The following is a 72,089-nucleotide window of genomic DNA, read 5'->3' as shown; positions in this document are numbered from 1 at the left end:
GGAGGCAGCATATTGTTGGGTATTTTTTTTTTAATCCATTCAGCCACTCTGTGTCTTTTGATTGGAGAATTCAATCCATTTACATTTAGAGTGATTATTGATATCTGAGGGCTTCATGCTGCCATTTTATCTCTTGTTTTCTGGTTGTTCTGTATTTCCCTTATTTTTCATCCCATGTATTTCCAACTGCCAGTTCAGTTTGGTGATTTTCTATGATGGTTTTCTCAGTTTTCTCTTTATCATTTGTGTCTCTGCTTGGATTTTTTGTTTAGTGTTTACCATGAGGTTTGTATAGAAGATCTCATAGATGAGTTAGTCCATTTTGGGATAGCCTCTTATTGCCTTAGCCTAAGCAGATTCTATCCCTTTCCTCTTCCCCATCTAAATTATGGTTGTCACAACTTATTCCGTTTTGTGTTGTGAGTTTGTGAGTAAAGTGAAGTGATTATAGTTATTTTTTATGCTGTCCTTCCTTTTATCTTTAATATTATAATTAAGTGTTTGCTAACCTGTTCTGATAGAGAGCTACAATATTCTGATTCTGTCTGTCTATTTATCTTCTTGCTCAAGGCCTTGTAAACCCTTTCTTTTTTTTTTTCAGGTATGAGTGCCTTCTTGATCATTTTTTGTAAGGTGAGTCTTGTGGTGATGAACTCCCTCAGCTTTTGTTTATCTGGGAAATTTTTTATTTCACCATCATATCTGAAGGATAGTTTCACTGGATAGAGTATTTTTGGCTTAAAGTTTTTGTCCTTCAGTATTTTTAGTATATCATTCCACGCTCTACTAGCATGTAAGGTTTCTGCTGCAAAATCCACTGAAAGCCTGATAGAGGTTCCTTTGTAGGTTGTTTTCTTCTGCCTTGCTGCCCTTAATATTTTTTCTTTGTCATTGACTTTTGCCAGTTTTACTAATATATGCCTTGGAGAAGGTCTTTTTACATTGATGTAATTAGGAGTTCTATTGGCTTCATTTACATGTAATTCCAGCTCCTTCCCCAGGTTTGGGAAGTTCTCAGATATTATTTTTTTGAACAAGATTTCTGCTCCTTTCTCCTTCTCTTCTCCCTCTGGAATACCTATAATCCTTATGTTGCATTTCCTAATTGAGTTGGATATTTTTTGGAGTATTTCTTCATTTATTTTCAATCTTAGTTCTTTCTCCTCCTCCACCTGAAGCACTTCTTTATTTCTATCCTCTAAATTACTAATTCTCTCCTCCATAAGGTCAGCTCTGGTTTTTAAGGATTCTAGATTTTTCTTTATCTCATTCATTGTGTTCTTCATTGCCAGAATTTCTGTTTTTCTTCATTCTCTTTTGTGAAGAAATCCCTTTGCTCATTAATTTTATTCCTGAGTTCATTGAATTATCTTAATGAGTTTTCTTCTAACTCATTGAATTTATTTGTGATAACTATTTTGAATTCTTGGTCATTTAGACTGTAAATTTCTGTGACTTCAGGAGTGGTTTCTAGAGATTTGTCATTTTCCTTCTGGTCTGGAGTGTCAATTTATTTCTTCATGCTGTTTGATGGGGTGGAACTTTGCTGGCACATAGTGGTAGTATCTGGTCGCAGATTCCACCTGCCACCACTGTCGAGGGCAGGAGCTGTGTGTTCTGAGCCTGCTGCATCCTCTGGCAGTGGTGAACATCCATTGGAAACTTTGCTGACAGGGCCCATCTGTGTTTGCCCACTGGCCACCACTGCTTCACTGATGCAGGTGCAGGTGCTCTTGCAAGGATCCCCTGCCCTGGGCAATTGGCTGAGCTGGTGTGCCAGCTCAGGGAGGGGTGCTTAGTTTCCCACCCATGCTCCCACTCTGCACTCACTGGCAGCCCACCTGGGCTGCTTGGCTTGGTGGGGGTGCCCCGATGGTGACTGAGCCACCTCAGTTTGGAGCATTCCATAGGCTGGGAAGCAACTGAAAGAGGGAAAGTGTTCCTGTGGAGGGGTGATTTTACCCCCATCTCTTCTCAGAGTCATGCACTGGCTGCTACATGAGGTCCTGCACACCAGATCACTGCCACTGTGGAAGAGATCCACTTAACTCCTCCCGCAGCTTTCTGTGTGATCCAGCACACCCACCTTCAGACATATGGCTGCGCAGATCTCTCACAAGTCTATTGTGTTGTGTAGATGTCCTCTGTTAGTTAATGAATGTCCTTTTCATTGTATCTTAGGGGGGAGAGACTAAGGAAACAGTTTACTCTTCCATGATGTTGTCGTCACTCTCTGAATTAGTAATATTTCTTCCTTAAATATTTGATGGAATTTACCGGGGAAATCATCTGGACCCAATGCTTTCTATTTGGAAGTTTAATTACATTTCTTTAATAAATATAGGCCTATTCAGATGATCTGTTTCCCCTTGTGAGTGAGATTTTCTAGTTTGTGTCCTTCAAGGATTTGGTCCATTTCATTGAAGTTATCAAGTGCCTGGGCATAAATTTGTTATGGTGTTCTCGTATGATCCTTTTAATGTCCATGAGATCAGGACTGATGACCCTTCTTTTACATCTACTATTGGCAATTTTTGTCTTCTCTCTTTTTTATTCATGGTTAGTCTGACTAGACAAAGATCCTTTCAAAGAACTAGCATTTGGTTTTGTTAATTTTCTCCTCTGTTTTCTGTTTTTACTTTCATTGATTTCTGTTGTAATTTTCATTTATTTTTCTTCTGCTTGCTTTAGGATTACATTGCTCTTTTTCATCTTATCTCCTAATGTGGGAAGTTTAGATGATTGATTTTAGATCATTCTTCTTTTCTAATATATGTGTTTAATGCTATAAGTGTCCCTCTAAGCACTGGCTTTGCTGCATTCCACAAATTTTGATAAGTTGTATGTTGATTTTTTAATAATATTTTTAATTTTTATAGAGACTTCTTCATTGACCCATGTGCTATTTAAAAGTATGGTGTTATTTCCTAATTTTGGGGTGGATTTTCCAGCTATCTTTCTGCTACTCATTTACAGTTTAGTTCCATTATGAACTGAGAACATACTTTGTATGATTTCTATTCTTTATATGTGGTAAGGTGTATTTTTGGCCCAGGATGTGGTCTATTTTGGTAAATATTTCATGTGAACTTGAGAAGAAGTGCATTCTGTTCTTTGGGATGGAGCTTTCTAAAAATGTCAAGTAGATCAAGCTGATTGATTCTGCTCTTCAGGTCAACTGTATCCTAACTGATTTTTCTGCCTGCTTGATCTATCTATTACTGACAGAAGGGTATTGAAGTGTCCAATTGCAATAGAACCTTGAAGTTCTATCAGTTTCAGACTCAGGTAATTTGACACTCTATTGTTAGGTGCATACACATTAAAGATTGTTATAGGTTGTTGGAGAGTTGACCCCCTTTATAACATTATATTCTTTATCTATAATTTTCGTTGACTGATATCTGTTTAGTCTGAAATTAATATAGCTATTCCAGCTTTGTTTTGATTAGTGTTAGCACGATACAGCTCTCCATTCTTTACTTTTGAGCTGTCTAAGCCTTTGTAATTAAATTGGATTTCTCATAGACTAGATACGGTTGGGACTTTTTGTCCACAATGACACTCTCTATCTTTTAATTAGTGTATTTAGCCTATTCACATTTAAGTGTTATTGATATAGTTGGATTAATAAATACTATATTCATAACTCTTCTTTGACATTACATTTACTCTTTTTCTGCCTTCTCTAGTTTTAATCAAGTGTTCTATTTGATTCCATATTATCTTCTCTCTTGGCATATCATTAATGCTCTCTTAAAAAAAATTTAGCCCTTGTCCTAGAGTTTATGCTATAAATCTTAAAATAATGTAACATCACCATTAAATAGCAATGTATACTTCATGTGTAATGAAGGAATATGAAAACACAATTTCCCTTTCCAGTTACTTGTAACATTGCTGTCATGCATTTCACTTATCCTTATGTTATAATCACCAAATGTCATTTTTAGATGACATCATTGTATGCATTGAAACTGCTAAGAATTGACACAAACGAGTAGATATAATAAATGGTTGTAGGGGGTCATGGGCTACAAGGTCAGTGATTTAAAATAAAATGTATTTTTATATAATAACAAAAATTATGACATGAAATGAAAATATCTTTTAAAATAGCATCAAAATATTTTAAATAATGGGAATAAATATAACAACAGATATGCTAGATCAGGGATTGGTTGGCAAATCAGGGCAATCAGGGATAGGTGAGCTGGCCAATGCCCTGCTTTTTTTAATAAGCTTTTATTGGAACACAGCCACGTTCATTTGTCTGTGTATTGCCTATGCCTACTTTCCCATACAGTTTTGCCAGGGACTGTATGGCCCGCCAATTCTGGCCCTTTATATAAAAAAAAAAAAAAATTACTGATCCCTATGCTAGGTCACTACTCTGAAAAGTAAAAAAATTATTTCCAAGGTAATGAAAGAAAACTTACAGAAATGGAGAGATACACTATGCTTATGGCTTAAAAGATTCAATATTATTAAGATGTCCATTCTGTCAAATAGGTATGTTGATTCAAGAAAATCAGAGTAAATATCTCAGCAGCCTTTTTAAAGGAATTGACAAGTTGATTATAAAATTTATATAAATGTTATATAAATTTGTAAGGGAGGTAGAATAGCCAGAAATATCTTGAAAAAGGAGAACAAAGTTACAAGACTGACATTACCAGACTTCAGGATTTCCGTGAATCTACACAAATCTAGACAATGTGCTATTGAACTATGCATAGACAACTTTGATCAGAGGTTACCAAACTACAACCCATGGGCAAAATCTGGCCCAACACCTGTTTTTGTACACCAAGGAAGCCAAGATTTACTTTTTCATTTTTAAATGCTTGAAACCAATCAAAAGAATAGTATTCCATGACACGTGGTGGATTTATGAAATTCAAATTTCAGTGTACACAGATAAAGGTTGACTGGGACACAACCAAGCAGAAAACAAGCTCTGGAACTCACCACCCTCTGCTTCAATAATCAAATCTTTTGGCTTTGGAGTGTAAACTAGTCATGTGACAGGCTGGGGAACTGTGCAGGTTTCAAATGGTTTGATGGGATACACAGAAACACAGACAAATGGATTTCAAACACGTCTCTAATTCTACTGCACTAGATTATATATGCTCAAGTTCCATTGCCTGGGTTTCTCTTCGAAGAGGTATGGGCCATGACAGTGGTATATTGGCTCTCTCCTTGCCTCCCTTCTTTCCTAGAGAGTCCAGGTACAGTAATCCAAACAGTGTAATATTGGCATAAGGATAGACCAGTGCTCAATGAGACAGAAAAGAGAGTGCAGAAATAGAACCACACGTTATGGTCAGTTCATTCTAGACCAAGGTGCCAGGGAATTCAATGACGAAAGTTAAGTTTCTTTGTACAAATCGTGTTAGAACAAACTTAAGAAAATAAAAAAAGAAAAAACTAAACCAATGTCACTCCATACACAAAAAATAATTCGAGGTGAATCTAAAACTAAATGTAAAAGCTAGAAACACAATTCTTCTAAAAGAGAACATAGGAGAATATCTCTGTGACCTTTGCCTAGGCCAAGATGTCTTAGACAGGACAACAAATGCTAAGGATTGAAGGAAAACTCAATAAATTGAACTTTTTAAAATGTAAGATATTGTTCCTCCAGCAACGCCATTAACACACCTAATAGATTAAAATTAACAAGAGTTTACCATACCAATTCTTGGCGAGGATATGGAGCCATTAAAATGCTCGTACACTGCTGGTTGTAGTGTAAAACTGTAGAATCGCTTTTGATAGCTGTTTGTAAGGTTTCTAAATAGCGGAGCATACACCTATCACCATATAACCCATCCACTCCACCCCTAGGTATTTACCCAAGAGAAATGAAAACATACATCCATGCAAAGACACATACCCGAGTATTCATAGTGGCTTGATTCATATGACCCCAAAATGGGAAACAGTCCAAAGGGCCATCAATAGATAATGGGCAAAACAAAAAGTGGACATTCGTACAATAGAATAATGCTCAGCAACAAAAACAGAATGAAGTACTGATAGATTCAATAACATAGTTGATATTCAAGATTCTTATACTGACTGAATGAAGCAAGAACACAAGAGTGATACTGTATGCTTCCATTTATATAAAATTCTAGAGATTGCCGGCAAACCTATAGTGACAGAAAGCAAATCAGTGTTTGTCTGGGACTGGGGACATAAGGAGGGACAGACTTGCAAAGGGCACAACAAATCTTTTAGATGAGGTGGAACTTTTCTGTACCTTGATTGTGGCAGTTCTTTCATGTGGTCTACACCAAAGATGCTAGAGCTGGAGATAGAGAAGGAGGGCTCTCAGGGAGCCAGGTCAAATTTTCCAAAGAAACTGTATACCTAGGTGTGTACTTTGGCATGTAGAGGGATTTATTTCTAAAGAGTGGGAAACATCTGTAAATATTCACATGAAGCAAGGGGAGGGGAAGGAAGAGGAGAGGGCCATGGGTGGACTCAAGACTGGCCTGGGTTATAGTCAAATTATCACAATCCAAAGGGCTACAGTCAATGACAGAGTCAGAAGTTGCTCATTGCAGTGAAGCCATGGTGGGGCTGGGTCAATAGGAAGATCCCCCAGTTTCAGACAGAGCCCTGAAAGTGGTGTCCATGGGATTATCAGCCACAGACATTGCAGTGAGCCACCAGGATGCAAGGGAATGGGACCACATTAACCTTAACTGGATAAAGCTGTCCATTCATGATCCAGGGACCAGGAGAAAGTCAGCTTGACCCCCTTCCACCAGGACAATGAAGTCAAAGAAGACTGGTCCCATACCCCTGCTGCCATCTTAGAGGGAGCAAGGGTAAGACAGAATCTGAAAGACCAAGAAATTAACACAGAGAGATAAAATGTTTCCTTATTATGTTCCTTTCAAAATATCATGACCCATACAAACCAAAAGAAAATACTGTGATGGTTTCACATATGTCTACTGACTTTTTGACAATCTCTTCAAAAAGTACAGCCTAATTCCCCATTCTGAGTGTGGGCTAGACTTAGTGACTTGCGTCCAATGAACAGAAAGAAACAGAAGTTCCAGTGTGTCACTTCCAAGAGTAGGTCATAAAAGGCATCAAGGCTTCTGTCTTTGTCAGTCTCTCACTTGGATGACTTGTTTTGGGCAAAATCGTATGCCATATCGAGAGGACACTCAAGTAATCTATGGTGAGGCCACATGGCAAGGAACTGAGACCTCCTGATAATAGCCACATGGGTAAATCATCTTAGAGGTGGATCATCCAGCTCCAGTCAAGCCTTCAGATGACTGCAGCCCTGGCCAATATCCTGAATGCAATCTCATGAAAGACCCTGAGCTAGAACCACCTGGCAACTAAGCTTCTCCTGGATTCCTGGCCCAGAGAAACCGTGAGATAATAAATGTTTATTGCTTTGAGCCATTACACTTTGGGGCACTTTGTTACAAAGCAATAGATAACTAATGCAAATACCAAGCATTTATTTGTAGTATGAACAACATGATTTGGTTAGGAGCTTGTATATCAATGTCAGTATACAAGAACCAACTGGGCTTCCATAATTTAGCAATAATCCAAAATAGGTATGGAGAAATGAATTCCATGAACTTTGAGGTCCTGGAGAAGGAATACAGTATCATCATCATTTCTGTATTTTCCACTGTGCCTAGCAAAAGGCCTTATGCCCCTTAGTTGCTAGTACATGTTCCTCGACTAGAAGAGGATTATGGTAGTCTAGAATTGTAAGGGAGCCTTGAGTTTATGTGCTTCACACTTTTTTTTAAACCTGCAATAAAAATTAGTTCCAGAAATGTGAGGTGACTCTCCCAAGGTCAGGCAACTGGTTAGAAGTATACCAGGAGTAGATTTTGGTCTCCTGACTCCTAGTTCACCAGGCTTAAGCTCTCAATGCATGTTTCCATATTAGAGGATTGTGTGGATGGTTGGAAATGTTTGGGAAGTGTTAGGAGGAAAGAATGAAGAGGATACTTTGAAGGGAGGAGAATGTGGAAATGCCTGTGACCCCTCACTTCTCTTCTAAATTTTTGAATATCTGTGTAAATTTGAGGGCAGGACCAGCTCATACAAAACTATTGAATGTTCTGTGCTGAGGAGGACTCACTCCTCACAGGTCCTTCTTCCTTTGTACTTGGCTGTGTCTTTACTTCATCACAAGAGACTGGAGCAGGGATGGGATAGCGTATCAAAGGCAACCACATATAGGTTGGACATCGGGAAGGGTGGCAGCCTCTGAGGGAGATTTACACATAACTCTGCCACACTGTAATTCCTTTATCTTTGATAATGGCAATTTCACTTAATGAAAATACTCTTCTCCTTGGGGAAATATGAGTGCAGTTTTCACTTAGATGAGCTGGGCTCCTCAGGCTAAGGCTATATCCCAAACGATGGCGACCCCTTTTTCTGGTTCTCTTGGTGCCTGCTGAACAACTGAGACTTGGAGACACCAAAACAGAATGATATCCATATCAAGAGAGTAGTGAAGAAATAGCCACTGGGAATGGAGTTGCAGGGAAGACTGTGGCACTGGGAGAGAGTGGGGGTATGTTAGGGGACAGCAAGGACCTCCTCATTGCCCTCAAAACACTGTTTCTAGTCCATAGTTTGAGCTGTGGCCTCTCATCCCTGGATACCCGGGAGACGTGTGTCCCAAAGGCAGGGATTTGGGGAGAACAGGTTAGTTGTCATTCTCCAACAGTTAGGGAAGCTCATAGTGTGTCTGTGTAGTGAAGGCTGCTACCGCTTGCATCCCTAAGTAGATGTACAGAGTGGAAGAAATGAACCCAGGGGCCAGAAGGCCCATCCATGGGCACCACAGGACATATACAGCCCCATGGGTGTAACAGCACTCTTTGCTTACAGCTGATGCCTTCGGATCCTGGAGCGAGCCTAGGTCCAGAAATGAAGGATGCATCTGTTTGACCATCTGCAGTAGCCTGATCCCCACATTTATTGGTCACCCAGGGATTTAGGTAGAGTTTCTACTCATATTTTAGTTCTTATGCCTTCTGTGGTTGTCTGGCTTCCAGGTCCCCACGCCCACCCCCCCGCCCCCAATTAAATTTCCAGCTGCTCTTCCAGACCTAAACTCTATTCTCTGTCATCTTCAGCTAAGGTGGTAAGGCTGTCTGTCATTTCCCTCCACAGTAGCTGTGGAGGTTGGGGAGCACTCTACAATAAGAAAGCTATAAATTCTCAACTCTTATCCCTTCTCTATTGCTGTTTTTCAAGAGTAAACTCTCCTTTTGCTTCTGCCTGCTTTTGGATGCTTTTCAGTACCTTTAAATATTTGTTTTCTCATATTCTTTCCAGATTTCATAATTGTTATCTGTGGGAGGGTTCACATGACTTTTTCATTCATTTCATTCTACCACCATAACCAGTTCTGGACTATGTTTTAAAACCCAAAAGAGACAGGAAACTTATGAAATTTATGCAAGTGTTTTAAAGGGACAGGAAGGGAGAGATTTGGCATACTATAGGCGAAATTTCTCCCCATTAATACTCCATTCAGTTGAGACTCCTCAATAAAAGTTACACCAACACTCAACACAGCCTCACATAAAGACACATACAAGATACATGTAATATTTACAGTATTGATGTCACATTGTAAATATTGATAATAGCTCATCCCTGGAAACACTTTCTCTTTTCCTCCCTATCCCACTTGAGTTCAATCAAATGAAATGTGTACTGGTGAAGCAGCAGTGCAAATATGGAGTTTGACAGGTACATTCTCCTCTCCATGTCCTCAGTAAGTCCAGAAATGGAGCTGGATCCTCGGAGCTCCAAGGCTTGTAGGTCCCCTAGATACAGAAACAGTGCATGCCTTGGAATGATTTTGAAGGGACAGCGAGACCATCCCTCATAAGGCCTCACTTGAAGACATATTGTCACTGCCCTGTGCTGACCATGTCTATCTCTTCCCCACTGCCAAATTAGAGGAAAAGAGGATCTCCTATCACCATGGTCGTGGCAGCTCTGATATCATGACCTCCCCAAAAGAAGGACCAAACTAGGCGTTTGTTTTGTGGTTGAGAAGAGTGAGGCATTCAGCTGTGCTAAAGAGAAAGAGGAGGAGGCAGCTCTTGTCTATGGTCTAGTGGACCCTCCCTGCCTGCCCCTGTGCCCGCTCCTGGCTGTTCGCTCCTTTCAGATCTGTCTGGTCCCGGTTTGCTTGCCTGGTCATGTGGTGTCCAGAACTGCGTTTCTGATTATGGCTCTGCTCTGTGTTCAAAAGAAGCAAGGCTGCCCACCAGGAAGAGGACAGTCCCGGAACCTGGAGGGATTTCTAGAAAGAGGCTGTAACTGGAGCAGGAGAGGAGTGTTAAGAGAGGGAGGGAAGGGGGCTTTCCTTAAGGAGGGAAGTAACAGCCAGGATGTCAGTCACTTCTCTCTCAGCCCCTATTTTTGGTATCCACTTCAGAGGATAACCTGGACTAAATATGTATGTTTGTGTGTGTATACGCACACATGGATACACAGCTGCAAATCAGCTCTAGCTGTTGTGGGGGTGGGCAGTGGTGTGTGTCTGGTTTTTTCAAGCAAATGTCACAGTAATAGGCAAGTTTCTGTCTACTCTTCTTTTCCTTTTCCACCTCCTCTTCTTCTTCTTTTCTCCTCTTCCTCTTTTTCTGCTTCTACTTCTGCTTCTCTCTCTCTCTCTCTCTCTCTATCCCTCCCTCTCGCTCTCTCCTCTCTCCCTCCCTCCCTCCCTTCCTTCCTCTCTCCTTTGGTCTTTTTCATCCTTTAATAACAGCCCCAGCACTCTTCCAGTTATGCACTTAGGACCTCATTCCACCCTTGCCCTTCCCTCCAATACCTATATTCAGCTAAGCATTGGAGAGCCCCTGGTCAGCCTCCTCTTTCCTGTTGTCACCATTTCCTGGTCGACTTTAAGTGTCCTAACTCTGAACCCAGCTTAAGTAGATTCCCCAATCCCATACTTTCCTGATATAGTTACCAAAGAAATCCTTGTAAAACCTTCTGATCCTTTCCACACATCAGCCAAGCCCATTACAGGCTCTCTCTAATTTGTCATCATCTTTTGGTTTTCACTGTTTCTATGTCAATTCTGACGACAGTCACCATTTTCTCCTGCTGTACTTTAAAATCTTCCTCATTAGAGCCATGTAACCTTTTCCCACAGTCAGAAGGAGGGGCACCAGGACCCTTTGGGAAAATGCATGGGAGATACCTTTCTCTCCTCATGTCCCCTGACACCCAGGTGTGAGCATACTCTCCTCATGCTTTATTTCTAGAGAAGTGCCAGGTGCATAGTTCAGTGCTCTTACTGCTGCCTGGCACTCCTGCTGGACAGAGCCCTGGCATGATTGTCATGAGTCCCGGGATCCACTCTCAGCTTTGGCAGTAACCCAGAGTTTGATTCTGGGGATGTCATTTCTTCACTCTGGGTATCCTAGTTTCTCCATCTGTACACTGATGAGAGCCACTTAGACACCTGCAAATTAGTATCATGCTCCCTAGGTTATCTCTGCATATCATTTCCAGCTACTGCTCAAGGAAGGGACTATTTCCAAAGAAAATCTCAGTAATAGACAGGGAGGTGTTTGTCTCTTTCCTTTCTTCCCTTGTTCCTTTTTTTTCCCTCCATCTGTTAATGGCACCAATCCTCCCGTTACTTAGGTGAAAATCTTTCCCATCCTGGCTCACAAATCCTGTAGAATTCCCTGTAAAGTAAAGTGCTCTCTTCCCTGTTCCCACTGTCCCTGCCCTACTTCTTGAAACACTCACCATTTACCTGGTCTACATTAAAAGCCAGGAGAGCTGCGTTCTCAGCCCAGAAGGCACTGTGTGGCCCTGGGAAGGCAGGTTGCTTCCCTCTCTGGGATTCATCTTTTTGTCTGTAAAATGAGGGGTTTGACCATCTTGGTCTCCAAGTGGAGGCTGATTGGAGTCATAGAGAGAGCTCTGGCATGGTCATCAAGAGCCCTGAACCCCCGTCACAGCTCTGCCACTAACCTCACATGTGATTTAGATCCAGTCCCTTCCCATTTCTGAGCCTCAGTTTCCCATCTGAACAGCCGTGACTGACAATTGAGGGCTCTTAGACTTCTGCAAATAAGGACTTGGGCCCCTACCCTTCCTGTGTCTTTCCAAAACCCATACCCTGAGATCCTGAGCACGTGGAGCCTTTCCTTAACCTCTGAATTACTTCTTAGAAATGTCTCTAGTAAAGAGCCTTTTGCCTTCTGTTTGATGCTTTATTTTCCCTGATAGGCCTTCAGCTCCCTCTGCCTTGGGCCCTGGGGGCCTGTATTTATGGGATTTTAATGACAAAAGGCTATCAATTAGTGTAATTAGAGTATTCTCATCTTCAGTCTTGTTCCCCCCATGCTGTCCACCTCCCACATCAGGCTCCTCTTATTTTAACTTAGTGAGCAGAGCTCCTGGCTCTATCACCATAGCAACCAGAAGCTAGGGCCAATTAAGCCATGACTGAGTCATTAGACACCTAAGCTGATTATAGAGTGCAGAATACTGGATGGAGGAGAGAGGTTGACAAGAAGGAAAACAAGGCCGGTCTTAGCTGGAGAGAAGTGGGCAGCTGAGTAGCTGAGGGCTGAAAACCATCCCCCACCTCAAGTCCGTGGGAGCCATGGGCCTGGGTGTGGGCAACATGGCATGTGCCCCCAACCACCAGGCCAGAGGGAGGGGCAACCAGGCCCCTTTCCCCCTCAGGAAAGTAATTCTTGATACCTTCCTGCCCACATGCCCCAAACACAGCGGTCTGGCTCTGGATTTTTAAATAAAATTCAGAGTAACAGGCAGAGTCAATCACTGAGTTCACCTTGAGTCATCTTGTGGTGCTTTCCTTATCCCCCAAATACTCTGTGGTAGTTTCTCTAATGAAAAAAAGCCTCTTCCTTCCTGTTTGAGGCTCCTTTTCCCAATCAAGGCCCCTGCTTCCCTGGCCTCCTTTTATAAGCTTTTAATCACAAAAGGCTATTAATTAGTGTAATTAGGATATTCAAATTACGATTATTCTTCCCTCCTCCATGAGGCTGGCCACCACCCTCTCCAGCTTCCTTTTTATTTTATTTAGTGAGGAAAGCTCTTGGCAGGATTGCCATAGCAACCAAGCCACCAGGCGGACTAGGCCATTGAGGATCTGGACACTGACACTCAAAGCTGATTATGGGTCTTGAAACTTGAAGGCAGATCAAAACTGCTGGAATGAAAACAAAGAGGCTCTTAGCTGGAGAGAAGGGGCAGCTGAGCTCCTCAGGGCTTCAAGCAACCCTCCCCGCCTCACTTCATCTTTACCCCCTGTATTCATTAGGGAAGGAGAAGGAGAGAGGTAGGAGTAAGAGGGGACTGACCCTATTAAGGATGAAAGTCTAGGTTTGCACATAAGAGCTTATGCCCTTAGGCTAACCCCTGCCATATCCCCAAACCCACACCTGTAGCATGCCCTCCCCGTTGGGTATCCTCACTTCCTAATAAGTTACCCGGCACATAGTAGGTACTCACGGTACTTGCTGCCCCACAGTCCCACTAGACAGAGCACTACAAGATAGAGCCCCATGAGAACACCTTGGAACGTGTGCAAGTGAAGACTTCCTAATCCAGTGGATTTTTCTGGGAAATGACACTAATGAAAAGCCTATGTCGTCTGGTTTAAGGCTTCCTGTTCACAGTCTGGCTCCTCTGCCTTCTGGTGATGGTGGTGGTACTGCTTGGTGGGGGGTGGTAGGGGGACAGTGAATGTGGCATTAGGCTGTTAATCACCAAAGGCCTTAAGAGTATTACATTATTCTCACCTGAAAGAAATCCCTCCTCCCTCTCAGTATCCCCCTCTACATTCACAGGCTCCCTCTCATTTTCACTGAGAGAGCAGAGCTCCTGTCCGCATCACCACAGCAACCAGAAGCCAGACAGAGTAGGAGGGTGAGGCAGTCATTTGACACCAAAGCTTAGTGTAGTGTCTCTTGGAGAGAGGTTGACTTTTGGGAGGAAACTACATTAACCGTTAGCTGGACAGAAGTAGGCCACTAGACTCCTCAGTGGCCCAGCACACTCCCACCTTATCCTTCATCCCTATGCTTCCAGGTGAGGAGGGGTAGTCAGAGCCGGCTTTGTTCCCTGTGGGGGCCAGGGCCTGTGTTTGGACCAGAATATGTGTCCTCTGCCCTGGCCCTTGGCAAAGGTACCAGGCAGCAGATACCCCCCTACCCCACCTTGTTACCAAACACACGTGAGTGAACATGTGTTCCACATGTGCATTCCCATGACTGCACCTCCTGTGCCTAGAACGGCATCAGAAATATGGTAGGGGTCCTTGATGCAAACTCATACACATCCCCAGTCCACTCACTCCATCTTAGACATTGCAGTTCACATCTTATCTTCTCTCCTCAAACCTCCATCTCTATTCAAACAGCCACAGTCTGTTTGAATGGGTTGGTGACACTGAGAACGTGGAAGGAAAGACCTTATAAAACTTCCCACCTACCCAAGTGCCTGAGACTAGATCCTTTGCTTTCCCTCTTGTCACTATGGATGAACTGTCCACACTCCTATCAAAACCCAGCCCTTCAGTGGGGCACTAGTTTCCACTCCTTCTTGATGAGTAAATGCATGGCCCCAGCGATGCTCCCAGTGCTCTCCCCCACATCACCAATTTACCCTTCTTTACTGGATGATTCCCATCAGTACACAAATGTTCTGCAAAGTCCCTCATCTAAAAAGAAACAAACCAACAGAAACAAGAAATAGAGAAACAAACAAAACCCCTACCATAACTGGACAATCCCCTCCATCTACTGCATCATCGTCTCGTCATTTGCCCTTTACAGCGAAGCTCCTCAACAATTACTGTCTATTTTTGAAATCTCTACTTCCTCTATTCTCGTTTTCTCTTAAACCCACCCTAATCACAAGCTTTTGTTTCCGCCACTTCAGTGAAATAGCTCTTCTCAAGGTCCCCAAAGACCTGCACATTGCTAAACCCAGTGGTCATTTCTCAGTACTGGAATTACTTGACTGACCAGTGGCATTTGGCATGTTGATCACTTTCTCCTCCCTGTAATACCTTCCTCAGTTGGTTCACGGGGCATTTCTGTCTCTTGGTTCTCGTTCTGCCCCACGGTCTGCTACTTTCAGTGTCCTGGCTAGTTACTCCGTATATCCTTGACCTTTCTGCATTGGAGGGCTCTAGGTTTTGACTCTCAGATTTCTTCTCTTCCCTACCTATGCTCAATTCCTACAGAATCACACACAGTTCCATCACTTTGATCCCACCCACACATAGAAGAATCACACGTTAATATTTCAAGACCAGTCTTGTCCCTGAACTCCAGGCTCATGTATTCAACTGCCTACTCAACATCGCCTCTTGGATGGCTAATATCCATCTCAAATTCAACTTCATCATACACTGAACTGAGCCCCTGATTCTCCTTCCCACAAACCTACTCCTCCTATCATTTTCCCCATTTCAAGAAATAGCAACTCTATCCTTCTTCTTGCTCATGCCAAAAAACCCTGGAAACATCTGTGGATTCCTCTCACCCTTACCCGCATTCATGGATACTGTCATTTCTGCCTTCAACATAGACTCCAAATCCCCACACTTCTCATCTTCTTCCACATGTACCACCCTGGTACAATCAACCATCATCTGTCACCTCTGTTATTGCAATAGCCTCCTAACTGGACTCCTGTTACTGCATTGCCTCTATTATTGACACACCAGACTGGGTCTTTGCTATGTGAGATATGTCACTTCTCTGCTCAGAACCCTCCAGGGGTTTCCTGTCACACATTCTATGACCTACCAAACACTATAACTTCCCATTAACTCCTAACTCATCTCCTGTTACTGTACTTCTCCTGCACAAGGTCCCAGACTAAGTAGCATTCTTGTTATTCCTGGAACACTACAAGCAGAGGAGCAAAAGGGGCTGCCACAGGCCTGGTGCCGAGCGCTTTGCTTCCCTGCAACCAGAAGCAGGACACTGCTTTTTGCATCCAGAGTCCACAGGGCTGTGGCACAGTGAAGAAGGAGCATAATGGTGGGCACCCTCCGTCCAGGGGCTTGGCCTCCAGACACTGGGATAATTGGGCATGAGAGGGTCCCACCCTGAATATCTATGTGTATGCGCAACCTTAGTGAAATCAATTCTCTTTCAACAACCAAGCCAGCAGATGAGTTACACATTTACGTACGTGTGCAGGCATATAAACTTCCCATGCCCTTGCTCACAGCTGATTGCATGATTACATGTTTGTGGGGAGACATGTTTTCTCTCAAGACTATATGCAAGCTTGTGGGAGCCCATTTTGTTCCAATGACTTTGCATGTAGGTGACAGAGACTATTGTGGTATTAGATGACAGGTTGTATGCACACACAAGGACCTACATGTGCAGACATAGAAGCACAAGCACACACATAGCTGATCCACGCCAGCATAGTCTTGCCCCCTTTCACTTTGAGTTGGCTTGGAATGAGACATTACAGAGTAGTGATGACTGTGGTCAACTGTAAAGGCACTCGAACTCAAAGTCTTTAAAATTATTCTATAGAATAAATAAAACTCATCCTCAAGTTAAGTACGTCAGGCCATGGAGTTGTGAATATTCCACCCCCCTATAAAAAGCAAAGGAGGCTAGGCTCAAACCAGGGAGGACAGCTGCACAAAGGTAGTTTTACAACAAAGGTTGTACAGCCCGCCCAGAAGAGGTCCTATGCATTCTTAGTTTCCTTTTTCCTCACCCTCTTCCCACTCTACTGTTGGAACTGCCCAACAGCCACAGACTGTTAGAATCATAAGCTATGACATGGAAAGAGCACTAGGTTGGGGATCACAGGTCTTGGGTTTGAGTCTTAAAACTGCCACTACTTTATCCTTTGACCTCAGGCATTTCCCTTCACTCCCTGACATCTTTGTACTTCCACTTGCAAAATGAGAAGGCTGGGTTTGTGGGGAGGTGGAATCAGACTATACGATCTCCAAAGGTCTCGTGCAGGTCTAACATTCTCTGAGCCAGTAAAGCATCGATTGATAGAAAATACTCCAGCAGGCCTAGAGGGCTTTTCACTTTCAGCTCTGCTAGAATGTATTGGTCAAAATATTAGATCCTATTTATCCAAGTGATTGTGAGCAAGCCTGGATTGTGATTGTCAGGGAACAAGCCACTTGGGCCTTCACATAGGTGGAGGCCTATTGAAATTTACCCAAGCAAGAAATAGCATCAGAATCTGAGCCAACAGCCTTCAGGTTGGGGCGGGGGCGGCAGCAAGAGCTGCCTCTGGTCAGTGAGGCCATTGCATGACTCACCTACAGCAGTGTAGAGGAGAAAGGTAACGGGTTGAATTTGCAGCTGGCCACTCCATCATTACTCACACCCTTCCCTTCTCTCTGGAGTAGCTAAGTGTCTAGCAGAGGTGAAAGACAGAGAAACAGAGTCCATTGTGGGAAGTGGTAAATTACCGAAGAGAGTGGAAAGAGAGAATGGGTAGCTGAATGACAACTCCTCAAATTCTTCCCTGGCTATTTATATACCAAGAATTTTTAACTCTCATGCATTCAATTTGGTGATTTAAATTTTCCTAGATAATTATTTCTTTAATCTAGGTTTTCAAGTTCATTTGCACAACACTCTCTTTTTAGTCTCTTAATTTCTTCTCTACTGCTGCATTAAAAACAAACAAACAAAAAGCACCTGAATGTCCCAATTTTAAAAAAGTAGTATGATTTCCTTCATTAAGTAGTAGATAATAACAACAATAAACAAACACATAGGGACAGAGATTGGATTGGTGGTTACCAGAGGGGAAGGGGGGAGGGAGGAGGGTGAAAGGGATAATTCAGTACATGTGTGTGGTGATGGGTTGTAATTAGTATTTTGGTGGTGAACATGATGTAGTCCATGCAGAAATAGAAGTACAATGATGTACACCTGAAATTTTTACAATGTTATAAACCAATGTCACTGCAATAAACAAAAAATTTCAAAAAAAAAAATAATAATAACCTCAAAAGATTAAAAAATAATAATAATAATAATAAAATAAAAAATAAATAATTAAATAAATAAATAAATAAAGTAGTATGAGTGAGGGTGTAAAGCATAGTTTCAAGGAATTAGAAATTAAAATTTTGAATTTGAGATACAAGTGGAAGTACCCATTTGCCTCAATTCTCCAAACTGTAATGACCTTTGCGTCCCCAAGTTCAGGTTCCAAAGTAACCGTTATTCAGCATGTGTAAAATATTTCAGGCCTCTGGTCCTGTTTAACACCAAGGCCTCATCAGAAAAATGCTTTGAGCTGCACGAAACAGGGACAGGGGAAGCTCCCCTCCCCACGGCCAGGGCCTATTCCAGTCACAACCAATTGTCAAAAAAGCCCGGTACCACTCCCAGAGTCCTCGACCTCCTCTCCTCCAGTCTCACTGACTCATTGAGAACTCTCAAAGTGATTCCTGAACTTAAACTAATGGCTCATCTTGTCCCCGATCCTTGATGAATAAACTGCTCTCCAAGTCAAACACCAGGGCAGAGTCTGTTTCGTCCAACACCGCATGGGCCATTGAGATTTGTTCATTTGTTCGTGCACTCAACACATAACTGATGGATCACTCTCTACCCGGCAGACACTGGGCAAGAGACTGGGGAGGAACTGGTGAGCCAACCCATGTGTGGCCTTGTCCTCCAGGTGGACTGATGAGGTATAATATTGATAGTCATGCTGAGCTCTGACAGTAAAATAGAAGGAGCAGAACACTCAGGAGGGACCAAAAACATTCCATCTTTGTCCCTTCCTCTTCTCTCACCTTCTTATCATTTGCGGGTTCTCAAGGCTGAATGGTCCTGGAGGCCCCATATCCATATAGAGACGTTCTTTGGTGGCTTTCCATTTCAGGTAAGTGACTTTGAATATCTACATCAAACTAAAGGGCCTCCAGACTCCCATTGCATTATAGCTGCCTCTAAACAATTGTCAAGGTAGAACTACAGAGAGTGTTTGCTTTTTATTAGAATTTTGAATTTGGTCTTTGGGCACTGAGGAGTCTGGTCAGGGCCTATGGGATACAGCAACCGTTCACCCAAAAGGAGAAGATTGCATCAAGAAGTTGTTCTCCTATTTCTCTCCACCAGGGATTGCTACCCCTCTCCCACATTCTCCTGTCAGTACCTTCCAATGGAAATGTGGGTATTTCAAAAACAGATTGAATTGAGATGGGTATGCTACCCTCAGGACCATGCTACTGGAAAAACGGACCCCGATATTCAGAACACTATCCTTAGCCGAGGACACTTTTGAGTCTCAATCCTTGACCAACAAAGTGCTTTGAGATCTAATGATCCTAGTCTACCTCCATTCCTTGTTTTGGCGTCTGAAGCCTTGGGCCCGGTTCACCTGCAGCCACTGATCAGTGCAGTGCTTTAAAATTCTCAAGACATAGTCCTATTAATCTTTACTCCTTAACCAGTCAAGTACTTTGAGTTTCCAATCCTAGGACTGGGCTGCTTCTATTCCCCAATTTGTAGAATGTTTTGAAATTCATAGCCCACTGCTGAGTGGGCTCCATACCTGACGTGTGACCCTGCCAGGAATCAGAAGCCAGGGAGCGTTCTGGGCCCGCTCCTGATCAGCAGAGTGTTATGAGGATCCCACAAGCCACAGACAGCACAGATCCAGAGCTCCAGTTCTATAAACTGCATTGAGATTCAGAGTCCGTTCCCTACTCTACTTTAGGTTTACCTACCTGGCACCCAGTCTGCCCTAGTCTCTCATCAGACAACTGCCCTAAAGTCCTTGGCTCAGATCCCAGTCCATTCATAATCTAAGAGCAACTTTATTTTTGTATATTTATCCTGTGTTGTGAAATAGATCTTCCGCTTATTACCATTTTTGTTTCTAGGTATGTCCATTCTACTTTTTCTTTGTTTTTTTTAAATAACTAATTCATCACTTAAAATTTTCTCCATCTTCAGATACATTTCTTTGTGGTACCTTCTCATATTAACCTTATTAATTCATATTGTACTTGGTGTGTGTATATTTGTGAATGTTTCTTTATGTAACCTCCCAGTTGTGATCAGATATTACAACTGCCTCAACAGGAACTAAATATTCTGCTTTTCCAGTTTGGTGACTGAGGCAGACATAGTGTATGTTCCTCCAATATTCATTCTCTTCTCCACCCCAAGCATAGAGAAGCATAATTCCGTCTAGCAATTATACATGTGTTATTAATAGTGATGGGAGATGATACTGTTACTATTTATCATCTGCTCCTGTTGACTTGCATTTTCTGATATTTCTTCAACCAACGTTTTTATAAGAAATTATATTTAAAATAATATTTAGAGCTTTGGTAAGCCAAGAGTTCCAACAAAGAGATACTTAAACAAATGAGTAATAGATAATTGTATTCCCTTACCTTGGCCACTGGCTTGCAAACTGACCCTCCCGAATCCTGTTAGTAGAAATGCAAATTGATATGAATTTCTCTGGGGTTGCTCTAGAAAATATGTGCCACCATCTTAAAACTTGGTGCATCATCTGACCCTGAAGATATATCTCAAGGAAATGATTGTAAGGCAATAAAAGTTCACAAGAAAAGTTTTCACTCCCATAATGTTTATCACAGTTAATGCCTACCAAAATTATTAAAACACACCACAAGGCAGAAGTGATAGAACACCTATAAAACGTGAGTATATGGCTCCATTGAAAAGAGAGTAGTAGCATATCAAATGATGTGGAGTGATGTTCAAGCTATGCTGAAGGTGAATAAAGTAGGGTACAAGTTTATGCTCAGTATGATTCCATTTTTCCTAATATTTTGTTATGAAACCCATCAAACATCCAGAAAAGTCAACCAGGTTGTACAGTGAAAAACCATATGACCACAACTTAGAGACTACAATATTAGCAGTTTTCTATTCTTCCCTTATCACTTATACATCTCTGTGTCCATCCATTATCCATCCAGCAATTCATGTTATTTTTTTGGATGCATTGTAAAGTAAGTTGTAAGCAACAGTACTTTCCAACACTAGATAATTCAGCACCCAAATGATTAACTGGAGTTCAATATTTGTTAATGGATCCTTTTTTCCTTTTGAAGAAATATTTACATAGAGCAAAATGCACAAATCCTAACTGTACCATTCATTGAGTTTTGACAACTGCATACATCTGTGTAACCCAAATCTTTATCAGTATAGAGAACATTATCCTCACCCCAGACATTTCCTCATGTCTCTTCCCCAATCCATCTCACCCCACATCCCTCATAGTCAAACTCTGGTCTGCTTTCTGTTTCTATAGATTAGTTTTGCTATTTCTAGAACTTTATATAAATGGTGTTCCACAGTATGTCCTCTTATGTGTTTGTCTTTTTCCACTCAGCAAAAGGTTTTTGAGATTCACACATGTTGTTGTGTCTTTTGGCAGTTTTTCCTTTTATTGCTGAGTACTATTACATTGTATGGATATACCAGAGTCGGTTTATGTGATCTCATTGTTGAAGTGTGTACAAAAATAAATAAATAAAAAGAAGAAGACGAAGAAGAATTAACGCATGTATTCACAAAGAGAAAGGATACTGCAATATGGTACACCCCAAAATTGACAGCAGTTCGCTGTAAATGACGCCATTTAGGGATCATTGGATAAACTGATCTTCAAAAGCACCTACTCCTCTAGACTGATGAACTTACTGTTTGTAAAAGTTCCATGCCTTAGTGGTACCTTTTGTTAACTTATATATAACAAATGACATCATTGAATTAAGGATGAACTAAACAGAGTTAGTGAGTTATTAAAAATACTGGAATATTATTTCTTGTAACATTCTGTGCCAAGATATGTGTCAAAAGTCCTGTGCATACCACTCTGGGTCATAGTTTAGGTGTTTTGGGTTGTGTTGGATGTGTAGTAAAGGGAGACTGAGGAAACTCCAAAGGCTCTTTTTGTGCTATGGAGAGATTAGTTCCTCAGTCATAAAGAAGGAACAGGAGGATGTTTCAGACAAACAGGAAGAAAAGCATAAGCAGGCAAACATCAGAGGATTCATAAAACTGACCAATTTGAAACTCTTCTCAGTCACCGACTTGAAAAAGCACACACCAGAGCGTAAACCCATCTTGTCCATACAGCCCAGGGCATTTGATGGGCATTCTCTGGAGGATCCAGAGGTCTCAACCTCATATATCCAGCTGGTTACTACTTGACATCTCCATTTGGATATCTCATTAAATCACAAAGTTAATATTTCCACAAGGCACCTCAGGATCAATTGTAATTCTAAGTATCCTTTTGAGACAGCGTGCTAGGTAATCACACTACAATACAAATATCTTTACATCTGGAGCTTGATGCGCATAGAAGGTGAATATTGATAAGATTTTAAGCATTACTGATAAAAAGTCTTCCATGTAGTGACACAAATTAATATTCATGCAGCTCGGCAGGAAAGTACCCATTTCTTCACACTATTTCCTACTCAGAGTATTACAACGTCTGTCATATTTATTCCATGCAGTGAGCTCTGTAATACTTAAAAAATTTCTTCTTTACATTTTCATTTTACAAATACTAATTTGTGGATTACAATCGGTGAATAAAGGTAAGTGGAAAAGAATACAATTAAACTGAAGTAAAATCAAAGCAGCTGCAATCATAGACCTTGAAGAAAAAAACTGTTAAAATTTGGATCTAACTCTTTCTGTGTGTGTGTGTGTGTGTGTAAACATAGATATGTGTGTAAACAATTTATGATATATCATATATATAATATTTTAAGAGAAATAGAGTCATCTCCCACATGCTCTTAGATTTACCATCATTGTCTTTTCCTTCAGCCATTTATTTATTCATACTTCTTAAAGATGATCAGAGATCATCTACTTCTGGGAAGATGAAGTATACTCATTTTTCCCTATTTCTGCCTCTAAGTTCAGCTTAAAATCTATAGACATTCCATATTAAACTATCATAAAAAAGATCCTGTAATGTCAGAAAATAAGGCAGACTCGAGGGACCCCAGTATCCGAGAAACAACACGATGGTGAGTTCCCTATGTTTGCTTTTTACCTTACATGTCCCTATTTGGTACTGGTGATGCTAGAAATCTGAAAATTCCAGTGAGTACAAACTTAAAAAGTCCAAATAAAGCCTACTCTCTCTAGTCAAAGTATGAGGAAAACAGTAGCCTAGCAAAACAGAGAACTTTTAGACAATAATCAATCTACTTCAGCCCAAAACAGAAAAAAAAATGCAGTCCCATCCCCACATCCACCAGAACAGACTGAGTGGAGGGCCTAGACTTCCATGCTTGCCAGGAAAGAATGAGGCACTCTAACCACCCATCACGGGTGGGATTAGAGCAGGCCTACTAAGGATCAGGGACTTGTATCTCACTGATCAGTAAGAAGGTCACATTCCTGTGGTGTCAGTAGTAATAATGTGGGGATCCTACCCTTCCAGCCTCACCTAGTGATTATGAGGCACCCCTACCCTTCCTCACTGGGGTCTTGCCATAGGAGACTTAGAGAGAATTCATGACTTTCACCATCACTCAGCAGTAGTAAGGCTAACTCCTTCCAGAGGGTTAGTAGAAGCATAGTGGGGAGACAAAACCAGTTGTCCCTGTAACTCCTTGCCAGGGTGATATCACTAGAGACCTAGTAAAGAGCTTGATTTCCCATCCCTCCCCAGTGGGAATAAGGAGCCTCTCCTCCACCAGACTTCAGTTGCAGCCAAGTGGAGAACCTGCACTTCTTCTCTCACGTGTAAGTAAAAAGACAGCGTCTTGCCCTTCTTCTACTGGAGTGATAACAGAGGAGGCCAGTTAAAAATACAAGATTTAGATAAGATCCAGTGTCTTATAATATAATACTCAAATGTCCAGATTTCAATAGAAAATCACATGACATAGAAAAGAACAGGAGTATCTCAAATTGAATGAGAAAAGACAACAGATGCCAACATTGAAATGACTCAGATGTTAGAATTATCTGACATGAATTTTAAAGGAGTCATGATATAAATGCTTCAGAAAGCAGTGACAAACATTCTTGAAACAAAAGAAAACATAGAAAGATTCAGGAAAGAAATAGAAGATATAAAGATGAACCAAATGGAAATCTTACACCTGGAAAATACAATAACCACAATAAGAAAACTCAATGGGTAGGCTCCATAGCAGAGTGAAGGGACACTGTATAGAGTCAGTGAACTTGAGGAGAAAACAATAGAATTCACCCAATCTGGACAATTGAGAGAACACAGACTAAAATAATGCATGAGAAACTTGTAGGAGTATAACAAAATATCTAACATTCATGTCATCAGGATCCTGGATGGAGAAGATAAAGATAATGGGATAAAGAAAATTTTAAGCAATAATGACTACAAATTACCACATTTAGTCTAAGACATAAAATTGCAAATTCAAGAAAGTGAGTGAACAACAAACATGATAAACCTTAAGAAACATATGCCATAACAAATCATAATCAAATTTTGAAAACTAAAGACAAAGAAAAAAATCATGAAAGCATCCAGAGAGAAACAAACCAATAGGTGTAGGAAAAACCAATTCAAATGACAATGGATTTCTCATCAGAAACCATAAAAACCAGAATGTAGTGGCACAACATTTTTCAGTGCTGAAAGAAAAGAACTATAGAACCAGAATTCTATATCTAGTGAAAAACTCCCTCAATAATGAAGCAGAAATTAAGATAGTCTCTGACAAAGGAAAACTAAGGGAATTTGTCTCTAACAGACCTACCCTAAAAGAATGGCTACAGGAAGCTCTCTAATAAGAAAGTAAATGATCAAGAAAGAATCTTGGGTGCTGGCCCAGTGGTGTAGTGGTTAAGTTCACGTGCTCTGCTTCAGCAGCCTGGGGTTTGCAGGTTTGGATCCTGGTTGTGAACCTACACACTGCTTATCAAGCAATGCTGTGGTAGGCATCCCACATATAAAGTAGAGGAAGATGGGCATGGATGTTAGCCCAGGGCCAATCTTCCCCAACAAAAAGAGGAGGATTGGCAACAGATGTTAGCTCAGGGCTAATCTTCCTCACCAAAAAAAAAAAAAAAAGAATCTTGGAACATCATGAAGGAAGAGAAAACGATGGATTCAAAAAATATGGGTAAATATAACAGACTATTCTTCTCCTCTTCAGTTTTCTAAATTAGGTTTGAGGTCAAACTTCTAAAATTATAACACTGTCTGAGGGAGTTCTCAATGTATGTAGTGAAATATTTTAAAAAATCATATTACAAATGGTGAAAGTAAAAGGATATAAAGGGAGGTAAGTTTTCTACACTTCATTTAAACTGGTAAAAATTTGACACCAGTAGATTGTCATAAGTTATGGACGTATATGTCCTATAATACCTAGAGAAACCACTAAGAAAACTACACAATGAGGTAAACCCAAAAACATTATAGATAAATCAAAATGGAATTTGAAAAAATGTTCATGTAATCCATAGGAAGGTAGGATAAAGAAAACAGAGAAATAAGAAAAGAGGAATAAGCAGTAAACAAAAAATAAAAGGACATACTTACACTTTATATATCAAAAATCATATTAAATATAAATGGTCTATATACACCATCTAAAAGACAGAGATTGCCAGAGTGGATTAGAAAACATTACCCAACAATATGCTATCTACAAAAATCTCATTTCAAATATAATGATACAAGTATATTGAAAGTAATATAATGGGAAAAGATACAACACAACTCTTAATCAAGAAAGAGCAGGAGTGGAAGGACATCATCATCATGGTGGTGTGAGAGGATCTCTTTATCTCACCTCTTTAATCTACAGTGAGAAAAGCATCCATAACCCAACAAAGGCTACATTGCTCAACCCACCAGGAAGCCAGAGAGATCCACACATTGGTACATACAAAGGTGGGTGGATCACAGCACATAGAGGGGGAAAACTGGGGGAAAAGTGGGGGTGTTGCCAGGATCCCGGCCCCTAGCCACAGTGGCTAAGCCAGCTTGCTCCAGTCCCAGAGAACCCCATGGGCAGCAATGAAGTCATGTGCATGACTCCAGCCTCCTAGATGTGATGGTATCTTTGGCCATGGGGAGTGGAGCAGCAGCAGAGGAAGAGCATTGTCATCTCAGAGCCTGGTGGCAGCAGCAGAGGTGTGCAAATGACTCTGACCTCCCAAGCACAGTGGTACCATGGCCATAAAATGGGCAAGACCAGACTCAGTGTCCTTTGAACCCAGCTCCCTCCCTCCCTTCTTCCTATCCCTGCTGCAGCAGCAGAGCTTCCAAACCAAGTGATCCCAGGCACAGTGGAGGCAACAGCCATCCATGTATCCCTGGCAGCAGAGCAACAGCATGGCATCAGTGACACCTGGAGGAGCAGGTGGTAATGACAAGATTACTGGCAATACCCCTAATAGAGGTGGTGGGGGGTGAAATGTGCTGATCCTCAAATATAGCCAGAGGCAGCTCAGGTAAAAGAAACCAAAAATTAGTGCTATAATGCCACTTACTAAAAAACAAAAGAAAGGCCACTAATCTCCAACTGATTGAATAGTTAAAACAAACAAAGCTTTACCTAAATAAAAAAGTGTTTGCTATAACAAATATGCCAACAGAGGAATAACTCAATAAGTACCACAAAAAGCCATGGTAACATGGCATCACAAAAAGAAAATAATAATTCTCCAGAAACAAAACACAAAGTCATGGAAGAGTGTGATCTAACTGATAAAGAATTCAAAATAGCTGCCAAGAAAAAACTCAACAAGCTACAAGAAAACTCAGGCAGTTCAATGAGCTCAGGAATAAAATCAATGAACAGAAGGAATACTTTACCAAAGAGATTGAAGCCCTAAAAAAGAACCAAACAAAAATTCTAGAACTGAAGAACTCAATAAATGAGATGAAGAATGCATTAGAAAGCACTGAAAATAGAGTAGACCATATGGAAGAGATAATTAGCAAGCTTGAAGATAGAAACATAGGAATGATGCAGGTAGAAGATGAGAGAGAGCTAATATTTTTTTAAAATGTAGAAATTCTACAAGAATTCTCTGACTCCATTAGAAAGGACAACATAAGGGTAATGGATATCCCGGAGGAGAAGAGAGAGAGAGAGGATGGAGCAGAGAGCTTATTTAAAGAAATAACAACTGCGAACTTCTGAAACCTGGGAAAGGAACTGGATATCCAAATCCATGAAGCTAATGGAACACCCAATTATCTCAATGCAACAAGACCTTCTCCAAAACACTTGACGATAAAAGTGTCAAAAGTCAACGACAAAGAAAGACTATTAAAGGCAGACAGGGGAAAAAAACAATAACCTACAAGGGAACCCCCATTACGCTATCAGATTTCTCAGCAGAAACTACAGGCCAGGAGAGAGTGAAATGATATACACCAAATATTGAAAGATAAAAACTGTCAGCCAAGAATACTCTACCCAGCAAAGTTATCCTTCAGATACGAAGGAGAAATAAAGGCTTTCCTAGACAAACAAATCTGGGGGAGTTCATCACCACTAGATCTGCCTTACAAGAAATGTTGAAAAGAGCTCTCCTACCTGAAATGAAAAGGGAAAGGTATATAAAACTCTGAGTGAGGTGATATACAGACAGAATCAAAATTGCAACTCTATATCAGAATATATTAGAAAACACATAAATTATAACATAAAGGTTAAAGGGAAAGGAACTATCAAAAATAACTATAACCACTTCAATTTGGAAATGAACTCACAATATAAAAAGGGATAATTAGTGACAACAAAAACAGAAAAGGGGAAGAGAAAAAGGATGGAACATGCATAGGCAAATGAAGACAAGATGCTTAGAAAAAGGACTATCTTATCTTTGAGAGCTTTTATACAAACCTCATGGTAACAACAAAACAAAAAAATTCAGAAACACAAGACATGAAAAAGAGGAAACTGAGAAAAACATCACAGAAAACCATGAAACTGAAATGGCAAACAGAAACACAAGGAAAAAGAAACAATGGAAATATAGAGCAACCAGAAAACAAAACATAAAATGGCAGTATTAAGTCCTCATATATCAATAATCACTCTAAGTATGAATGGATTGAATTCACCATTCAAAAGACACAGAGTGGCAGGATGGATTAAAAAACAAGCCCCAAAATTATGCTGCCTTCGGGACACCCATCTCAGCTCTAAAGACAAACATAGGCTCAAAGTGAAGGCATTGAAGATGTTACTCCAAGCAAATGACAACCAAAAGAAAGCAGGTGTAGCCATACTTATATCATAAAAAATAGACTTGCAGCCAAATAAGATAACAAGAGACAAAGATGGACATTATATAATGATATAGGAGACAATCTCCCAAGAAGACATAAGATTTTATAATATATATGCACCTAACGTAGGGACACCAAAGTATATAAAGCAACTATTAACAGACATAAAGAGAGAAATTGGCAGCAACACAATATAGTAGGGGACTTTAATAGCCCACCTTCATCAATGGATAGTTCATCCAGACAGAAAGTCAACAAGGAAACATCAGCCTTAAATGAAACACTAAACCAGATGAACTTAATAAATATATATAGAACATTCCATCCATAAGCAGCTATATATGCATTCTTCTCAAGTTCGCATGGAACATTCTCAAGGGTAGACTATATGTTTGGAAACAAAACAAGTCTCAATAAATTTAAGAACACTGAAATCATATCAAGCATCTTTTATGACCACAACACTATGAAACTAGAAATCAACTACAAGAAGAAAGCAGGAAAAGACACAAATATTTGAAGACTAAACAGTATGCTACTGAACAACTATTGGATCAATGAAGAAATCAAAGGATAAATCAAAAAATACCTGGAGACACATGAAAATGAAAACACGACATACCAATGTGGGATGCAACTATATATCAGAATAGATTAGAAAACACATAATTATAACATAAAGGTTAAAGGGAAAGGAACCATTAAAAATGACTATAACCACTTCAGTTTGATAACTAACTCACAATGTAAAAAGAGATAATTAGTGACAGCAAAAACATACAAAGGGAAGAGAAAAAGGATGGAACCTGCATAGGCAAATGAAGGGATGCAGCAAAAGTGGTACTAAGAGGGAAGTTTATAGCAATACAGGCCCACCTCAAAAAACAAGAAAAATCTCAAATAAACAATCTAACACTACACCTAAAGGAACTAGAAAAAGAAGAACAAATGAAGTGCAAAATCAGTACAGGAAAGAAAATAATAAAAATCAGGGTAGAAATAAGTAAAATAGAGACTAAAAAACAATAGAAAAGATCAATAAAACTAAGAGGTGGTTCTTTGAAAAGATAAACAAAATCGAGAAACTTTTAGCTAGACTCACTAAGAAAAAAGGAAAGAAGGCTCAAATAAATAAAACCAGAAATAAAACAAGAGAAAGTACAATGGATACTACAGAAAAGAAAAGGATTATAATATTCTGAAATGCTATACACCAACAAATTGGATAATCCAGAAGAAATGGAAAAATTCTTAGAATCATACTACCTTCCAAAACTGAATAAAGAAGAAATAAAGAATCTGAACAGACTGATCACTAGTTAGGAGATCAAAACAATAATCAAAAACCTCCCAAAAAACAAAAGTCCAGGACCAGATGGCTTCTCTCGTGAATTCCACCAAACATTGAAAAGATTCTTCCAAAAAATTGAAGAGGAGGGTATGCTTCCTAACTCATTTTACAAGTACAACATTTCTCTGATACCAAAACCAGACAAGGACAACAAAAAAAAAGAGAAAATTATAGGCCAATATCACTGATCTACATAGATGCAAAAATTCTCAACAAAATATTAGCAAATTTAATACAACAATATATTAAAAGGATCATACATCACTATCAAGTGGGATTTACTCCAGTGATGCAAGGATGGTTTAAGACCCACAGATCAATCAATGTGATAAAGCACATTAAGAAAATGAAGAATAAAAATCATACATTCATCTCAATCGATGTAGAGAAAGCATTTGATAAGATTCAACATCCATTTATAATAAAAACTGGGAAAACAATGGGTATATAAGGAAAGTACCTCAACATAATAAATGCCATATATGACAAACCCACAGCTAACATCATAATCAACAGTGAAAAATTGAAAGCTTTTCCTCTACGAACAAGAACAAGATGAGGATGCCCACTCTCACCACTCTTATTCATCATAGTATTGGAAGTTCTAGCCAGAGCAATTAGGCAGGAAAAAGAAAGGAAAGGGATCCAAATAGGAAAGAAAGAAGTAAAACTGTCACTATTTGTGGATGACATGATTTTCTATATAGAAAACCCTAAAAATCCACAAAAATCTATTAGAAGTAGTTAATGAATACAGTAAAGTTGCAGGATACAATATCAACATGCAAAAATCAGTTGCATTTCTATACACTAACTATGAACCAGCAGAAAGAGAAATCAAGAATACAATCCCATTTACAATCACAACAAAAAGAATAAAATACCTAGGAATAAATTTCACCAAGGAGGTGAAATACTTATACACTGAAAACTCTAAAATATTATTGAAAGAAATTTAAGAATAAAAAAAGAAATGGAAAGATATCCTATGCTTGTGGATTGGAAGAATTAGCATAGTTATAATGTCCACGTCACTTAACGCAATCTATAGGTTCAAGGCAATCCCTATCAAAATCCCAATGACATTTTTAATGGAAATAGAACAAAGAATCTGAGAATTTATATGGAACAAGAAAAGACCCTGAATAGCCAAAGCAATCCTGAGAAAAACGAACAAAGCTAGAAGTATCATGCTCCCTGATTTCAAAGTATGCTACAAAGCTATAGTAATCAAAACAGCATGGTAGTGGCAGAAAAACAGATACACAGATCAATGAAACAGAATTGAGAACTCAAAAATAAACCAACACATTTATTAACAGCTAATTTTCGACAAAGGAGCCGAGAACATACAACGGTGAAAGGAGTGTCTCTTCAATAAATGGTATTGGGAAAACTGAACGGTCACGTGCAAAAGAATGAAAGTAGACCACTATTTTACACCATACATAAAAATTAGCTCAAAATGGATTAAAAACTTGAATCTAAGACCTAAAACCATAAAACTCCTCAAAGAAAACGTAGGCAGTATGCTCTTTGACATCGATCTTTGCAATATATTTTGGATATGTCTCCTCAGGCAAGGGAAACAAAAGCAAAAATAAAGAAATGGGACTACATCAAACTAAAAAGGTTCTTCATGGCAAAGGAAATCACCAGTAAAACAAAAAGACAAGCTACTGATTGTGAGAAGATATCCACAAATCATAGACTCAATAAGGGAATAATATCCAAAATATATAAAGAACTCATACAACTAAACAACAACAACAACAAAAAACCCAATTAAAAGATGGGCAGATGATCTGAACAGATATTTTTCCAGAGAAGATATATAGATGGCCAACAGGCACATTAAAAGATGTTCAACATCATTAATTATTAGGGAAATGCAAATTAAAACTACAATGAAATATCACTTCATGCCTGTCAGAATGGCTATTATTAGAAAGACAAGAAATAAGAAGTGTTGAAGGGAATTTTGAGGGACAATTTGGAATTTCAGTGGCAACTTGGGGGATCTTTTGACATGAACAGGATTGTTCATTTGAGAGTTACTTTAAAACAAAAAATGAAGGAACCTTCATGTGGGGCCTGGGCCTTGCTTGCTCAGCAAGAGCCCATAAGTCCACTGCAACCATGTGTCTTTCTGGCTCCCTTCTGGGCAGGACGCCCAGCTGCTGGGATTTGTAACAATCTAGGGCCTGGCCAGCCCAGATCTTACCTTATCTCACTTAAAGAACATGGCTTCTTAAAGGGACACAGAGCCCCTCCACATGATCTACTGTTCCCGGGAACACTGGTCATACCAGGGACAGCCTCTCTTGGCAAGCATATAGCCTTTGTGTCCTCTGCCTATATAGGCAACCCCCTCCCCACCTGCAGTTGCAGGTGCATATTGCTGTCCAGCCGGCCACCACTGGACCTCCCTATAAGTAACTCCCAATAAACCTATATGTCTTGTTCGCTGTCTTCAGGTCTTTTCTTTGGTCTCTCCACAATCTAGCCTGCACTGCTCACCGAACTGGGAGTGCAGCCAGACACCTCATGAGGAAGTTGTCTTGTTTATCAAAAAGAGAAGTAACTTTCTTTTTATTAAAAAGATAAGAAATAACAGGTGTTGGAGAGGATGTGGAGAAAAGGGAACTCTCATACACTGCTGGTGGGAATGTAAATTGGTGCAAACACTACGGAAAACAGTATGGAGATTCCTCAAAAAATTAAAAATAGACCTAACATATGATCCAGCTATCACACTAGTGGATATTTATCCAAAGAATATGAAAACACTAATTTGAAAAGATATATGCACCTTTATGTTCATTGTAGCATTATTTAGAATAGTCAAGACATGGAAACAACCTTAGTGCCCATCGATGGATGAATGGATAAAGAAGATGTGGTAAATATATACAATGGGATATTATGTAGCCATAAAATAGATGAAATCTTGCCATTTGTGACAAAATGGATGGACCTTGAGGGTATTATGCTAGGCAAAGTAGGTCAGATAGAGAAAAACAAATATTATTTATATGTGGAAGATAGAAAAGGACAACAACAATAAACAAACACATAGATACAGAGAACAGATTAGTGGTTACCAGAGAGAAAGGGGTGTGGGTGGAGGGCAAAAGGGGTAAAGGGGGACATTTGTATGGTGACGGATGGAAAGTCAACTTCTGGTAGTGAACACTACGTAGCCTATACAGAAGTCGAAATACAATGATGTACACCTGAAATCTACGTAATGTTATAAACCAGTGTTACCGCAACAAAAAAAAGAAAAAGCAGGAGTGGCTATATTAATATCAGATAAAGAAGATGTCAGAGCAAGGAAAATTTTCAGGGACAGAGAGGAAAATTACGTAATAAAAGAATAAATCAACCAAGAAGATATATAAGTCCTAATGTGTACGTACCAAACAATAGCTGCCAAATGTATGAAACAAAAACTGATAGAACTGAGAGGAAAAATAGACACATCTCCAATTACAGGTGATAACGTCAAGATTCCTCTAAGCAATTCATAAAACAACTAGAGAGAAATTCAGCAAGGATATAGAACTCAACAACACTATCAATCAACAGGATCTAGTTGACATTTATAGAATGCTCTACCCAACAAGAGCAGAATGCATACTCTTTTAAAATGCCCACAGAATGTATAAAGAGATAGACCAGGTCCTGGGCCATATAATAAACCTCAACACATTTTCAATATTGAAATCATACACAGTATGTTTTCTGAACACAGGGAAGCAAACTAGATATCAACAACAGAAAGAAAAGAGGAAATCTAAAAACCTAGAAGTTGAAAACATGCTTCAAAACAATCCATGGTTAAAAACAGAAGATCAATAGAGAAAAACAAGAAAACAAAAAGCTGGTTCTTTGAGAAAATTAATAAATTTGACAAAACTCTAGCAAGACTAACAAAAAATGTAGAAGACACCAATTACTAATATCAGGAATGAAACAGTGGATATCACTACACACCTTGCAAATGTCAAAAGGCTAACAAAGGAACACTACAAACAACTATATATACACAAATTTTACAACATAGGGAAAACCAGAAAGCAAAAACCACCACAATTCACCCAATATGAGATAGGTACATTGAATAGCTCTATCAGTATTAAGGTAATTGAATTTGTTGTTAAAAAGATTTCCAAAGAAGAAAACTCCAGGCCTAGATGGCATCACTGGAGAATTTTTCCAAACATTTGAATAGGAATTAACACCAATTTTACACAATCTCTTCCAGAAAATATAAGAGGAGGGACCACTTCCCAATTCTTTCTAATATAGTCAGTATTTCTATGACACCCCATACATCCCAACATACAAAGTATAAAAAGAGAACATGACACACCAATATCACTCATAAGTACAGATGCAAAAGTTCTTAACAAAATATTGGCAAATATAATTAAGCTATATATGTACACACAAAAAAATTATACTCCATGACTAAGGGGAGTTTATCCCATGGATGTAAGGCTGGTTCAATATTTGAAAATCAATCAATGTAATTCATGATATTAACAGGCTACAGAGAAAAATTATATGATCAAATGCAAAAAAAGCATTTGACAAAATTCAACAGCCACTCATGATAAAAACTCTCAGAAAATTAAAAATCAGGGGAATTTTCTTCAATTTTTTCATATCAGCTTTATTTGTAATAGTGAAAAACTGGAAACAATTCAAATGTCCCCTCATAGGTGAATGATTAAACTATGGAACATTCATACCATAGAATACTATACAGCAGTAAAAAGGGACAAACTATTGATATATGCAACAACTTGGATGGATCTCAAGGGCATTTTTCTGACTTAAAAAGCCAATCTCAAAAGGTTACATGCTATTTGATTCCATTTATATAACATTCTTGAGATGACAAAATTATGGAAATGGAAAACAGATCAGTGGTTGCTAGGGTTATGGGATGGCAAGACCATGTGTCGGGTAGAGTGTGGGTGTGACTGTAAAGGGGTAGCAAGAAGGAAACGTTTGTTGGGATGGAATAGTTCTATATCTTGTGTGTGGTCATGGTTACATGTGATAAAATGACATAGAACTATACATACACATTATATCCATGTCAGTTTCCTGGTTTTGATATTGTATTATATATATTTAAGAAGTAATCACTGGGAAATATTGGGTGAAGAGTATGCAGACTCTCTCTGTACTATCTTTGCAACTTTCTGTGTATTGGTAATTATTTCAAAAAGAAATGTTTAAAAACCACATTTTACAATTTTCCACATCTTTAAATATTCTCTATGATATCATTTGCAATGTTTGTAATATTTTAAATCCCCATGAACGAATCCTACTTTCTCAACCTTCTCCATCAGAGTATTCAAGGTGACTCAAATTGTTCTAAATTTAAATGAGTGGTGGTGAATAGCACATCCTTGTATTTAAATCTGTGCTGATATCCAGAATTACTTACAACACAAATATTTCAAGAGGTTAATTGGCACTTTGAAAGTGCCTGTGTATTTCAGAGCTTTGAAAGAAATGTTGCTAAATGGCTCTCATTGAAGTTGGTCCAATATAGGGCCTCATGGGTCATGTGATATAGTGCCCAAATGAATGCTTCTACTATTTCAGAGCTTTGAAAGAAATGTTGCTAAATGGCTCTCATTGAAGTTGGTCCAATATAGGGCCTCATGGGTCATGTGATATAGTGCCCAAATGAATGCTTCTACTGGTTATCTTTAATTACATTGTGTCGGTGCTCATTTAATTGACTAAAACTATTTGGTTCCTCTTATTGTTTGCTTCTGGCTTTAAAAAATATTATTACACAATAGCCAGTACTTTGCTGTAGATAAATAATAAATCATGATAAGAAGATACAAAAAACCCCAGAATTCCATGCAACACAGAGATATGACCGAAGCTTAATTTGAGAGCATTCTTTTCCATTGTATAAATTTTGTGTATATGTGCCTATTTTTACAAAAATGTACCAAATATTTGCTTATTTATCACAAAATGATACATCCTCAGCATGTATGTGCCTCTAAATATTTTTCTGCTCCTTCCTGTTCAGTGACAGAATTCCATTCAATTTAATGAACAAATTCTATTTTCTGTAACAAATTTTTGTTTTTTAAATCATTTCAAATTTTAGCATGTTCAATCAATACTTCTATGGACTCCATGTAGCCAGACTATATTTATCTGCTGGATTATTTCTTGAAAAAAACTTCAAAAATGTTATTTTGCTGACCAGTACTCTGTATAAAGGGGCTGTTCACATGTATGCTCCTACCCACAGCATAAGAGATTGTCTCCTCAACCCAACCCACATTCAGAACATTAAAGTTCCTTTTTCACTTTTCAAAAGAAAGAAGTCATCACAATATGCCTTTGGTGTTTTCTTCAATTCATTAGAACAAATATAATTTCACTGTGGAAAATTAAGAAAATGCATATTAAAATATATACAAAAACAGAAAGCACCTGTAAAACCACCAACGAAAGATGAATAAGATTATAATGTGGCTGAAGAAATAGTCCATTTTTATTCCATAAAAATTGAATTGTACTGTTAACATTCCTTCCTAAACTAACTTTCTTGCTATTAACTGTTATTGTACATCATCATTTCTAATGTCTGTATGTCATTCCACTACATAGACAGACCTTTATTTCCTTTACCAATCAAATATTATTGAAGATTTAGTTGGTGTTTTTAGTTGATTTTATTTATTTATTTTTTCGCTGAGGAAGATTCGCCTGAGCTAACATCCATTGCCGATTTTCCTCTTTTTGTATGTGAGTTGCTGCCACAGCATGGCCACTAACAGACGAGTGGTACAGGTCCGCACCCAGGAACTGAAGCTGGACCTCCGAAGCAGAGCATGCCAAACTTAACTACTAGGCCATCGGGGCTGACCCTGTTTTTAGTTGGTTCTAGTTGGTGTTTTTCCTCATTTAAATTAAGCCTGGAATGATCCTTCAAACCAAACATAAGCTCACATCCAAGAACATTTTCTCAAAATTCATTCTTAGAAACGGAACTGCAGTGTACCAGGACATAAACATTTCCTAAAATTTTTTATGTAGTATTTAATGTAACCCTACATAACTCACTACTAATTTATACTTTTATGAGACATGTAAGTATATGTACTTTTTTTCCTTCTGCATTCTCCTACTATGGATATTATAGTGCTTTTATTTTTTATGGTTATAAGCTGACACCAGGCTCTCACTTTTATGGACAGATTCAGCTGCTTTAAAAATTTTGTTTTATTTATCTTATTTATCTGAATGTTAATTTCTTTTTAAGCAAGAGTGGAAACTTAAATCCCTCTAAATTTCTCTACCCTATGGTAAGCACTTGTATTAGCTTCCTGTTGCTGCTATAACAAATTACCACAAACTCAGTGGCTTAAAACAACAAAAATTTATTATTTTATAATTCTGGAGGTCAGAAGTCCAAAATCAGTCTCACTGGACTAAAGTCAAGGTGTCAGCAGGGCTAGTTCTTTCTCGAGACTCTGAGAGGAGCGTACATTTCCTTACCTTTTTCAGCTTCTAAAGGCTGTCTGCATTTCTTGATTCATGACCCCTTCCTCAGGTAACTTCAACCTCTTGCTTCCTTTGTCACATCCCCTACTACTAATGCTGATCCTCCTGCCATCCTCTTATAAAGACTCTTGTGATTACAAGGAATAATCTCCCTATCTCGATATCTTTAAGTCAATCACATCTGAAAAGTCCATTTTGCCATGTAAAGTAACATACTCACAGGTTTCAGGTATCAGGATGTGGACATCTTTAAGGGACCATTATTTTGTCTACCACACTACTATTCACAAGCTTAAAAAAGAAACATATTTCTATTATTTACACATACATTTTTATAAGACAATATTAACTCTATATTTATTGCTTGCATTTTGTATTTAGCAATATATGTTGAACATCATTTGATTTTCTTCAATAGTTTTCTAATCCACAATTCCCAAATATTTTATACTGTTCCATTGAAAGGAGGGGCACTAATTCTATTAACAAGTAAAACCAAAATATTTGCTGTGCGAATTTAGGTTAACTTCAATTTTTACCTATTAAAATAAATGTTGTGTTCTGGTCAAGGTGTGGCAGTATATCCCTTTTTTCCTCTTCTTTCCAAAATCCTATTACTAAAGACTTATAAAAGGCGTCAACTATAAGAGCACTGAGTCATAAAAGGCAGCAGAGATTTGGATGACTATCTCAAATACATTTGTACAGGAGAAGGCTTCCATGGGGCAGGAGGTACTCTTTCCAGGGGACCCCCAGAGAGCCTCCAAGCTCAGAAAGACATTGATTGTGTCTGTGGTATAAGGACTGGAGTGGAACAGCTGCACCAGACTGCATGTAACTCCACCCTTCCTCCCCAAGAGGGAGAGATTGGCAGCAGAGGCAAGCTGAGAGTCTCTCTGAACATAATACCTGCTAAAGATTAGCACACAGACATGAGTTTTAAAGCACACACAAAAATTCATCACCATTAGATACTGAGCAGACCCAACAAATGGCAGAATTTACAACTAAAGAAATGAGCAATAAAAGATAAATATGAAAAGGAATTAAAAATAAGACTTCTTAAAATATTTAAAGAGGGCCGGCCCCGTGGGGCAAGCTGTTAAGTGCACACACTCCGCTGCGGCGGCCTGGGGTTCGCCGGTTCAGATCCCGGGCGCGCACCGATGCACTGCTTGTAGAGCCATGCTGTGGCGGCGTCCCATATAAAGTAGAGGAAGATGGGCACAGATGTTAGCTCAGGGCCAATCTTCCTCAGCAAAAAGAGGAGGATCGGCATCAGATGTTAGCTCAGTGCTGATCTTCCTCACAAGAAAAAAAAAAATTAAAAAAAAGGGGGCTGACCTCTTGGTGTAGCAGTTAAGTGTGTGCGCTCCACTGCTGGCAGCCCGGGTTCAGATCCCGGGCGCGTACCGATGCGTCACTTGTCAGGACATGCTGTGGCGGCGTCCCATATAAAGTGGAGGAAGATAGGCAGAGATGTTAGCGCAGGGCCAGTATTCCTCAGCAAAAAGAGGAGGATTGGCATGGATGTTAGCTCAGGGCTGATCTTCCTTACAAAAATAAATAAATAAATAAAAATTTTAAAAAAAGTTTTAAAGAGACAAAAAAGGGACTGGAACCCATAAGAAAAGAAAAGGGTCCTTATTTTTTAAAAAATAAGGTATATTTGAAAAAGAAACAATTTGAAATTCCAGAAATGAAAAACGTATGCATTGAAATAAAAACCTTAATAACTTGGTCATATAGTTGACCAGACTTCAAAGCCAAATAGAGAGTTGGAACACAGATAAGGTGGGGGCCACATCTGATTCATCCCTGTGCCCCAGTGTCTAATATAACAAGGCCAGCATACATATCAGGTATTCATCAATTGCTTATTAAACTGAACTTGGTAGGCGGCCTCCGGACAAGCCTGACATCCAGAGGCTCTTCCAGTGTAGATGAGTCTCAGGGGCAAGGAAAGCTTTAGGTGAAACTACCTGAATTGGGATGAACTGGGTCTGGCTCCTTGTGGGTGGGATTGGCAATGAAGGCCATCTATACCAGAGGCTTTGGCCCTGCCATTGACCTCAGGGGCCAGTTTGCTTCCTGTCAGAGCTGGTGATTGACTTGTCTTCACTTAGCATGTCTCTGGCTACTACTGTCCTTCTTCCCTGTTAGGAACTATAAGGATGTCCATGAGCATATTTGTGTGAAGGAGACATTATCTAAATGGTTAACAGTTGTGCCAAACCTCCCTCTCCTTACTTCTTCCCTCCTAGGCCTTGCAACCCCCACCCCCTAATCCAGAGACAGGAGAGTAGCTCTGTGTGCAACTAGCTCTCCACACCAGGCTTCCACAGTTGGATCTCAGAGTGGTCTCCTTCAACATTTGGAATAATGAACATTTTCTCCCAGGACAGCAGTCCTCTTTGTCTTGAAGAACGAGAGCAATACAAGCTGGGGCCATCCTAGGGCACCCTATTGCCTGCAGCCCTCACCAGCAGGGAAGCTTCTCTGAGCAGGTTGAGGTTTCAGAGCAGAGGGCAGCTTCAGAAGCAATGACCATTCTTGTGCCCTTCCTTTCTTCATCCTCCTTCTCTTCTATATTTCAAGGGAAGTAGACACTCAGAAGACAGAGACCCTACTCTGACCAGCCCATGCCAAACCAAGTGCTCTCAGGAAAAAGGCAATTTGAGACAGGCTGCTCAGACCTTAGGCTTCAGCTCCCAACTTCCTTCCTCACCCTGCATCCTTATCAGGGAACTCATCCTTACTCTTTGGAACTCCCTGAGTGGTATATAAAGCAGGTGATTCCTTGTAGTCCACTGAGGTCTTCTTAAAGAGACCACCCATAAGCTCCTAGAAAAGTGTCTTGTAGATGGGTGTCTGCAAAGAATGTATTATTAATGCAGCTAAACCTCACTAACTCATAACTACCTGGGGCTAATATTTGCCAAAGAAAACAAATATTATTAATTATGAGAACCCAGTATTCATTTGAACTCAGCTACCAAGGTGTTGACAAGTAGCAGTCTTAAAATCAGTAGTGTAGGATGGAAATAATGCTAGACTAAGATACAATTGGCCTGGGTTATAGTTCTGACATTATCAAATAGTAAATATGTGACCCAGGGCTTTTCTATCAATTTCTTGAAAACAGCTTTAAGTGGTCTAGAAAGAGATGTTTAGTAACCTGCCCAAGGTCACACAGCTAGGAAGAGACAGAGCCAGCATTGTCCAGATCCAGCGTTCATAACCATTCTGATATACTGTCCACCTCTTATCATGTGCTTATTGAATTCATATGGGGACTAGAATAAAAATGTCTCAGGAAGCAGAACCCACTCTGATAATTCCTTTCCAACTTTATTTGCAACTAGCCTCAAACCCCACCTGCAAAGAATTCCTTAAGACATTGCTGAGTACTCAATGAGGGGAAAGAAAAACTCTGTTGAGTGAGAAATCTCACTGTCTGGAGATCCCCTCTAGGAAGGGAGGAGATTGTGCAGTCCTTGTCTGAACCTGAAGGGTGCTTATGGGCTGGCGTAGATTGTTGGTGTCAGAGAGTTTAGGGGCAGCAATCTTGGGGCTGGGAGAATTGCCTTGAAGTCCACATTTGCCAGTCCAGCTCAGCTTTTCATTGGATTGTAGTGTTTATTTGTGATGGCTTGAGAGAGTGTACAGAAGCTGACAGAGAGAAGGGCAGGAAAAGGCTTCCCTAACCACCCATATTCTCCAAAAGAGGGCACTCCTGAGCCTCAGCAACTGAAAATGAATGTATTCTCAACGTTTTCTCCTCAGGAAGGATCCCAATCATAGATCAAAGAAGACTCTAAATGGCATTGTATATACAGGTTGATGAACCCATATATAACCAATACTCATTCTGCAAGCCCCAACTTGGCTAAAACTTCAATATTTGGTGGGTATTGATGGCCCAAAGAGTCTGCAAATGAACTCAGAATGTACCATTTGCACCATTCAAATTAATTCACACAGATAAGAAGGATATTTGGTCCACTGTTCTAAAGGCTTAACGGTGATTGTACATTTGAGTAATTCATGCAGCATCCTTTGTAGGTCTTGTTTACCAGATACCCACTTCCACCCCTAAGTGTTTCTCCTAGGGAGTGGTGATTCTAATTTGGTGCGTGAAGAAAGGAGAGTAGCCAAGCCTCCCATGGCCTTCAAAGGAATAGCTGTAGTCAAAGAGAGACTACACCCTTTCCCTCACCATAGGCATGTGCTCTGCACAAGTCTCATCTTTGTCAATTCTAGGAAACTTCATGTGGTATCTGTGACACTGGGGCTATTTACCACTTCTGTTTTTGCATCTTGAGCTCCCCTGGGCAAGGCAGGAGCTCTGTCAGGTCATTGTTCTTTCAGTGTTGCAAAAAACATTGCCGAACACTTCTGGAGGTCCAGAAATTGTGATGTTTGACTCTCCCTGGGTGAAAGCCAGCAGGTAAACCTGGAGGCTTGCAGGAAGAGGGCAAACTGGGGAAGATTCATAGGACAGAGTAAGGAGATTGGACAGAAATGCATATTCTATACCTAGATAGTTCTCATGAAGCCCAAGAGATGGAACAAGGAAGAGCCTGGAGAAATCTCAGCCTCACTTTCACCCTCCTTCAGAGGGCTATGGTCTTGCCCTTCCAATCCTGTCATTAAAGCCCCTTCTTGTATTTCTTGAGAGTCAACAAATTCGAGTGAGAACATAGCACAAGCTGGAGGGGGCCTCTGATGCACTGCACTAGAAAGAGTGTGAATCGTAGCCAGAGGCAGTCTTAGACTCCAATTCCAGCTCTCATTGACTGGCTATGTGAACCTTGGACATATTACTTAAGCCTCAGTTTCCTATAGTGTCAAGTGGGACTATGAAAACGCTTCTTGGAGACCTGGTGGAAAGATTAGAGCTAAAGGAGGTGAAGAACCCAGCATAGTGCCTGGCACAAATTTAATACTAAAAAAGTTGGCAGCTTTACCTTATTGTTGTTCCAGATGCTACACCTTCTCTTTGGCAAGTTTCTCTCTACTGGTGCGCTGAGAAGAGCTGATGTGCTTGAGGATCCAGAAATTGCACTAATCCAAAAAATCAGAGCAAGAAAAACCTGGCACCTTAATCTCTTGCCCCTCCTCCCCTGCCCCACAAGCATGCACAGATTAAGGGTTGAAGGAGGTTGGAGTTTAGTGCATAGGCAGGACCCTGCCTCAAGTCCCCGATTTTGAGCTGGCTCCTCTCCTGCCACACAACTCCATCCCCATCCCATTTTCCAGAACCCCTTTAGCTCAGGCTCTCCAGTTACTCATTTTCTTGTCACCGGAAATCCCGCCCTTAGCGTTCAGTTTTCCTCGCAATGCTGCGACAGGGGAGATCACTGAGACATAGTGGGGGCTGTGTCTCCCGGGCAACCGCGGAGTGCACCTGCGCAGTGGCTTCCCCAAGCAGGCAGCTCTAATTTGCGTTCTGCACAGCGACAGGACTTGGGGGCCAAAAGGGTATATCTCCCCTCGTCCTGTCCCCTCCTCCGGCGAGACGACTGTGTCGTTCTGTTCCTGAAGCTGACGAAAATGTGAGGAAAGTCTTCTAACTCTCTCCCATATGGTAGGAGGTGGAAGTTGGGGGTAGTCCCTAGTGAAAGGGCAGAATAGGTGAAAGGGCAGAAATCTTGTGGGTGCCAGGAGGTAAGGAAGCATAAAACCTACACCACTGGTAGGCAGCTGCCCCCACCTCCCACCCCTGGTCATAGATGACTTTCCATATAATATCCATTACTGAGCCAGGGCTCCCTTACAGGAATTGTTACTTGCCGGCTCTCTAAGGAAGACTTGGGGAGACCTGCGAGCAGGGTTAGAAGATGCGAGAGGAATCAGGATGAAGAGAGCCAAAATACTCTCACCTTAACAGCTTGGGTGCAGAAATAAACTGCGCTGGCCGCGGCTGCTTTGCAGAGAGCTTCTCCAGGTGGATTGTTTGGTCTGACCCAAGATCCAAGACCAGCTGCCTTCAGGAGAGCCATTGTTGATTCCTAAGACCCAGTCTCTGAGGATATGGGCCTTTGTTATATCTGCCACAGGCTTCTCTCTCCCACTCCCCCACCTTGAGCTCACCATTGTTTTTCTGCGCTACTTTTAAATCCCCTGAAGGCGTTTTACATACTGCCCTGACCTCCTTCCCTCTCCCTAGCCTCAGGTCTCACAATAGAAGTCACTAAAAGATACCTTGTCCCCAGCCCTCCATACCACCTCATCCTCCCCTACCACCACCCCTGACCACTCCTCCACTCATCCTTTGCTTGACAGCCCTGACCCTTCCCCAGCCCTTCTTGCACCCCATTACCTTCTCCACCGTCCCCTCCCAGTACCTAAAGTTTAGTCAGGAGTTACTCCTCTGGACTCTGAAAGCACTCTGGACTCTATTATACCACTTGCCACAGCAACAATTCAATTGCTGGTTTATTTCCACGGCCCCTCCCCTTTAAGCCCTGGGGCTCAGCTGGGTCTTCTTCACCCTTATATTCCCAGCACAAAGCACTGTGCTCAGAGCATGGCATGTGCTTAATATATGTTTGCTGAATAAGAGTGCTTAAGCATGGGGTCTAATTCATTATGCTTTTATTTTCACTACACTCTAGAACAGCAAAGTAAATACAGTTAAATACCAGTCTTTTTGTTTTTGTTTTACACAACAGTAGACACAAAGAGAGGGCATCCACAGATCAGTGATTTTGTGTTTGTTTTTGTTGTGTGTGTGTTGTTACTGTTGTTACTTAACTCCTGTACCAGATCATTTTACTCATTATTTCAAACAGTTAAGGAACAACTTTATATTCTCTTCCACATCATAGAAAGATGTAAATATTATCAATACATTTTACACAGCTATTTGAACTTTTATACTGAAACAAGACAGGGATGGCAAATGAGCAATTTCATTTATAAATACTGATTACGAACCTAATTCAGGGGTATATTAAGAGGAAAGAAATATTATTAGAAATGAAACACAAATAGTAAGCACAATGTGTACTTCCCACCCTAACCCTGCCTGACTTCTGATTTAGGGCCCCAGTACCCATTTACCCAGGGCCCCTTTAACTGATGCCATCCAAGTGAAGTGATACATTTTCCCCAGACTTCACATGGGGCCAAAAAAGAACATGGCAGTTGCCTCAGATCTGGCTCTGGCCTCCTCATCTTCAACAGCCTCCCTATATTGCTCTGGCCAGTCCTGTGGTCGCTTTCTGTAGACCCTGGCCATGTACTCCAAGGCTTTCATTTTGGTGGTTTCAAGGTGAGCTCGAGGACCCCATAGAAGCTCATATTCAACTGGATTAGAGTAGGACAGTGGCCTGCATTCCAAGTAGCGCTGTCTCATAAGCTTGCAGGTGATGGCATGCTTTCTCCCTACATCCACACCAAATCTCCGAAGCAAGTTCCAGACATTGGCCTCTTTGACACGGTTGCCCATCAGGAAGATCAAACCCAGGATTGGCATCACATATTCTTGAGTGGGTCTCCCCAGGCTTTCTAGCATCATTTGCTCTTCTTCTGATTCTGGTTGCTGGACAAGGAGGTAGATGTGCTCACTGGTATCAACCTCAATCAGAGAGAACCCATAGAATAGATCAAGGATTAGAGTAGCTCGACTAAGGATATTTGGGAACACATCCTCAAATTCTTTGCCAGTGTGAGCCAATAGCTCATCCTGATGTATAGGCAGCAACTCCTCAGTGACATTAATGGTCAACTGGACCAAATCATTTGCCTTATCATTCATAGTGTCCTCTGACCAGAACTCCAAGCCAGCAGCCTGGCTTCTTTCTTTGGCCTTGTCAGCTTCCAGGGCCTTGTTATATTCTTCTGGCCAGCTCCAGGGTTCTTCATCATGGGCCTCTGCCACGAACTTCAGGGCTTCCATCTTTGTGATTTCCCTGTGGGCTCTAGAGCCCCACAAGAACTCAAATTCGAGGGGATTAGTGCCATACACTGGCCAGTACTCCAAGAACCGCATGCGCACAAAGTCAGTAGTGAGGAGGTTCCTTGTGTTCCCAAAGAGGTTGTTGATCCTCTGGGGCTCATCCAACACGTCAACTTTTAGCAGCAGGTCCCAAATGGAGGCCTCTCTTGCCCGGTTGCCATTCAGGAGAATGTGGCCTAGGACCAGGGCCAGGAGACCTGCCCTTTGCATATCCAGGGATTCTGCTATCCGATCAGTGGTCTGGAGACCCCGTTTGCTGATTAGGTTGTAGGTGTCAGCCTGGGGATCAAGAACCCTCAGGTTCAACCCAAAGACCTGATCCAGGTGGGCTGAGGCTCGTCTGAGGATCTCAGGAAACTGATCTGAGTATTCTCTGAGGAACTCCAGCATCTCTGTCTGCTGGATAGATCCCTCGGTTTGGCTTTTCATTCGCATGAAATTCACCAAAGCAATCGACCTGTCTTCTAAGGGGTCGTGGACCCTGAGCGCCCCCAAGCGTCGGGACTGCTCGTCTATAAGGACCTCGAGGTCATTCGGGTCCTGCGTAGCCTGGGAAGCGCTGGCACCCTGAGTGTCGACTGGCGTTTGATGGCCTTGGGGGGTATCGGCAACTAGCATGGAGGTGGGGGGCCTGGAGGCCTTAGTAGCCCGCATCTCACCCCAGCCATCGCTGTAATCTGCAATGGTCTCTGAGCTGCTGTGGCGCGCATTCTGGCTTACCAGAGACATAGTTCCAGGAGACAGGAGCGAAAACGGGGAGGTCAGCGATCTGTCGAAGAGAGGATAGTAGATGTGTCGGCGCCTCGGCACAAAGCCAAAGCCAGAGACCCGGGAGCTGGGTGGATCAGGAGTGAGATCTGGTGAGAGGAGCAATCTTTCGTCACAAATACCAGCTAGTAATGACTGCAAGCCTCAGAGCGTTTAGCTTTGCCGCAGCCTACGCAGGCGCAGTCAGGTTCTGTGACGTGTGACCACGCCCCGCTCCCAGTCCCCTACTCCTGCCCCCTACCTCTGCGAGGCAGGCGAGGCTGGTTGAAGTGATTGCTGCTGGACTCAAACTTGTTGGAGAAGAGAATTCAAGAAAGGGGATAACAGAGGTAAAGCAAAGGGGGCGAGAGATGGGGGATGTTCAATGACGCTCCACACTCCGCTTGAAGTTTTTCTGTGAGGTATAAAGCACCAGGCTAATAGGCAGTAGAGGATTCAGAGAGGAGGAGAAGGATACTAATGATGAGAATTATTTTACGGATTCATTAATTCATCCACCCATTCAACAGGTATTTCTTGAGTACATGCCACATGCCAGGCACAGTGCTAGGTACTAGGGGTACACCAGAGGTCGAACATAATGATTATCCTTTTCTATGTGTAGCTTACACTCTGGGGTAGTCTCAAACAATGGTAATAATAATGAGAGCTAACCCTTATGGAGCACTTACTATGTACTAGGCACTGTTTCTGGGACTTTCACTTTCCCCATATTAATCACTCAATCCTAGCTATGAGGTAGCTACTCTTGATGGTCCTCATTTTACAGATGAGGAAACTGGGTCAGAGAAGTGAATTTACCTGTCCAAAGTCAGGTAGCAACAAGTAGAAGAAACCAGTATTTGAACCAAGGTCTGTCAGAGTCTCAAGCATAAGTACTTTCTCTCACACTATTTGCCCTTCAAAGAATGTTTAGCTCTATTTGTTAAAAATGACTCTTACATAAAGTAGATGAAAATAAGTGCTCTAATGGAGTGTCAATTAACATATGGTACAAACACAGAAGAAGGAGTAAGCAATGAATTACAGCTTAGGCTGAGGTGTCTTTGATGGGGGGCACATGCCTTTAAGTGATGAATCGATGGGGGGCACATGCCTTTAAGTGATGAATAAGATGGGAAGCATTTATAAGGGCACTCCTGGTTGAGGGATCAGCATCATAAAAGGTCCAGAGGGGTGAAAGTACAAAATAAGTTTGTATAACAGCTGGTCACCCAGGGTGGCTAGAGCCAAAGTGCACTTGGATGAGTGGGAGATGAGGATGAAAGTGGTGAGACAGGAATGATTGGATTTCCTGTTTCTTTATTTAGCAGTATGTGAGAACTGGTTGGAGCCCCACAAGGTGGGAACAGGAACATCAAAATAGGGCCTGGTTATTCAGAAGGTTGGTCATGTGTTTGGGGAGGCATAAACCAAATGCTTTGACCAGGAAGAGGAGTCAGCTGCTTTTTTTTTCTGGGAGTGCTACCAAAATCATTGGGCTAAATCCCAGCCCTCAGTCATCAAGGTATGCAGTGGGATATTGGAAAGGAGAAAAAACTTACATAGAGTTGCCATCTGCAGCCACAATTTAAATCCTTCCTTATATTCTTGATGGTAATGAATACCATTACATTCAGTTGTCTTGTGCCCTGGAATTCCTTCAGAGGGCACTGCCTTCATATGTGGGGGCCAGACACTTACCTCTGATGTATTCTACATCCCAGGTGCTTTCTTACAGTAGCGAAGCAGACAGTTCAGGACCATGGATTTGGCCAAACTGGGTTAAAGAGATCAATGTTTATGCAAATGAATGTGCATATTCTACAAGGTAGAAATGTGCAGTTTGTATGCTGATTGTATCTTAGGAGAATCTTGTGAAGAGCAACACCATCTTCTGAGCTGCTACAAAGATGTAATTGAGATCAGATCTAATAGGATCCCTCACCCTGGTCTTTTCCTTTCCCCAGAAGGGCTCCATGTTCCTTGTCTAGACAGGTGCTGCCCAGGGGTAGATTCAGAGAGGATTTTTAATTCTCCAGTCATAAAAGAAAACAGATATATATTTTTTTCCTGAAATCCAGCTCACATTTAGTCTTGAGTTTACCTTCTATATCCCTCCATCTAATAAAAACAACATTGGATGGCAACATCTTACCTCTGAGATGACATCTTGATCCCACTCCACAGCATTCAAGTCCTTCACAAACTGGTCCCTACCTGGCTCTCCATCTTCATCTTTATCCCCCAGCACATCCTTCCATGAACTCTGCTCCCTAACCACATTGAGCTACACTCCTGGTCTCAGCCATTTCTATTCTAGTGGTCTGCAAACAGTTCTAGTTATTGCTAAATTAAAAATGAATGAGCTGTGCCTGTGACTGTGACATATGGCATGTTTCCCACTCTGCTTAAGGTTGTAATTAGTATTTGGGTGGTGAACATGATGTAATCTATGCAGAAATAGAAGTATAATGATGTATACCTGAAGTTTATACAATGTTATAAACCAATATTACTGCAATAGACAAAAAAAATAAAAGAATAAAATAAAAAAGAGTGAATGTAAAAAGATGTAATATAAAAAAGTTACCATTTTGAACTTCTTTTGATACTTTGTGACTTCCTTTTTGCATTTTAAAAACATGTGAATATCTTTCCTTACAATTGTTTATCTTCAGCATAATTTTAATAAATTATTTTTACTTTATAATAAAGTGCTTTTACTGAGATATAACATATAAAGTGCACAAATCATGAATGTAGAACTTGATAAATTATGATAGATTTAACATGCCATATGACCACCATGCCAATCAAGAAATAGAACATTGCTAGCATTTCAGAGGCTCCCATGACACTTCCCCCCATCTCTCCCCTCACATTTATCCCAAGAGGAAACCCTATTCAGACATCAAGCATCATAGATTAGTTTCGCTGGTTTCTGAGCTTTGTATAATATCAATGGAATTATGCAGTATGTACTCATTTGTAGCTCTCTTTTTCCAATAAAAACCCACATCTTATTTATCCATGTTGTATATAGTGGTATTTGTTCATTTTCATTATTGTACAGTTTACCATTGTATGAATGTACTACAACTTATTCTGTCAACTGTTGATGGACATTTACCTTATTTCCAGTTTGTGGTTATTACAAATAATGCTGCTCTGGATGTTCTTGTGCCTGTCTTTGGTTCACAGGTATATTTATGTTGGAAATAAATCTATAAATGGAATTGCTAGATCATAAACGTGTGTTTTCAGGTTTCATAGATCTTTCCAGAGGATTTTTCAAAATTGTTACACCAATTTACACTCCCACCAGTACTGTATAAGAGTTCCTACTTATATTCTTGTCTACACTTGGTATTATCAGTCTGTTTAATTGTAGGCATTCTAGTGGGTATGTTGTGGTATATCATTGTGGTGTTTTTTTTTTTTCTTTACTCTTATTTAACTTTTTTTTTGTTTTTACTACTTTTAAAACAAGACTTGTCATTTGTTTTTCTAGGCCAAAGGACATTAAAGGCAGAAAATTAAGAAGGATGGGAGATGCTAGAAGTCAGCTAGAAGACAACAGCAAGAAGTGATAGTTGGTAGACACTCAGAGGGAAGGAGATGGAAACACTGTTAAAAGCTGGAATTAGAATTAAAATACTATAACTGTGTTAGAGCATTCAGCACAAGATCAGAAAGTCCTAGATGTCCTAATTGTCCTCAAATTTTTCAATGCACAGTACAATCATTAAAGACCTAGGCTTATCAAGAAAAGTTAACTTCAGCTTAAGAAAACAGATATATATTACAGAATTATTAATCCAGAAAATACATAACATTTTTTAAAAAGGGTTAGTACTTGAAGGAAGAATTCAATTACATAGAAAATTCACATATGTAAAATCTCATTCCTGGATAATGCTGTATGGATATAACATTGTGGTAACTATAGCCAAATTTTTAATAATATTTATATCCTTATATCTAAAATTGTAATGATCACTCAATTCATTTTTTAAACAATAATGTTTTACTCAGAGTCAAATAACAAGACCTGATTATTATTAAGTTGGAAGATATAAGAACATGTAAAAATTTTTTAAAAAATTGTTCATGTTCCCATCAACCAGTGACATTTACTGTTAGTATTTTCATATATGTTCTTCCAAGTCTTCTCTTTTTTCCTGACTTTTTATTAAAATATAACATTTCTGTAGAAAAGTTTATAAATTATAAGTATACAGATCAATTAATTCTCACAAATTGGACATATTTGTGTAACCAGCAACCAGTTAACAAACAGAATATTACCAGCAATTGGAAGCCCCCATTGCACCTTCTTCCACTAATTAGAACACTCTCTGCCCCAAGGGTAAACACCGTCCTAAGTTTTAACACCATAGAATCATTCTGCCTATTTTTGAATTCTATGTAATTGGAATCATGCAGTATAATTATTTTTGTCTCTAGCTTCTTTCACTCAGTATATTTGTGAGATTTGTTCCTATTATTGCTTGTAGCTGTTATTCATTTTCTTTACAGAATATTATTCTATTTTGTGAACATATCAGAATGTTTTTTTTTTTAATCCATTATACTGTTTATGGGCATTTGGGTAGTTTCCAGTTTTTGGAATAACTAGTGCTGGTATGAATATTCTAGTACATGTCTTTTCATGGACTTTTGCCTGCATTTCCGTTGGGTACCTAGGAATGCCATTTATTGCTGGATCATAGGTTACGTATACGTTCAGCTTCTGACAAAGAGTTTCCTGAAGTGGTTATACCAATTTATACTCTCATGAGCAGGGAATGAGTGTTCTGGTTTCTCTACATCTTGACCAACATTTGGTATTTTCTTTCTTTTCTATCATAACTATTTTGGTGGGTGGTGTAGTAGTATGGCATCATGGTTTTATTATACTTTTCACTGATGACAAGTGAAATTGAGCTCATTTTCACATATTTATCAGCCATTTGGATATTCTCTTTTGTGAATTACCTGTTCAAGTGTTCTGCCCATTTTTTTCTACTGGGCTATCAGTCTTTTCCGGTTTATTTGTAGAGTCTTTATATTTTATAGATACAAGTTTATTGTCAAATACGTGTATTGCTAATATCTTCTCTATATATGGGTTGCTTTTTCAGTTTATATTTTTTCAATGAACAGAAGTTCTTAGTCATCATATAGTCCAATTTATCAATTAATTTCCTTTCTGATTAGTGCTCTTGGAGCCATGTTTCAGAAATCTTTGCCTACTCCAAGGTCACAATGAGAATTTTCTATGCTGTCTTCCAAAAAGATTTATAGTTTACCTTTCATTTTGAGATCTAAAAATAACCTGGAATTTATTTTTGAGTATGGTGTGAGGTAAGAGACCAAGATTCATTTCTTTTTTTACCAAATAGTAAATAGTAAAATACCACACCAATCTTCAATTGACTAAGCACCATTATTGAAAAAAATTGTCCTTTCATCATGGCACTGCAGTGTCACATTTGCCATAAATCAGGTGATCAAATATGTGTGGATTGGTTTCTGGTTACTCAATTATGTTCCATTGGTCAAGATGTTTATCCTTGCAACAATACCATACTGTGTTAATTGTTTTAATTTCATAATAGGTGTTAATATCTGGTAATGTTAGTCTTCTAGCTTTGTTCTTTTTCAAGATCGCCTTGACTATTCATGCCCCACTACATCTCTATGTAAATCCTAGAATGGCATTCTCAATGTTCACACAAAAGCCTTGTAATTTTGATTGTTACTTCTCAGTTTGGGAAGAATCAATATCTTTAAAGTATTGAATCTTACAATCCAATAATATAATGTATCCTTCCATTTGTTTTGGTCTTCTCTAATCTCTCTCAGTAATGCTTTTGAATGTGAATTTCCTCTGGCCATAGACCACTAAGAACATACCTGTAGTCGAACAAGTTGGGTTTATTTCTCATTAAAGGGATAACACATATCATGGGGAACTGTTTCAGTAAGAGCGTGTCAGAAGACTTTATTTATTGTAGGATTCGGGCTTAAGTTGTGTGATTTGTAGGAAGATGTAAAGGAAGTGGGAGTGCACTCTAGATTGGATGCTGTCAGAAAGTGAGGACAATTCTATGTTTGAGTATCCTAATAAATCTTATCTGGAAGGATGGCAGCCTAGAATGAGGCTAAGGGTATAATTGGTAAAAGAGTAGCAGTCACTCATATTAGCTAGGATATGGGGATGTTTGGTAATTTGTGTAGCTTAGATAATCTTCATGTTTTTTCTATGTTCAGATCTGATTATGGAGTGGTCTTATTTTGTCTTTATCAATCATGGTCACAGAATGATCTCATCTGATGTTGATGATTTGTGAAATTGTACATGTTCAACAGGAGAGCACTAAGGCCTATCTGATAGTATAAGGGACCAGCTCGTGTATGTCAGGGGCTGCTTTTCTCTTTTTCAGTGCTCCTTTTGGCCAAGGGCAGACCAAATCAGGCCACAGGAAATTAATCCATGATATCCAAGTTTTCATCATTGTTTAGATTTTGCTGATCAGAGGTTATTTAAAAGATATAGCTTGTAGGTGGACTTGGGTTAGTCTCTCCTGCTCCATTTGTTTCAGAATGAGTTGAATTCTCTAATATGACAAGGACTGAGCAGTAGCATTTAAGTCTCTGGGCAGGATCCATTGGCCAACTGTTACACAAGAAATTTTGAGAAACAAATTGATTATTAGTCCTTAAACAATTCTTGAAGTCAAGGACCTATATTATAAAATTCAAGCAATGAATCCAGCTGGGTTTATTTCAGAGGTCCAGATAATCATGGGCTTATTTATTTGTCTTGAAGTATGTCAGTGCAGCAAGAAGTGTTTGATATAATCTCTGTATCTCTATCATCTCTATCCCTATCTCTATCTCTCTCTATCTATCAGCAGGGTCAGGTGAAAGATGTCATATCCAGCAATCAGTTAAATTCATAGGAGCTATGGTCTGGAAAAAACATGCAAGAGAGTTTTGTTTTTCCTTAAGTGACAGAAGGAGACCATATGGGGTCAAAGATAATAGAATGAAGATAAGGGAGAGTAAGATTAGTAGTAAAGCAAAGATTCAGGAGAGTGATAAAAAATCAATTTTGCTGCATTGTCTTGGGTGGAAACTGTCCACTTATGTAGTCTTAGACTTCTGGAGGATTCCTAAGAGTTCTCAGTTTAAGATCTTTTGATGGAAGTTATATTCCAGTAGTCAGGAGGAAGTGATATACGTCTTTTAAGTTGAGAAAAATGAATCAAAGCATCAACATCTTAGAGTTTTCCTGTTATGCCAGTTGTTAGCAATACCTAATAAGATCTTTTCCAACTAGGTTCAAACTCAGTTTTTCTCTGATGCCTATTTCAAAAAACCAAATCTCCAGATTGTAGATTATGCAGAGGCTGTTTGGGTGAGTATTTTGTAAATGTGCCTTGTACATGTTGATGATAAAGCTGAAAGTATTGTATGAGTATTTAATCACACAGGCCTGTAATAGGGTAGAATCTCCAATTGTAAGTAAAATTCCCAAATGCGTGAGAACCTGCTATTAACTCAGTAGGAGATAACCTGTGGGTCCTAGAGAGGTTTGATCTTATTGTCTGTCATAAGGATAATAGCAATATTTTGGGCCTTGAAAGTTTGAAGGTTTCTAAGAGCTTTGCTAATTTTAGTCTTAGAATTCCAGTAGTTCTCTCTACTTTTCCTGAGGACTGTGGATGGTAAAGATAGTGAAGTTTCTCGGTAAAAGGTAGAACTTGACTAAGTTCCTTAATAATAAAGTCAGTAAAATGAGTGCATCTGTCGCTAGAGAAGAAATGGGAATTCCCCAGGTTGGAAAAATGAAAGCAAGCCTTTTTTTCTTGCTACAGTTATGACTGTAGCTCTCTAGTAAGGAAAAGCTTCAATCCAACTTGACAATAAACAAACAATGACAAGAATATATTCAAGCTCATTGCAGGAGGTATTTGTGTAAAGTTCATTTGGAAGTATTCAGAAAGCCGCAAACGTTTTGGAAACTGTCCATTTCTCACAGTTTTGCCAGGATTTTGTTGTTGGCAGGTAGGATGTCTTTTGGAAACATCATCAACAATACCTCTAAAATTAATCCACCAATGCTAGTTAAATATCATGGCCAATTTATCTCTGCTGTTGTGGGTACTATCATGAAGAATTTTTGCTAAACTCTATTTTAAATGATATGGTGCTACCAGTCAGGTATCCTGAAAGCACACAATATTATCTTAATTTTTTCCTTCTTTTTTTTGAATCAAGGGCTTATTTCTAACAGTTAATATTAGCTTCTTTGGATTCCTCCAAGGATTCACCTTTCTATGTGATTCCTCCAAGGATTCACCTTTCTATGTGATTCAGAAGCAATTAATTTATCTTAGTTAATATTTTTTTTTTAAGTATAGTGGTCACCTAAAGGATTACTATTAGATTCTGGGTCTTTACACTTTGAATGACCTTTTATTTTTACTATAGCTATTTCCTTAGGTTTTAATTTGCCATCAATTTTTTAATAGAAGTTCCCATAGAGGTAACCTCTTTGTTTCCAAAGCATTCCAAAGTCATAGACTACCCTAAAAGCATATACTTAATCAATATAATATTTATTTGTTTATCTTTTGTCAGTTGGTAAGTGCATGTAGGTGCTATTGATTTAGCCATATGAATAATTTAATTTCTGTGAGAAGCTTATATTTGATAGGGTTAAGTCTATTATAGTGTATCTTTTGTGACAAATTTTAGTTTTACTTTTTATTTGTGAACCATTAACAAATAAAATTAAATAAGAGTTATTCAAGAGAGTCTTTAGAACATCTGTGTAGGGTATGGATAGTCTCCTAATAGAGGTAAGAAATAATGGAGTATTTTTTTTTTCAGGAAAAGGAATGTGAGTAGCTGGGTTTAAAATGTTATAGTAGTGGACAGTGATGTGTGAAGGAGAAAGCAATCATAAGAAGTTAGGTGCCTAGCTGAAAATTGGCCACTGTTTTTTATATTTTTGGGTTTTTTTTCCTGAAAGAATTTATATTGCATGGGAAAGCATTACGTTTAGCAGAGACTCAAGACCTAATTTAATTGAAATTTTTAAATATTTTGCTATTGCTTTTATAGTTCTTAGACAAGGTGGATATGTCTACTGGATCTAACGAAAGGTTAAAATAAGCAGTAGGCCTTTAATGATTTCTATGTAATTGAGTAAATACCTTAACTGCCTATTCAGACCCATTAGGAAAAAAAAGGAAGAAAACTTTATAAATCTAAAATCATGGTAACATTTTCTGGGTAGAAAGTTATTGTATCAGTCTTTGTGCTTAAATATGAGTATGTTTCTTTGGCTTGAAAAAATATTCAGTCATTGAAAGATATTTATAATGGCATATTTTAAATAACTAATCAAGGAAGTTAAATTCTCTTTAATTTTATATTAAGTTTTGTAAATAGAAGCTATCGTGACTGTTTAAACTTAATTAAAATTTGGAGATTTTTTGACAAATCTCGTTATTTTCATTGTTTTTTCTTTTATAAGGGTGAAGGAACAAATATTTGTATTATCTAAAATCCATTTTCAGAAATTCAGTGATAGTTAAGGCATAACAGATATCTTAATAATTTTATTATTTTGAATTTGGAACTGATTTTGGGAAAGGGAAAATCACGATAAATTTTGGGGTAAGTCAAAAGGCACTAAGAGTTAAGAGAAGAATTTGGTGACAAAAAATTCTACTACTCTGGGCATAAAATAACAAACGAATGTAGCCATTTTACATGAAAAGACCCAAATTCGAATGTTACTGCTTTGGTACATTATTCATATAACAATTTACAATAAAGGATTAGTTAATATGCCTTTGTATTTATGAAGTTAGGCATATACAGATGTATAAATATAGTAATAGGTAATAATTTAAAGATTGTAACTATAGTCTTAAAATATAATTGAGTATAGAAAATAAAAGAATACTTATCTTATGAAATTTACCATTTGAATTAACTGCAACAAGCTTCTTAATAAACAAAATCATCGCCATTATTTTGCATAATTTTTTTGTATTTCTCTGAAATTATTGTACGATTAACCATTTGTATTAATTATTAACTTTAATCAAAATAACCAATTTTTCCTTTATCTAGATACAAGAGAAAAACTAGGGGGCAGAAAACCCAAACTATTTATTTTTTCATTGAGCACTATTTCATGTTATTGTAATAACCATGAGGAAGCAAATAAACATATGTATAATAATCGAAAAGCATTTGGAAATTTTGTTCATCTACTGATTTTAAGAAATGAGTATACCAAAATTATGTTTATTAGCAATATTTTGTATCTTTTTTAGGAACTGTACAAGAATGCAAAGATTATTTATTATTTAAGTCTGTGGTCTCAAAGTTAGTTAAAGATTTGAAAATTGCAATTTAGCTAACACATTAAATCTTTATGATTTGAAGCATGATAAGAACTTCATAAAACTAATCTGTTTTAAAAGACATCCATTATAACATTATAATATTCATTATATAACATTTATTGTATTAGTGAATATAATAACATTCATTATTCTAATATTCATCTAAAGATGAATACTATTATACATGTATATTTTTTATTATAAACAAGTTATGGAAAAAGTGGAAAGTTATTTAATTCATAAACTAATGTAGGGAATTTTGGAAGGTTAAATCAAGAGAACTTTAACTCTGGTCTTGAACAAACCAAAATATAGTGCTAACATTATTTTGTATGGTAAACTAATTTTTAAAGACTCAGAATCTTGACAAAATTCTCCTTTTATCTTAAAATTAAAGCCTTTCTTATTATCTCATAGCTATAGTAACAAAGGCTATTATGAAAATAAACTTTTCAGTGCCCCTCCAAAAAACATAGTTTAATAATTTTTTCCCACTATAACTGTTTATCTGGACTAGACATTTTTTTTTAATTTTTTGTTTATTGCAGTAACATTGGTTTATAACATTGTATAAATTTCAGGTGTACATCATTATACTTCTATTTCTGCATAGATTACATCATATTCACCACCCAAATACTAATTACAAGCCATCACCACACACATGTGCCGAATTATCCCTTTTGCCCTCCTCCCTCCCCCCTTCCCCTCTGGTAACCACCAATCCAGTCTCTGTCTCTATGTGTTTGTTTGTTGTTATTATCTACTACTTAATGAGGGAAATCATACGGTATTTGACCTTCTCCCTCTGACTTATTTCACTTTGCATAATACCTTCAATGTCCATCCATGTTGTCACAAATGGCTGGATTTCATCATTTCTTATGGCTGGGTAGTATTCCAATGTGTATATATGGCAAATCTTCTTTATCCATTTGTCCCTTGATGGGCACTTAGGTTGCTTCCAAGTCTTGGCTATTGTGAATAACGCTGCAATGAACACAGGGGTGCATGTATCTTTACACATTGGTGTTTTCAAGTTCTTTGGATAAATACCCAACAGTGGAATAGCTGGATCATATGGTAGTTCTATCCTTGATTTTTTAAGGAATCTCCATACTGTTTTCCATAGTGGCTGCACCAGTTTGCACTCCCACCAGCAGTGTATGAGAGTTCCCTTCTCTCCACATCCTCTCCAACACATGTTGTTTCCTGTCTTGTTAATTATAGCCATTCTGTTGGGCGTGAGGTGATATCTCATTGTAGTTTTGATTTGCATTTCCCTGATAGTTAATGATGTTGAACATCTTTTCATGTGTCTGTTGACCATCTGTATATCTTCTTTGGAGAAATGTCTGTTCAGGTCTTTTGCCCATTTTTTAATTGGGTTGTTAGTTTTGTTGTTGTTGAGATGCATGAGTTCTTTATATATTTTGGAGATTAAGCCCTTATCAGATGTATGGTTTGCAAATATCTTCTCCCAGTTGTTAGGTTGTCTTTTTGTTTTGTTGATGGTTTCCTTTGCTGTGCAGAAGCTTTTTAGTTTGATGTAGTCCCATTTGTTTATTTTTTCTATTGTTTCTCTTGCCCGGTCAGACATGGCGCTTGAAAATTTGTTGCTAAGACCAATGTCGAAGAGCATACTGCCTATGTTTTCTTCTATAAGGTTCACAGTTTCAGGTCTTACATTCAAGTATTTAATCCATTTTCAGTTAATTTTTGTGTATGGTGTACGGTAAGGGTCTACTTTCATTTTTTTGCATGTGGCTATACAGTTTTACCAACACCATTTGTTGAAGAGACTTTCTTTTCCCCATTGTATGTTCTTGGCTCCTTTGTCAAAAATTAGCTGTCCATAGATGTGTGGGTTTATTTCTGGGCTTTCGATTCTATTCCATTCATCTGTGTGTCTGTTTTTGTGCCAGTACCATGCTGTTTTGGTTACTATAGCTTCGTAGTATATTTTGAAATCAGGGAGTGTGATACCTCCAGCTTTGTTCGTTTTTCTCAGGATTTCTTTTGCTATTCGGGGTCTTTTGTTGTTCCATATAAATTGTGGGATTCTTTGTTCTATTTCTGTGAAAAATGTTGTTGACACTTTGATAGGGATTGCATTGAATCTATAGATTGCTTTAGGAAGTACGGACATCTTAACTATGTTAATTCTTCCAATCCAAGAGCATGGAATCTTATCATTTCTTTGTGTCTTCTTCAATTTCTTTCAGCAATGTTTTATAGTTTTCAGTGTACAGATCTTTCACCTCTTTGGTTAAGTTTATTCCTAGGTATTTTTGTTTTTGTTGCAGTTGTAAATGGGATTGTCTTCTTAATTTCTCTTTCTGCTACTTTGATCTTAGTGTATAGAAATGCAACTGATTTTTGTATGTTTTTGTTGATTTTGTATTCTGCAACTTTACCATATTCGTTTATTACTTCTAAAAGTTTTCTGGTGGATTCTTTAGGGTTTTCTATATATAAAATCATGTCATCTGCACATAGTGACAGTTTCAGTTCTTCCTTTCCAATTTGGATCCTTTTTATTTATTTTTCTTGCCCAATTGCTCTGGCTAGGACTTCCAGTATTATGTTAAATAGGAGTGGTGACAGAGGGCATCCTTGTCTGTTTCCTGTTCTTACAGGGATAGCTTTCAGTTATTCATCATTGAGGATGATATTAGCTGTGGGTTTCTCATATATGGTCTTTATTATGTTGAGGTACTTTCCTTCTCTACCCATTTAATTCAGAGTTTTTATCATAAATGGATGCTGGATCTTGTCAAATGCATTCTCTGCATCTATTGAGATGATCATGTGATTTTTATTCTTCATTTTATTAATGTGGTATATTATATTGATTGATTTGCGAATGTTGAACCATCCCTGCATACCTGGAATAAATCCCACTTAATCATGGTGTATAATCTTTTTAACGTATTGTTGTATGTGATTTGCTAGTATTTTGTTGAGGATTTCTGCATCGATGTTCATCAGTGATATTGGCCTGTAATTTTCTTTTTTTGTGTTGTCCTTGTCTGGTTTTGGTATCAGGGTAATGTCAGCTTCATAGAATGAGTTAGGGAGCTTCCCCCCCTCCTCAATTTTTTGGAAGATTTTGAGAAGGATAGGTATTAAGTCTTCTTTGAATGTTTGGTAGAATTCACCCGGGAAGCCGTCTGGTCCTGGACTTTTATTTTTGGCACGTTTTTGATTACTGTTTCGATCTCCTTACTGCTGATTGATCTATTTAAATTCTCTACTTCTTCTTGATCCAGTTTTGGAAGGTTGTATGATTCTAAGAACTTATCCATTTCTTCCAGATTGTCAAATTGGTTGGCATATAGTTTTTCATAGAATTCTCTTATAATCTTTTGTATTTCTGAGGTGTCTGTTGTAATTTCTCCTCTTTCATTTCTGATTTTACTTATTTGTGCCTTCTCTCTTTTTTTCTTGGTGAGTGGACTAGACATTCTTAAAATACATAACAACTGAATGAATTTTTGATCAGTTAAAGTTTCTCAAGAGAGGGGGAAAAGAAAGGAAGTGGAAAGGAAAAGAAATGAGAGGCAACTGGCTTTAGACAAAAGTGTAATTATCAGTGCAAAAACTAATTATCTTCTCTCTGCAAGGAAAGAGAAGAAAGTTTAGATGTAGAAAAATAGATTTTGTCATACACACATACAAAAGTGAGTGACATACAGCTCATTTTGAAATATTATGTCCCTTGACAATTTTATTAAGATGTATGATCAAAAGTCCAGCACTTATTAACCCCTAGAGTACAGAAACAAAGAAGAGGATTTCTCCCATGTCAAACAAAGTTATTTCTTTTTTGTTTTGCTTTTAAAATTATTTATTTATGTACAAAAGGCCCTTGCTTTTTCTTGAAATAGCATTGGTTTATAAGATTATATAAATTTCATGTGTGCATCATTATGTTTCAACTTCTGTATAGACAACATCATGTTCACCACCAAAAGTCTAGTTGCCATCCATCACCATACAAATGTCCCCCTTTACCCCCTTTGCCCTCTCCATCCCACCTTCCTTCTGGTAACCACCAATCTGTTCTCTATATCTATGTGTTTATTTTTTTTATCTTCCACATATAAGTGAAATAATATGATATTTGTTTTTCTCCATCTGACTTAATTTTGCTTAGCATAATACCCTCAAGATCCATACATGTTATCACAAATGGCAAGATTTTATCTTTTTTATGGCTGAGTAATATTCCATTGTATATATATACACCACATCTTCTTTATCCATTCATCCATGCATGGGCACATTAGGTTATTTCCAAGTCTTGGCTATTGTAAATAACGCTATAATGAACATAGGGGTGCATATGTCTCTTCAAATTAGTGTTTTCATGTTCTTTGGATAAATACTCAGAAGTGGAATACTTGGATCATATAGTAGTTCTACTTCTAATTTTTTGAGGAGTCTCCATACTGTTTTCCATAGTGGTGTACAAATTTATATTCCCACCAGCAGTGTATGAGGATTCCCTTTTCTCTACATCCTCCGCAACCCTTATTTCTTGTCTTTTTAGTAAAAACAAAGTTATTTCTCTTTTTGATAAACAAGACAATTTCCTCATGAAGATTTCTTCTTTTTTTGCTTTAAGGTACCTTCCAAATGAATAAGTTTGTTCGTGTCAAAAGATCCCCAAAGTTGCCACTGCAATTCTAATTTGTCCCTACTGAAATTGTGCCATTTTTAGAGAAAGTGTATAAGTTAGCATTATAGTGAGAAAACATGAAGAAATCAGGTGTTTAGTTGGAAATATTTACAGTTTTACCTTGAGAAAATGCCATGAGGGTTTCAATATCATATTTGAGCAGACAGAAGAATCAGCCAACTTGAAGATAGGTCAATTGATATTATCTAGTCTGAGGAAAAGAAAGAAAAAAATGAAGAAAAATGAACAATGTCGGGGACCTGTGGGACACCACCAAGCATACCAACGTACATATGAGACTCCTAGAAGGAGAGGAGAGAAAGAGGCAGAAAGAATATTTGAAGATATAACAGTGGAAAATTTCCCAAATTTAATGAAAAACATTAATCTGCACATCCAAGAAGCCCAATGAAATTGAAATTAGATAAAACTCAAAGGGAAAAGGACAAAGAGAAAGAGAAACTCTTGAAAACAGCAAGATAAAAGCAACTCATTACATACAAGGATACTCCATAGTATTAACAGCTGATTTCTCGCTAGAACCATGAAGGCTTGAAGACAGTGAGATGACATGTTCGAAGTGTTGAAAGAAAACAAATGTCAACTTAGAATTTTATATCCAACAAAATTGTCCTTCAGAAATGAAGTAGAGGACCTCTGGTTTCCTATTCAGCATGTAAGGAGCTTGGAAGTAGTCTCTCACATCCTCAAAACAGGCAAAAAGCCAAAAAATGGAAAATCAACAACTTCTTAGATCCATCAGAGAATCAAGGTCACAAGGCAAATGGCTGCCCCCAAAATTGCAGAGACAAACATGCAGATACAGAGAATCACTATTTACTAGAGGAGAAACCCAGGAACAGAGATCTTTGCTGGAACCAGCATTGAAGTAGAAAAACCTAGACTGTAATTGCCAAATTGCTGGAAACTCAGTGTGGACTTGAGAGTTAAAAATTTCAGGAGGTTCCACTCTTAAGGGTACCCATACATTTTTGTGTTTTACTTCCAGGAACCCTACCATGATCTCACAGTGAAGATTGGAGAAAATCTCATGCTTCTGGCAAGGGGAGAAAAATGTAGCAATATGGAAACACACTCAGAGAATTTTATTCTTCTTAACAAGGCCTTTTCAAAAGGGAAATTTTACCAGAACCTAAGTGACCTGAAGGAAGGAAAACATTCAATTCCAGTACCCTCTGTCTTTCTTTTGGGAGGAAGAGAAATACTCTACCCCAGCCCTCTCTAACCTCCAATGTGGGGAAAGTGAGACACTGAACTTCAACTCACTCTAGTCTTCCCTGTAGGGGAAGAGAAATGCCCAATTTCTGCCTCCTCTACCTTTCCTCATGGAGGAAGGGAAATGCCAAATTTCAGCTCCCTCTAGCCTACAATGTAGGAGAAGAGAAATATCCCTCTAGACTATAGTCCCTCTAGACTTCTTGTCTCACCTAAGGGTGGGGAGTCCGAGAGGTTCTTATGAAGGTTATAGCCCAGGGGCACAGGCTTACTAAAAGAATAAGACCTAATCATAGGACTATGGAATATTTTTCCTCTTCCCGTGCATTACCATCACATCAATAGGGCTCTTGTGTAATAACAGGAGATTACAACTGAAAGAAATGCAAGCCCTAGATCTTATTGAAGAAATCCCTAAGAAAACCCAAAGACAAGGATACCAAAGGAAATTTTAGCGTCTGGCATCTACAGCTGCAGTGGAGAGTAAACACAGCCTAATTTCTGGCCAGACATAAAACCATGCACTAAAGGTGTAATTATTTCAGTTCTTTTTATCCAGTACATCATTTCCAGCATTCACCAGCAACAAGTCATACTAAAAGACAAAAAATAACCTACACACGGTTTTAAGAGACAGCACAGGCATCAGAACCAGACTAGACATAGCAGAGATGTTGGAAATATCAGACCAGAAATCTAAAACAACTATGACTAATATGCTAAGAGCTCTAATGGAAAAAGTGCACAACATGCAAGAAAAGATGGACAATGTAATCAGAGAGATGGAAACATTAAGAAAGTATCAGAGGGAAATGCTAGAAATAAAAAACTTCGTAACAGAAATGAATAATGTCTTTGATGGGCTCATCAATTGAGTGGATACAGCATAGAAAAGAATCAGTGAGCTTGAAGAAATGTTGATAGAAGTTTCCAAAACAGAAATGCAAAGAGAACAAAAAATGAAAAAGAGCAGAATATTCAAGAACTATGGGATAATTAGAAAAGATTTAACATACATGTAATGAGAACTTTTTCTGGCATAGAAGAAAGAGAGAAAAGAAAGGAAGAAATATTTAAAATAATAATGACTGATAATTTCTCCAAATTAATGATAGACACCAAGCCATAGACCCAGGAAGCTCAGAGAACAGGATAGGGTAAATTGGATAGGATAAGAACAGAAAACATGCAGGATAAATACAAAAAAATCTATACTTCAAGATATCATATTTATACTAAAGAAAATCAAAGACAAGGAGAAAATCTTGAAATATGTGGGGTGTGGGGGGAAGAAACATCTTACCTATACAGGTGTAGGTTAAGAATTTCATTAGACTTCTCTTCAGAAACTATGCAAACCAGAAGAGAATGAGTGAAACGTTTAAAATGTTGAAAGAAAAAACCCACTGAATTAGAATTCTGTATCTAGTAAAATTATCCTTCAAAATGAAGGAGAAATAGAATTTATAAGACAAAAATTGAAAGACTTTGTTATTAGTAGACATGCCTTGCAAAAATATGTTAAAAGAAATTCTGCAAAAAGAAGGAAAATTACATAGGTCATAAACTTGGATCTACAAAAGAGAGGTAGAGCATTAGAAAAGGAATACATGAAGATAAAAATATCTTATTTCTTTTATTTTTAATTGATATGAGATAAAAGTTCATTCAAAATTAATATCAATGATTTATTTGGTGATTATAGCTTACGGGTAAGTGATATGAATGACAGCAATGCTATAGGAGATGTAAGGGAGGAATTGGGAGGGCTCTGTTGAAAGGTACTATATGTGAAATAGTATAGTGTTATTTGAAAGAGGACATATTAGTTGTAAAGGTATACTGAAACTCAATAGCAACCACTAAAAAAGGTAAAAAGAAGTGTAATTGATAAGAGAGGAGAAAAAACGAAATCATGTAAAATGCTCAATTAAAACCAGGGAAAGCAGATAAAGAGTGGAAGACAAAAAAATGAAACAAAGTACGAGGGGAACAAATAGAAAACAGTAACAAATATAGTGGATATTAATCCAACTATATCAATAATTACTTTAAATGTCAATCGTCTAAGTACTCTAAATAAAAGAGAGAGACTGTCAGAGTGGATAAAAATCCAAGTCCCAACTATATGTTGTCTATAAGAAGCCCACTTTAAATATAAAGAAACATATAGATTAAAAGTAAAGGGACAGAGAAAGATATACCATGTTAATCACATTACATAATTATCCTTTCTTTTTTGTGGTTGGAATTATTAATTTCTAGTCTCTCAGCAAGTTTGATGATTATAATACAATATTGTTGCCTATAATCCGTATACTGTGCATTAGAGCTCTAGAGCTTGTTTACTACTCATTGCAAGTTTGTACTCTTAAGCAACTTCTGTCCTATCTCCTCACTCCCATCCCCTGGTAGCCATCATTTTATTCTCTGTTTTTACAAGTTTGGCATTTTTAGATTCCACATTTAAGTGATATCATATAATACTTGTCTTTCTCTGACTTATCTCACTTAACATAAAGTTCTCGAGGTCCATCCATGTTGTCACAAATGGCAGGATGTCCTTCTTTCTCATGGCTGAACAGTATTCCATTGTGTGTGTGTGTGTGTGTGTATATATATATATATACACTCCACATTTTCTTTATTCATTCATCTGTTAGTGGGCACTTAGGTTGTTTCCAATCTTTGCTATTGTGAATAATGCTGCAATAAACATGGGAGTGCATATATCTCTTTGATATTCTGTTTTCATTTCCCTTGGGTGTGTACCCAGAAGTGGAATTGCTGGATTACATGTTAGATCTATTTTAATTTTTTGAGGAACCTCCCTGTTCTTTTCCATAGTGATTGAACCAATTTACATTCCCTCCAACAGTGTACAAGTGTTCCCTTTTCTCCACATCCTCGCCAACACTTATCTCTTGTCTTCTTGATGATAGCCATTCTAACAGGTGTGTGGTGATATCTCATTGTGGTTTTTTGCATTTTTCCTGATTATTAGTGATGTTGAGCACCTTTTCATGTATGTATTGGCCATTTGGATGTCTTCTTTGGAAAAATGTCTATTTCTGCCCATTTTTTAATTGGATATTTTTTGTTGTATTTGAGTTGTATGAGCTCTTTATATATTTTTGATATTAACCCCTTATCTGATATATAGTTTGCAAAATTTTCTCCCATTCTGTAAGTTGCCTTTTCATTTTGTTAATTTTCTTTTGCTGTGCAGAAGCTTTTAAGTTTGATGTAGTCCCATTTGTTGATTTTTGCTTTTGTTGTTTGTGTTTTCAGTATCACATGCAAAAAATCATTGCCAAGACCAATGTCGGGGAGCTTTCTCTATACATTTTCTTCAAGGAGTTTTATGGTTTCAGATCTTATGTTTAAGTCTTTGATCCATTTCGAGTTAATTTTTGTGAGTGGTGTAAGATAACGGTCCAATTTCATTGTTAGGCATATGTTTATCCAGTTTTTCCAACACCGTTTGTTGAAGAGACTATTCTTTCCCCATTGGCTGTTCTTGGCACCCTTGTCAAATATTAGTTGACAAGTATATGTGGGGGTTTAATTCTGGGCTCTCTATTCTGTTCCGTTGGTCTGTGTGTCTGTTTTTATGCCGGTACCATACTGTTTTTATTACTATAGCTTTGTAGTATAACTTGAAATTGGAAAGTGTGATACCTCCAGCTTTGTTATTTTTCCTCAGGATTGTTTTGGCTATTTGGTGTCTTTTGCAGTTTCATATGAATTTTAGGATTGTTTTCTCTATTTCTGTGAGGAATGCAATTGGTATCTTGATGGGGATTCTGTTGAATTGATAGATGGTTTTGGTAGTATGGACATAAAATATTGTTTTTAAGAGATCACTGCTCTCTGGTGAATGGATGGTAGAAATGAGCAAAAGTAGAACTAGAGAGACTATGGACTATTGTAATAATCCAGGTTATTTATAGTGGTGGCTTGGATTTGGATTATGCTATGAGATGGAGAAAATTTGGTAGATTCTCAATATGTATTAGAATTGTTAAGATTTGGTGATGTATTATATACAGGGAATAAGCAAATTGGGGGGAAATTCAGAGTGAATTTTAAGGTTTTGGCTTAAGCAATTGGATACATCGGGATGCATTTTACTAGGATGGTGAATATTGGAAAAGGAACAGGTTTGCTTGGAGGAAATCAGTTCTATTTGGCCATGTAATATTTGAAGGGGCTTATTATTTATTCAAACAGCAGGGTTAAGTAAGCTTTTGGGCCTGTAAATCTGGAGAGGCCTGGGCTGGAGACTGCATTTAAAACCATCAAGCTAGGAAAGATCAGCCAGGAGCAGAGTGTAGATTGAGGGAAGAAACAAGGTTTTAGGACAGAACATTGAAGCCTTCGTACATACAAAGTTTAGGTAGATTACATGACTGTTATATTCCTGCTGCAAATCACATCTTTTTTACCTCCTTCAGCCAAGGATTTCACATCCACAATGATCTTCTATAGAACAATTCTTCCTAATGACAAATGATGCCCAGCTGTCTCTCAGGTGGGGGCAGATAATGTTTGGTAGACATTATAGAGGAGGCTTAGTTTTTATAACCTTGATGAGTGATTGGGGGTGTAAATCATTTACCCGTCAGTCAGTCGGCAAACATATACTGGGCTTCACCGTGTTCCACAACCTTTTAGTTCATGGGGATGTAGATTTTAAAGACATGGGACATGTCCTGAAGGAGCTAAGTGCGAGATGCTGTTGAGGCATAGGAGAGGGAGTTCTTAACCGTGTCTCTGGATATCTGGCAATACTTCACAGAAGAGGTGATATTTGTGCACAGTAGGAGCTTTTCCCAGGCAGTGCTTCTCCATTTGGAATACATGGTGGTCCTTGAGATGATTTTAGGTGGTGGTCAGACATTGATTTTAATGTGTAAGAAAAATATAGATAAAGATACAAATAGATGCAAACAGGTGCACATGCACACACACACACACACATATATAGCATAATAAACTCACAATTTCTCAGACATTATTATTGTGACTGAAGAAATGTATACATCCCTACTGATTGTTCTCATTTATGCTGAAGAACTCAGAATCTCAGATGGGAAGATAGCGTTGCCCAGCAAGCTTAATATGCTGCCTGACCGTTTTCTCTCCTATTTGCTAAAATTCTTATTCTTCCTCAAACTTCCACTATTCCATCTCTTCCCTTCCCTCACAGCAAGCTCATGACTGCCTCATTTCTAAAATTTAGAAAATATTCACAATTAGATGGAAATTTCATTGTCTTCCATCCTCCAAAGCTACCAACTTACTGATAACTGTACCCATATGCTTTGCCCTCCTTCCTTTTATAATGGATGACACGTTCCTCTTTCTATTAAAGGCTGACGCCTGCACTTTTGCTATGGATATAACTCCTTCTTCCCCTCTCCTAAAAAATATTTTTAATATTTGCATAATAGTCTATAGTTTGGATACAATACAGTTGATTCAATTCTCTATTGATAGGTTGTTTCCAAACTTTACCACTACAAACAGCACTTATATATGTTCTTGTGTACTGGTACTTTCATATGATAAGTTTCCAAATGTAGGATTTGTGGGTTGAAAAGCATTTGTATTTTCAATTTTGATAGATATTTGCATATCGCTTTACCAACCAGTTGGTTTTAGCTATTCTAGGGCCTGTGCCCTAGAATATGAATTTTCCATGTGAATTTTAGAATAAGCTTGTCTATTTCTACAAAAAAAACCTACTGTGATTTTGATAGGAATTGCATTAACCTGTAGATCAATTTGAGCAGATTTGACATCTTTGCTATGAGGTGTCTTCCAATCCATAACATGGTATGTCACTACGTTTATTTGTTTTCTTTCAATTCTTTCATCAGCATTGTGTAATTTTCAGCAACAAAGTCCTGTACTTTGGGATGGTTAGATTCACACCTAAGTATTTAGTGGGTTATTTTGGTAGTGATTGTAAGTGCTATTGTATTTTTAATTTCAATATCCACATGTTTATTCTTAGTACATAGAAATGCAATAGATTTTTTTAATGTTTATCTTATAAGCTGTGACATTGCTGAACTCAATAATTAGTTTCAGGAAATTATTTTTGTAGATTCTTTGAGATTTTCTATGTAGGAAATCACGTCATTTGCAAATAAAGAGTTTTATTTCTTCATTTCCAATGTGTATTCCTATCGTTTCTTTTACTTGTCTTTTTGTACTCACTAGAATTTTCAGTATTATGTTGAATAAGAGTGGTGAGAGTGAACATCCTTTCCTTGTTCCCAGTCCTAGGGGAAAATACTCAGACTTTCACCATTTAGTATGATGTTAACTATAGACCTTTTCTAGTTGCTTTTTAGGAAGTTGAGGGAATTCCTCTGTATATCTAGTTTTCTTATATCATGAATGGGTGTTGGATTTTGTCAAATACTTTTCCTGCATCAATTGTGATCATATGATTTTTCTTCCTTAGCCTATCGATGAGGTGTATTACATTGATTTTTAAATGTTGAGCCAGCCTTACATACTTGGAAAAATCCCACTTGCTCATGGTGTATAATTCTTTTTAGACTTTGCTGAATTTGATTAGCTAATATTTTGATGAATATTTTTGCATCTAAGTCCATGGGAAATATTGATCTATATTTTTCTTTTATTTTACTGTCTTTGTCTGGTTTTGGTGTCAAGGCCTCACAAAAAGAGTTGGGAACTGTTCTGGCCTATTCTATTTTCTGGTAGAGATTGTATGAAATTTGTGTTAATTTCCTTTGAATGTTTGGTAAAATTCTCCAGTGAAGCCTTCTAGACCTCGGAGTTTTCTTTTGGGGAGCTCTTTAATTACCAAATTGATTAATTTAATGGTTATGACCATTCCAGTTATCTATTTTATCTTGGTTGAGGTGTTGTATTTTGTGGTTTTGAGGAATTGGTACATTTTTCTAAGTTGTCAAATTTAGTAGTGTAAAGTTGTTCATAGTTTTCCCTTATTATACTTTTAATGGCTGCAGGATCTGTAGTGATATCCTCAGTTTCATTCCTGATATTGGTGGTTTGTGTCTTCTCTCTTCTTAACTTTGTCAATCTTGACAGATGTTTATCATTTTTATTGATTTATTTTAAAGAATTAGCTTTTGATCTCATTGATTTTTCTCTATTGTTTTCCTGTTTTCAATTTAACAGATTTCTGCTATTTTTATTATTTGCTAACTTGTACTTTTAGACTCATTTTACTTTTTCCAATTTCTTGAGTTAGGAATTTAGATTATTGATTTGAGATATTTCCTTTTTTCTGATGTAAGCATTTGGTGCTATAAATTTCTCTCTAAGCACTGTTTCAGCTGCATCTCACAAATTTTGATAAGTTGTATATATATATATAAATTTTCTTTGAGACTTCCTGCTTGACTCAGATTCTTTCAAAGTGTGTATTTAAAAAAAAAATTCCAAGTGTAGGGGCCAGCTGGTGGCATAGTGGTTAAGTTCGTGCTCTGCTTCAGCAGCCTGGGGTTAGTGGGTTTGGATCCCAGGTGCGGAGCTATGCACCACTTATCAAGCCATGCTGTGCCAAGCGTCCCACATATAAAGTAGAGGAAGATGGGCACGGATGTTAGCCCAGGGCCAATCTTCCTCAGCAAAAAGAGGAGGATTGGCAACAGATGTTACCTCAGGGCTAATATTCCTCACCAAAACAAAAAAAAATTTCCAAGTGTTGAAAGATTTTCCTTTTTTTGCATTATTGACTTGTTGTTTAACCTCATTATCAGAGAAAACTGTATGATTTTAATTGTTTCAAATTTGTTTAAGTTTGTTTTATACCCGAGTTATGGTCTGTCCTGGTAAATTTTCCATGGACACTTGAAAAGAATGTGTATTCCACTGTTGCTGGCTAGAGTGCTCTATAAATGTCAATTAGAACCTGTTGGCTAATAATATTGTTGAGTTTTTCTATATCCATGATGATTTTGTCTAGTTGTTCCATCAATTATTGAAAGAGCAGTGTCTAAGTCCTCAATTATAACTATGAATTTTTAATTTCTCTTTTTAGTTCTATCAGTTTTTACTTCACATATTTTGCTGCTGTTGTTTGATGCATAGATGTTTAGGATTCCTAGGTCTTTTTGGTTAATTGAGCCTTTTATTATTATGCAATGTCCCTCTCTGCCCTTGGGAATTTTCTTTGCTCTGATATCTACTCTGTCTTATATTGATGTTGGCACTCTGCTTACTTTTGATCAATTTTTGCATGGTATATCTTTTTACATCTGTCTACTTCAATCTGCCTATATTATTATATTGGAAGTGAATTTCTTATAGACAGCATATAGTTGAGTCATTTTTTTATCCAGTCTGCCAATCTCTGCTTTTAATTGGCCTATTTAGACTATTTCTATTTAATGTAATTTTTAACTATTTTGGGTTAGGTCTGCTATTTTATTATTTGTTTTCTCTTTCTTTCCTTTCTTTCCCATTCCCCTTTGTCTATTTTCTTGCCTTCTTGTGTGTAACTGAAACATTTAAATGATTCCATCTTTTTTTATTTATAGTATTCTTGAGTATATATCACTTCATATAATTTTCAGTGGTTTTTCTAGGAATTAAAATATATATATACACATAGCTATCACAGCCTACTATTATCAATATTTTACCACTTTGAGTGATGTATTGAAACCTTCCTTCCATTTAGGTCCTTCTATCCTCCCCATTTAAAAAATGTAATTGTCTCATATGTTTCCTCTACATACTTTGCACCCCACAACGTTATAATTTTTGCTTCAAACCTCAAATATAATTTAAGAAATTCATGAGAAGAATAGTCTATTATTTACTGCATTTTTACGCTTTCTGTTGTTCTTCTTACCTTTCTGAATGTCTAAGTTTTCTTCTGTTATTATTTCCTTTCTGTTTAGGAAAAATAATTTAGCTACTGCTTAAGGAGAAGTCTGCTAGCAACAGATGCTCTTTGTTTCCCTTTGTATGAAAATGTCCTTATTTCTCCTTCATTTCTGAAGGATATTTTTGCCAGATACAGAATTCATGGTTGGCAATAATTTTCCTTCAGCACTTGGAAGATTTTCCACTTCCTTCTGGCCTCAATAGAAATTAACTTTTATTCAATTTTTTTTCCCTATAGGTAATGCGTCATTTATCTCTACCTACTTTTAAGATGTTTTTTCTTGATATTTAGTTTTCAGAAGTTTATGATGTGTCTTTATATGGGTCTCTTTTGATTTATCCATTTTTGGGGTTCACTCAGCCTTTTTATTCTATAAGTGTATATCTTTTGCCATATTTGGCATGTTTTAGGCTATTATTTTTTGAATACTTTTTCAGCCTTACCCACTTTCCCCTCTTCATCTAAGACTTTGATGATACGAATTTTAGATCTTTTGTTATTATCTCACAGAGCCCTGAGGCCCTGTTCACTGTTTTCAGTCTATTTTCTCTCTGTTTTTCAGATTGAATAATTCTATTGTTCCATCTTCAAGTTTACTGATTCCGTCTTCTGTCATTGCCACTCTACTATCAAGCAAACAAGCAAAATTTCTTTTTGTTTATTCTATTCTTCAGTTCTAGAATGTCCATTTGGTCCTTTTTTATAACTTCTATTTTTTAAATGATATTTTCTAATTTTTCATTTATTTCAAGAGAATTTGTAATTTTTTGTTGAAATGTTTTTATGACTGCTTTAAAATCCTTGTTCAGATCAGTTGGAACCCCATATATTGCTGGCATAAATGCAAATGTGTGTGGCCACTATAGGAAATATTTTGGAAGTTC

General features: G+C 38.4%; 1 protein-coding gene across 1 annotated transcript; it reads right to left on the bottom strand.

Annotated features, from left to right (window-relative positions):
* Positions 1-43,819: 43,819 nt before the first annotated feature.
* Positions 43,820-46,093, bottom strand: MAGEE2 (MAGE family member E2). The gene has a single exon (XM_087427447.1). It carries the CDS (start codon positions 45,924-45,926, stop codon positions 44,355-44,357), a length of 1,572 nt encoding a protein of 523 aa, XP_087283573.1. The 5' UTR covers positions 45,927-46,093; the 3' UTR covers positions 43,820-44,354.
* Positions 46,094-72,089: the final 25,996 nt, after the last annotated feature.

This window comes from Ceratotherium simum, chromosome X, assembly GCF_057802395.1.
Source record: "Ceratotherium simum simum isolate JZ-2026a chromosome X, ASM5780239v1, whole genome shotgun sequence".
Taxonomy (NCBI): domain Eukaryota; kingdom Metazoa; phylum Chordata; class Mammalia; order Perissodactyla; family Rhinocerotidae; genus Ceratotherium; species Ceratotherium simum.
Note: the sequence above shows the minus strand (reverse complement) of the source record. Positions and strands in the feature narration are given on the sequence as shown.

What these genes read in the sequence shown, in the direction of transcription:
- MAGEE2 (XM_087427447.1), bottom strand. Translation starts at nt 45,926, where the DNA reads ATGTCTCTGGTAAGCCAGAATGCGCGCCACAGCAGCTCAGAGACCATT.